Consider the following 72,089-nt stretch of genomic DNA (forward strand, 5'->3'; position numbering starts at 1 on the left):
TAGGCTGCGCTGCTTCCCTTCTCTCGGCCACTTGCTCCCACGTTTGCCCAGTCTCCACGCGCAGCCCGAAGAAGCAAGGTGGGCTGCAAAGTGTGACGTAGGAGTGAGTAGTGAGTGGCCTAGAGGAGGGAAGTGGCACGGCCTAGAGCTAGCGGCTGGAGCGGGGGTTGGGGGGCAGAGAGCAAGCGGCCATAGAGCTGGATGACGCGAGTGGGGAACAATTGTCCAGGGGAGCATCGAGGTGTACAGCGAGCGGCTGAGGGGAGGAAGCGTCGAGGCCTGGAGCGAGTTGCCGAGGGGGGAGAGCTCCAGCCTCAAAGTCTCCTATTCAGCCGCTTCCTCCAGCTGAGTGAGGGGCTGGATACCTGATGACGATTCAGCGCACATGTGCGAAGATGGACCAAGCGCGGATATGCGATGATGTTGGCGCTGCGCAATGACATCATCCTCCACATGTGCCACTTAATCCTGGCAAGATGTAGCTGTGCCTATGCACAGCTTGGCACAGTCCGATGATGTCAGCGGGCCGCTCCGTTGACAGGAATCACATTGTGTCAGCAGTGCCCACATCCCAGGAAAGAATAAAAAAGAGATTTACCACAATGGTAGCAGGGTGAGGGATTTCAGTTATGTGGAGAGATTGGAGAAGCTGGCGTTGTTCTCCTTGCAGCAGAGAAAATTCAGAAAAGATTTGACACATTTGTTCAAAGTCATGAAGTTCTTCAATAGTTTAAATAAGGAGAAACTGTTTCCAGTGGTAAAAGGGTCAGTAAGCAGAGGACACAGATAACAGGTGATTGGCAGAAGAACCAGAGATGACATGAAGAACCATTGTTTACACAGCAATGTGTTGTGATAAAGAAAGAAAAGACTTGCATTTATATAGCACCTTTCAAGACCACTGGACATATCAAAGCACTTTGTAGACAATGAAATACTTTTGAAGTGTAATCACTGTTGTAATGTCAGAAATGCAGCAGCTAATACCCACAAACAGCAATGTGATAATGACCAACTGATCTGATTGAGGGGCAAATATTGATCACAACACCAGGGAGAATTGCTCTTCACTTGTTTGAAATTGCAGCATGGGATCTTTTACATTCACCCAAACATGCAGACCAGGTTTTGGTTGAACATCACACCTGAAAGGCAGCACCTTCAACACCCTCAGTGCTGCACTGGAGTGTCAGCTGTGAAATCTGAACCCAGAAGCTTGTGATTTCGAGGTGAGTGTGACCAACTGAGCCACAGCTTTTACCTGAGTCTCAATCCTTCTACCAACAATTTCTATCGGGTCTGTCACGACCCCTCATGATTGTGAACACCTCTATCAAATCTCCTCTCTAAAGAGAACAACCCCAGCTTCTCCAATCTATCCACATAACTGAAATCCTAACCACATGTTGCAGAAATCGATTTTTCCTCAAGTTCCTTCTGGTTTTGTGAGTCACCTTAAATCTATAACCTTCGGTTATTGACCGTTCAGCAGTTAGAAACAGTTCCTCAGTATTTACTCTACCTCAAACCTTCAAGGAAGCTCTGCAAAGTAACTGAAAATCAAGTTGTCAGAAGTGGGATTTAAACACATGCCTCCAGTGAAAGCTGCAACCTGAACAGAGAAGCTGAAACCGCTCAGTCACCTCAACTGTTCAGACCTTTTTGACCTCGTCCTCACTTCCGTACTTTGAAAGGTTCACTCAGTTCAGGAACTTGTTCAATGTTGCTGGAATGCTCAGTGACTGGGATATTAACTCCCCCGGGTTTTCCTGAGCTTGTTCTCGGTGTATGGGGATGTTTGTCCTGGGCTGTGGAATCTTGCATCCCTGTAATGGACATTCACCCACTGATTGAATCTGTATTCACTGCTTTCCGCTGGTGCTGGGTAATTGCAGAGTGTGGGGCCGGAATGTTGCTGCTTGTCCCGGCCTCACTCACTCTGGGAAAGAGTGAATAATTGATGCATCTGTTTCTGTATCTGAAATGTGACTTCGATCTGCTGTTATTAACCGAGGCAGCGCTGCAGAAGGATACGTTAATAATCTCTCACTAATCAACTGCAAACAGTCAGAATGTGTAACTTTGAGCAGCGCTTTCTGCACCGTCAGGGCTGGAAAGTTGAGGGAGGGAGAGACACTGTCAGTATCTGAGTGTGTACAGCACTGCCCAGAGAAAGAGCCAATATACCGGGGCTGAGACACAGTGCATCTTTTCACATTTAATCACAATAATATCCACATTCAGGAACTGAAAATGATGAAAAACCGAATAGCAAGAGCAAAATTAAGAAATGTAAGTAATTATAGATTAGCTGATCAGCTTTCACTGTGTTACCTGGTAGTCTACTGTTTTATATTCAATGCTCTCTCCACTGTGGCCAGGGAATGATTTCTTCTCAAAGGCTGAACATTAACAAAACTGCTTGTAATTTAAAATCTTTTAAAAGTAATTCCATGGAGCGAATGGGGCAAAGTCAAATAACTGCATCAATTATAGGAGAGCTGGTTGGTGATGACGTGGATGTGTCTGCAGAGTGCAGGACCAGACTGTTTCTATAGATTCACAATGAATGTTCCATCCTTTATTTATAACAGTAAAACTGATAGTGGACAATGGCTATTCTGGTTGCAGCAACCTGAAGCTTTAACTCATTAACACCCTACTTTCGGGTAATTTAGAAAGCACAACATGCAGCTCTGTCAGTTAGTATGTTTGTTTGTTAACCCACAATTTGATGGTTCAAGCACATAAATGGATGAGGCTTTATTAACTTAAACTCTTCTACATCTGCTATATTACTCTTGCTGTTTATTTTTCAAAGATAAGGTTCATCAAGTCTTTCTTTGTGAAATCCATGCTGACTGTGTTTTATTATTTTTCATTTCCATCTGTATTTTCTACTATGGAGGATTACAGGATATTATCATTTTTTTAATTCATTCATGGGAGGTGGGTGTCACTGGCTAGGCCAGCATTTATTATCCATCCCTAATTGCCTTGAGAAGGTGGTGCTGAGCTGCCTTCTTGAACCACTGCAGTCCATGTGCTGCTGTTATGAAGAGAGTTCCAGGATTTTGACCAAGCAACAGTGAAGGAACGGTGATACAGTTACAATTCAGGATGGTGTGTGGCTTGGAGGGGAACTTTCAGGTTGTGGTGTTCCCATGCATCTGCTGCCCTTGTCCTTCTAGGTGATAAAGGTCGCGGGTTTGGAAGGGGCTGTCTCAGGAGCCTTGGCACATTGCTGCAGTGCATCTTGTGGATGGTACACACTGCTGCCACTGTGTGCCAGTGATGGAGGGCATGAATGTTGTAAATGGGGTGCCAATCAAGCGGGCTGCTTTGTCCTGTTGAGTTTCTTGAGTATTGTTGGAGCTGCACCCAGCCAGACAAGTGGAGAGTATTCCATCATACCCCTGACTAATGTACAGGCTTTGGGGAGTCAGGAGGTGAGTTACTTGCCGCAGGATTCCTAGTCTTTGACCTGCTCTTGTAGCCATAATATTTATATGGCTACTGCAGTTCAGTTTCTGCTCAATGGTAACCCCCAGGTTGTTGAGAGTGGGGGATTCAGCGATGGTAATGCCATTGAATGTCAAAGGGAGATGGTTAGATTCTCTCTTGTTTGGGATGGTCATTGTCTGGCAGTTGTGTGGTGAGAATCTTATACATCTTTATTGTAGGGTACTCTATTGTACTGTTGAGTGACTACACTTGAAAAGTCCTTCCTTCATTGGCTGTAAAAGGGTTTGCAATGTCCTGTGGTCGTGAAATGCAAGTCTTGCTTTTTCCATTGTTATCAGTGTCATTGTGATCAAAAGATAGGATTCATGAGCACAAAGTTTAAATCAATTTTGATTAAAATAATGTGAAATCATCTGTATTTTTGCACTATACTTAATAATCTCCATCTTCCTATCCTTACAGAGTACAATGTCTTTGACCCTGAAATTGATTCCACAATCGCAGTCCCTCAGACAATTTCAGCTCAGTTCTGATGAAAGGTCACAGATCTGAAACGTTAACTCTGTCTCTCTCTCCACAGATGCTGCCAGACCTGCTGAGTATTTCCAGCATTTTCTGTTTTTATTTCAGATTTCCAGTATCAGCGGTATTTTGCTTCTGTGTTACTTTGAAAGTTAAAACTGACCCACCTGTCTACAATTCACACTGGGGTCTCCCATGAAATGATTCTGTATAATGTTGATGTAATGAATACAGACTCCGAGCACTGAGCATCCTGTGGGGAATTGGGGATATGAAAACCAGCAGACTCTGCAGGAATTTCCACTGGGAGCACAAATTCACAAAATCTACCTTTTATATATCGATTCATTTTGATTGTCCTTCTGGAAAATTATTTTGAAGCAATTTAAACATCAACCCACAGCTCCATGACTGGGTCAATTATGAGGTCATCCTCTGACAGGTCATGTGACAGCTGGAGCCACAAGACATGAGAACCAGATTTGTGACTGGATTAAAACCCGGAATCCTGTCATAATGGCTTTTCAAATAAAGCTGTTGCTGTTTGAAAACACAGCAGTTAAACTTTCTGCCTGACCATGAGGGGAGCTAGGGAGAAATTTACAAAACTAAATCCTTTTACAAAATAGTTCAAAAACAATTCACTGAAAATTCATGTGAGGATTCATATGCAGTAGAGAAACAAGCAGAATACAGAAAGTACAGAGGAGAGCTGAAAAAGGAAATGAGATCAGCAAGAGAATGTATGAGAAAAGATTAGCAGGTCACATAACTGGGAACACTGAAGTCTTTTACCAACATATGGACAGTCAATGAACGGGTGGGTCAATTAGGAGATCCTGTGGAGGCAGAGGGTGTGGCTGAGGTACTAATTAAGTACATTTCATCTGTCATCACAAAACAAACGGGTGCTGCAAATGTCACAGTAAAGGAGGAGGAAGTGGAGAATTTGGAGGGGATGAAAATAGATATAAAGAGGAGACAATTACAAGGTTAGCCGTGCTCACACCTGTCTACAGGTCACCCGGTCTGGATGGGCTGCATCCTGGGTTGCTGAGGGAAGTCAGGGTGGAAATAGCAGAGACTCGAACCACAATCTTTCAATCCTCCTTGAATATGGGAATGATGCCAGAGGACTGGAGGATGGAAGTAAGCTTGGGTAGTTCGATCTCAGTTTAATTTGACCATTTTTATCATGTATCCATTGTCATAACTAACAACGTTAAGAAAGCCATTTTATAATGAACACATGACCAAAGGAACCATTTTGTGTTCAGTACTAACGTTTATATCCTGTATAATTAATGAGTATCTACCCATCCTGAAACAGATGATTGTAAAAGTAATGAACCTTGATTGAGTTATAATTAATGAATCAATAAACATTTTAGAGAGAATGGGTTTTCATTTAAAGTTAGTTCAATCTAATTACTGTGAGTTTCTGTGTCTGTGTGGGAAAGGACAGTTTCAGCTAAATGTATTCAAACAATGGACCTTTCTCAGACCCCTGATAAAACCCATGGTATGGTACATCGTGACCTTCAAGAGTCTAGATTTAATGAACAGGAAACTTGTTTCAGATCAGATTGGGAGACAGTGTGAAACCACTCCATTGTACTCATGTCTGAGATTCTGAGGACAGGTGACTGTTAGTGGAAGACATTATTAAGAACTAATTAAATGTACCTAGCAACAGCTAGGACCAATTATTATTTTACATGGTGGTGTGATGGCCAGCCAGGGGTTAAAAGTAGGGATCTTGTAAGGTTTCAGTGTGCAGGAACACTAGAAGATATCAGGGGTAAAGACTCAGATCATCAACCAAGTTCTCCATCTGACGAGGGATCTAGACTGGACAAAGAGGACCGTGACACTCTGAGACCAAGCTCGACCAGTCCCCAGAGCTGTAAAGTTATATTCCACAAGTTTGTTTAGTATAATTTTACTTTCAATTATTAAGTACTATTTTACTCTCAATAAAAGTTCTGGACTTATTAATCAAGTATCCTGTTGCTTTAATTGGTTAAAGTCATGCCCAAAGTGATTGTCTACAATAGACTTTTCAGAATTAAAAGATAAGTCTGCAAGGGTTGTCAATATTACAGCCCTGTTTAAAAAGAGAGATAAACCCAGGAACTACAGACCAATTAGTCTAATGTCGGTGGTGGGGAAACTTTTAGAGACAATTATCCAGGAGGAAATTAACTGTCACTTGGTAGAACATGGGCTAATAAATGACAGCCAGTACAGATTGGTTAACAGAAGATTGTGTCTGAAATAATTAATGAATTAATTTCTTTGATGAAGTTTCAGAGAGAGTTGACGAGGGTGGTGAGGTTGATGGTACGTGTCTGGACATCAAAATTGTGTTTGAAAAGATACCATAAACTAGACTTGGGCAGCACAATGGCGTAGTGGTTGGCACTGCAACCTCACAGCTCTCGCAACCCAGGTTCAGTTCTGGGTACTGCCTGTGCAGAGTTTGCAAGTTCTCCCTGTGACTGTGTGTGTTTCTGCTGGGTGCTCCGGTTTCCTCCCACAAGCAAAGACTGCAGGTTGATAGGTAAATTGGCTGTTGTAAAATGCTCCTAGTGTAGGTAAGAGAACGGTGGGGATGTGGTAGGGAATGTGGGATTATGGTGTAGGATTACTATAAATGGGTGGTGGTTGGTCAGCACAGACTCAGTGGGCCGTAGGGCCTGTTTCAGTTTTGCATCTCTCTATGACTTGTTAACAAAATTCAAGCAGATGGGATTCAAGGGGCAGTGGCAGTGTGGATACAAAATTGGCTGCAGGGTAAAAAGTAGGGTGAATACTTGTTTTTCAGAATGGAGGGAGTAATACAGTAATGTCCTTGTTGTTGCAATATGTTCAATGTCAGACCCCGAGCTGTCCGAGGGATGGGGCAATTTGTGATGTTCCTGTGGTTGCAATATTTGCAGTGTCTGACCTTGATCTGTCACAGGGACGTGGCATTTATGAGGTCCCTGTGGGGTGCTGTTTGTTTGGTGTATCACACTGACCTGTCCCATAGAGCGGGAAGGTTGTGATGTCCTTGTGGGTTGCAATCTGTTCAGTGTCTGACTCTGATCTGTACCAGAGATGGGGTAGTGTGTGATATCCTTGTGCATGTCATACAGGCCCACTGGTGTGTGGTTCCATCCTGATGCCAAGAAACAGAGCCCCATCTCTGGGCAAAAAGTCTCACTTCTCAAGGGGTGTCTCGAGAAGACACAGTGGCGCAGTGGTTAGCACCGCAGCCTCACACCTCTAGTGACTCGCGTTCGATTCTGGTTACTGCTTGTGCAGAGTTTACAAGTTCTCCCTGTGACTGCGTGGGTTTCTGCCGGGTGCTCTGGTTTCCTCCCACAGCCAAAGACTTGCAGGTTGATAGGTAAATTGGCCATTGTAAATTTCCCCTAGTGTAGGTAGGTGGTAGGGGAATTGAGGGGATGTGGTAGGAATATGGGATTAATGTAGGATTAGTATAAATGGGTGGTTGATGGTCGGCACAGACTCGGTGGGCTGGAAGGGCCTGTTTCAGTACTGTATCTCTAAATAAATAAATAAGAAGGCTGAGGCAGTAAACCTGGATAGTAAATCCGGAGTGGAGTCATGGAGGCAGTCACCTGTTACTTATCAGGCAGTTTTCCAGCAACTCCTACAGCAGAACTGGTAACAAACAGTACTGGTTTTTCCTTTCCTTTGGACAAGACGAGCAATGCTGAGAGGGGGTCCTGATGCTCAGGGTCTCCATACTGTTTGCCCAGGCCTGTGCCCTAGAGAGGACACTCCAGCTTCGTGGTTAAACATGAGCACAACCCGGGAATAAACAGTTACTGATTATAAGCTCTCATTCAATTGGTGTAGAGTATGAGCGCCAGGGGTTACTTCGGACAGTGGGAGAGCTCTTAGTGTCTCACTGGATACCTACCATTCACTCCAAGCTGGGCAGCCCCCAGTCAGTTAGGTGCTGAGAAGCCAGGACCTGCTTGCTTCAATGGGTGCTTGGAGCTTAGAGAGTCATCTCTCAACAGGCGGTTCGATAATCTATGCACCAAGAAAAACAAACTCAACAAAGAAGACACCAGTCCTTCGCATCACAAGCTGGAATGTAAGGACCATGTGTCCTGGCCTTACCGACAACCTTCTGCAGGTTGATGACACACACAAGACAGTTGTGATCGACAAGGAACTCACAAGGCTCAATGTGGACATTGCTGTGCTGCAAGAAACTAGACTCGTTCAAAGTGGATCCCTCAAAGAGAAACACTACACCTTCTTCTGGCAGGGGAAAGTCCAAGAGGCAACTCGTGAGCATGGAGTGGGTTTCACAGTAAAATACACGCCACTTGAGATGAGTGAACCAGCCACAGTAGGCTCAGAGAGACTTCTTACTCTTCACTTGTCAACAAGTGTGGGCCCAGTTAATCTCATGTGCATCTATGTCCCGACACTCACCTCCACCCCAGATGTCAAGGATCAATTCTATGTGACACTTGACACTGCCATCAGTAGAATTCCCAGCACTGAGGGACTGTACCTTCTAGGAGACTTCAACACAAGCTTGGGTACTGACTACACAGCTTTGCCAATGTGCATAGGGCACCAGGGGATTGGCAAGATGAACGAAAATGGACAGAGGTTGCTGGAGCTATGCTGTCACCATGGATTCTGTGTGATGAACAGCTACTTCCAGGTCAAGCTGTGCTACAAGGTGTCCTGGAGACATCCGAGATCATGCCATTGGCACCAGCTAGACCTTATCTTCACCAGACATAACACCCTCAGCAGTGTCCTCATCACTCGCAGCTATCACAGCGCTGACTGTGACACTGACCACTCCCTGGTGTGTAACAAGGTCAGGCTTCAGCCAAGGAAGCTTCATCCATCCATGATGAAAGCTCGTCTTCTGATCAACACTTGCCGAACCACTGATCCAGAAAGGACCCAGGAGTTCCTCAACATCCTCTATCAGGCTCTTTCAGACAACAATGCTCAAGGCCTCAGTGCAGTGTCAAAGTGAAATCATCTGCACACCACCATCTATATCTCTGCACTCACTGCGTATAGGAAAAGTGATGGGAGGAATGCTGACTGGTTTGAGGCTTATTGGACTGAAATGGAGTCAGTTACTGTAACTAAGAGGAGAGCCCTCATGAACTACAAACAAGTTCCCAGCAAACAACATCTAAATGCTCTCAGAGCTGCCAGAAACAAGTCTCTGCAGACTGCTCGGCACTGCACCAATCAATACTGGTTAAAATTCTGCTGATGAATCCGGGGTTGCTAGAGGGATGTATGAAGGAATTAAGAAAGCAATGGGCCCAGTAGTAACTAAATCAGCACCTTTTGAAGACAAAGAGAGGGGTGATCATCACTGAACCTAACAAGCAGATGGAAAGGTGAGTGGAGCATTATCTTGAACTCTACATAACGGAGAACATTGTCATTGAAGTAGCTCTCAGTGCCATTCCAGACTTCCCTGTCATGGAGGAACTGGACAGTGAGCCCTCCATAGTCGAGCTCAACAAGGGCTCAAAACATGCGTGATGCAAACATTGTCACCTTGTACAAAATTAAGGGGGAACGCAGTGACTGCAGCAATTATCGGAGCCAGCTACTCAGTTCCACTCACCTGCTCGATCCCTTTCCTCCTGCAAGTTCCTTTGCTTCAGGTATCCATCCAATTTCCTTTTCAAATCATTGATTGTCTCTAGTTCCACCACACTCGTGGGTCAGGACATTACCACTCACAGCATAAAAAAATTCCACCTCACCCAAGGATAGGAAATATTTATATCTTCTATATTTGGCTTATTCTCTATCTCTACGAGAATAGAATGGCAGTCAACATGAAAGAGAACCCAAAAATCTTCGAGCAGTATATAAATAATAAGCAGGTAGTAAGCGGTGAAGTGGGCCCCATTAGGGACAAAGATGGTAATATATACTTAGAGCTGCAGGGCAATGTTAATCTAGTTAATAAGTACCTTGTATCAATGATCACCAAGGAAGTGGAATTTGACAAAATATCAGGAGAAGTGGAGAGTGTAGAGGCAATGGAGAGGGTACAAATTGAGAGAGGGAGGTACTGAAAAGGCTGGTTATGCTTCAGGAAGATAAATTACCTGGTCCAGATGGCTTTCATCCCAGATTGCGAAAGGAAATGTGGATGCAGATAACAGAAAGGCTTGCTATAATCTTCCAATCTTCCCTGGATACGGGGGAGGTGTCAGAGGATTAAACAGTGGCAAATGTGACACCATTATTCAAGAAAGGGTGTAAGGACAGTCCGGCTAACTACAGGCCAGTTAGATTAACAGCAGTGGTGGGTAAGGTTTCAGAAAGAACAATCAGGGGAAAAATCAACAGTCACTTGTAGAGGTTTGAGTTAATTAAGGAGAGTGAGCATGGATTTATAAATGGGAGTTCATGCTTGACTAATCTAACTGCATTTTTTGATGAACTAACAGAGAAGGTTTATGAAGGGCATGCAGTGGATGTTGTTTATATGGATTTTAAGAAACGACACATAAAAGGGTGATTAACAACATTGAGGTTCATGGAATAGGAGGGTCAGTGTCCAATTGGAAAGAAAATTGGCTTAAGGAAAGAAAACAGCAAGTCGTAATAAATGATTCATTCTCAGACTGGAAGGTTGTCGACAGTGCTGTTCCCCAAGGGTCACTGCTGGAACCACTGCTTTTTACTTGCGACAGATAAATGACTTGGATCTTGGAATATAGAGTAGAATCTCAAAAAATGCCGATAACACCAAACTTGGAGAAGTGGCAAACAGTGAGGATGAAACGAACCACCTGCAACAAGACAGTGATAGGCTAGCAGAATGGGCAGACAGGTGCAGATGGATTTTAATAGTGACTGGTGTGAGGTGATGCATTTTAGCAGAAGGAATAGGGAGAGGCAATATATACTTAATGGCACAGTTCTAAAGAGTGTGCTGGAATAGAGGGACCTGTTCACTGAACAATGAACAACGTGAACAATTACTTCTTGTTGTGTGCTCTCAGATTTGTCACCTTCACTGTACTGGAGTGAGGTGACATCTACTGGCAGGAAGCAAGAACTGCAATCAAGCTGCAGAAATTCCATCGTCTGTCAGGGTGAAAGAAACATTGCAATGTGAGGAAATAGTCAATGGGTTTGATTGGGTTGATGGAGACATTATTCCACTTGTGGTGGAGTCCAAAGCAAAGGCCAGAAATATAAAATTGTCATTATTAAAAGATATGAGGAATTCATGATAAATGTATTTAGGTAGTGAGTGGGTGGAATCTAAATAAAATAGAAAGTGAGATTGGGTGGACAGAAGCAGTGTGAAAGTATGGCTCAAACAAAAGGTAAACGCCCTGAAAGGTGAACTCTGTTTCTCTCTCCACAGATGCTGCCAGAGTTTCTGAACATTTCCAACACTTTCTGTTTTTATTTCAGAATTTGCAAGATGTTGCTTTGCTCTGAAAAAAAATGGATGGTCGGCTTTGGCTGCCAGTGAAATTCCACAGGAGCTAAAAGGAAGCTCTGATATCAGTGGCATGTTGATCTAGGGTATGATCCTTGCTTATGGTGAGTGATTAATTAATGTGTGAGAGATCCTGGGTTCAAATCCTGGACAAGCCCTTCTTCTTTGGCATTTTTAGTTTAAGGTCATTGATTGGTTTCAGCCTTGCAGAAGGCGGAATTGATTTCCATATGGAGCCTGCTTGAGGACCAGAGAGCTGGATTCAAAGAGCTTGATTAACTAAATGTACAGATAGCCAAGTGGGAATATAAAGTTGTTGCAGTAATTGTGGCCTGACTCCAAAAACAACAGGACTGGGTTCTGGACTGGAATGGAATGGAATTCTTCAGTGTTTCTGCTGTTTGGCTTGCATTGACTCATCGATTTTCTTGTTTTTCACTTTGTCGATGCCTTTGAATAATTGTGGATCCTTCTTCAGATTGTCTTCTTTCACCAGGTAGTTCTGACCTCTGATGATGATGATCGTAATGAGCTTCAACTCACTGATAGTTTTGGAACTGAACAGATTTCCTTTGCTTGAGTCTACAACATGGAACTCAGTCTGACATGTGGACCCATGGGAGGATTTGAATGCCACTCCTGCGTTGAAGAATACAGTTGCATTCATCCAATAAGAGACCGAGTAGAAGTGACAGTTCAGTCAGTCAAACATTAAACTTTTAATTTCAGGGTGGTGAGTTTGAGTGCCATTTTGTTTTTCCCTTTTTTAAGGCTTCATTAGCAGAGAGTACAAGGAGTGTTTGAAATGAAATTCAGCAAATGTATGAGAAAGTCTCACTTTGATTCGGGACTCATCTCTCTGCAGCATCTCGCTGTGAAAGATTGAACTTCATCTCATTTCATTCCCAGCTCGGGGTCAGTGCGGCTCAGTGGGACTTCTGGCTGTCTCCTGCTTCACAATCCATCAGTGCTGAGAAAGCAATGGGGAATATTATTCACGGCTCTGTAACCTGAGGACACCGATTTAAGGTGAATGGCAAAAGAACCAAAGGCAACATGAGGAAAAACTTCTTTTGCACAGCGAGTGGTTAAGATCTGATGTGCACTGCTTGAGAGTGTGATGGAGGCTGATTCAACCATAGCTTTCAAAATGGCATAAGATAATTATCTGAAGTGGAAAAATTGCATGTTTTCATGGAATACATGAGTCTGTGGCATGAGCTGAGTTGCTCGTGCATAGAAGCAGTACAAGCACAATGAGCTGAATGGCTTCCTTTTGTTCTGTAACTATTCTATGATCTATGATTCTTTTCAGAGTGAAATCAACACTCACATACAAGAAACTGACAGGTACACTGTAAACTTCGCATTACCAGACAAGAAATTGACAGATACAGTGTGAAACCCACAGTCACGGAGCAGCAGTTGGCAGGTAACGTGTAAAAATCTTTCTTTCATATCCCAACTGCAAGGTACAAAGGAAATTAGGTACAAACCCAGGCTCACACTTCAAAGACTGAGAGATACAAAGCAAAACACATATTCACTTACAAGTGCAGAGACGAAGACACACTCAGAGGAGGTGCAGATTAAAGACACATGCATGTAACAGAAACTGATAGGGATAGAATCAAACCCTTTCTCACTTCTCAGAAACTGATAGATATAGACAAAAGCTGATGCTTACATACAAGTTGTTGAAAGATATGTGGTGAAACTCACAGAGCAATAGCAGAAACAAACAAGTACTGAATAATACCCACAGTCACAGACCAAAAACTGAAATATACTGAGTTAAACACCACTTTCTCACACCAGAAACTCATGGCTACAAAGTGAAGCTGACTCTATCCTCCCAGGCACTGACAGGTGCAAAAGAAAAAACTCACGACGATTCCAGGTCATGAAATGTACGTAATAAAACCTTTCAGCTGAAAGAATAGCATTAATGACAGGTGTGATACCCAGAATGCTCAGCGGCCTAGAATCCGCCCGATCTGTGACAGGACCGGGGCTCGCAGGCGCGGTAGAGAGCTTTGTCAGCAGCAAGAGCTGCGGGTTCGGTGTTGGAGCACGATATTCACAAAGTGCGAGAAGACTTTGCGGGCTCACACAGCTGGAGCAGGGCCTCAGGGCCACAATAAGATGGAACAATCCCATCTGTATCCCTGTGGATGGCGGTGGTGAAGCTTCTCCCGGTGAGGCTTCCCGAAACGGCGTCGAAAAATGGATAAGAATTGGGGACTGGTTCGGGAGCGTTTTTTTATTCGTTCGTGGGATGTGGGCGTCGCTGGCTCGATCTCAGCTCGAGTAATGTGTCCAGTTCTGGGCACCAGGCTTTAGAAAGGACATCAAAGCTTCTGAGACAGTTCAGAGGAGATTTACTAGAATGATACCAGAGATGAGGGGTGTCAGTTCTCTGGACAGGCTGGTGAAGCTGGGATTGTTCTCCTCAGAGTAGAGAATGTTAAGGGAAGATTTAATAGAGGTGTTCAGAATCATGAAGGATTTTCATAGGGTAGAGAGGGAGAAACTGTTTCCACTGTCCTGGGGGTCAGTAACCAGAGGACACAGATTTAAAATAATTGGCCAAAAATGTCAAGGGGAGGTGAGGAGAGATCTTTTTACCCAGTAACTGATTCGGATTTGGAATGAATTGTCTGACAGGGTGGTGGAAACAGATTCAATTATAACTTTCAGAAAGGAATTGGACAAATATTTCAAAGTGAAATTCTCCAGGATTATGGGGAAATAGGCAGGGGGTTGGACTAATTGGATCTTTTTGTCAGGGAGTCAGCAGAGACACAATGGGGCCGAATGGCCTCCTTCTGTGCTGTATGATTCGATGAACATAAGAACGAGGAGCCGGAGTCGGCAAGTCAGCCACTCGAGCCTGCTCTGCCATTCAATACAATCATGGCTGATCTCATCACGGCAGTTCTTGTTTCTTGCCAGTAGATGTCACTTCACTCCAATGCAGTGAAGTGTACAAATCTGAGAGAGACACAACAGGAAATAATTGTTCACATTATAGTGAATGTGTGGGATTTAGAAATACTAGGAGTGGAGACGAGTTATTACTTGTCTGCTCGATCCCCATAGCCCTGTAAAATTATTTCCTTCAAGTGCCCATTCAAATTCCTTTTGTAATCCTCGATTGTCTCCATTTCCACCGCCCCCGTGGGCAGCGAGTTACAGATCATCACCAATCAGTGTAAGAAAGTTCTTGCGCACATTCCCCCTGTACCTCCAGTCCAAAACCTTCAATCTGTGTCCCCTAGTCCTTGTACCAATAGTTAACGGGAACAATGTTTCCTTGCCAACTTATTTAAAACTGTCATAGCCGAAAACACATCTATCAGTTCTCCCCTCACTCTCCTTTGATGCAGGTAGAACAACCCTAGCTTTTCCAACCTAACCTTGTAACTAAAATCCTCCATCCCTGGATCCATTCTGGTGAATTTCCTCTGCATCCTCTCAAGGACGCTCACATTCTTTCTTAAGTGTGGTAAGCAAAACTGGAAGCAACACGCCAACTGGGGCCTAACCAGAGCTTTATAATGGTTCATCATAACTTCCCTGCTTTGTACTCAATGCCTCTTTTTTTCAAGCCCAAGATCCCATATGCTTTGCTAACCACTCTCGCAATATGACTTGCCACCTACAAAGATTGATGCACATGAACCCCAAGTCCCTCTATTCCAACACACACTTTAGAACTGTGCCATTAAGTAAATATTGCCAATCCCTATTCCTTATGCCAAAATACATCACCTCACACTTGTCACTATTAAATTCCATCTGCCACCTGTCTGCCCATTCTGCTAGCCTATCATTGTCCTGTTGCAGGCAGTTCATATCATCCTCACTGTTTGCCACTCCTCCAAGTTTGTTGTCATCGGGATATTTTGAGATTCTACTCAATATTCCAAGATCCAAGTCATTTATCTTGAGCAAAAAAAGCAGTGGTTCCAGCACTGACCCTTGGGAAACACCACTGTCGACTATCCTCCAGTCTGACAAAGAATCATTTCATAAGACTCGCTGTTTTCTGTCCTTAAACCAATTTTCTATCCAATTTGACACTGACCCTCCTATACCACGAACCTCAATTTTGTTAACCGCCCTTTTATGTGGTACCTTGTCAAACGCTTCCTTAAAATCCATATAAACAACATCCACTGCATTCCCTTCATCAAGCTGCTCTGTTAGTTCATCAAAAAATGCAGTTAGATTAGTCAAGCATGAACTCCCATTTATAAATCCATGCTCACTCTCCTTAATTAACTCAAACCTCTCCAAGTGACTGTTGATTTTTTACCCTGATTATTCTTTCTAAAACCTTACCCACCGCTGCTGTTAATCTACCTAGCCTGTAGTTAGCCGGACTGTCCTTACACCCTTTCTTGAATATGGGCGTCGCATTTGCCACTGTTTACTCCTGGCACCTCCCCCGTATCCAGGGAAGATTGGAAGATTATGGCAAACTCTTCCATTATCTGCATCGCATTTCCTTTCGCAACCTGGGATGCCAGCCATCCAGACCAGGTGATTTATCTACCCTAAGCACAGCCAGCCTTTTTAGTACCACCCTCTCTCAATTTGTACCCTCTCCATTGACTCTACTGTCTTCACTTCGACTGATATTTTGTCAAATTCCACTTCCTTAGTGATCACTGATGCAAAGTACTCATTAAGTAGATTAACATTGCCCTGCACCTCTAAGCTTATATTATCCTTTTTGTTCCTAATAGGCCCGACTCAACCTCTTACTACTCACTTATCATTTACATGCTGCTCGAAGATTTTTGGGTTTCCTTTCATGTTGACTGTCAGTCTATTCTCATAGAAATAGAGAATAAGCAAATATAGAAGATATACGTATTTCCCATCCTTGATGAGGTGGAATTTTTTATGCTGTGGGTAGTAATGTCTTGGCCCACGAGTGTGGTGGAAGCAGAGACAATCAATGATTTGAAAAGGAAATTAGATGGATACTTGAAGGAAAGAAACTTGCAGGAGGAAAGGGACCGAGCTGGTGAGTGGAACTGACGAGATTGCTCCGGGGAGAGCCAGCATGGACGTGATAGACCAAACGACCACCTTCTGTGCTGTAAATGACTCTGTGTTGTTTCTCAAATTCAATCCACTGGTGCTTGGTAAATAATTTCAAAGTAAATTGTGCAACCGGAAAATCAGAACCAAGGCATGGGACGCATAAGGAAGCAAAATTGCTGAAACCCGGGATTGAACCAGGGACTTTTAAATTTTCAGTCCAACGCTCTCCCAACTGAGCTATTTCAGCCCTACGTTAGCAGTGGTTTGGTGTCCTTGTTTTGGAAGAAAATACATACATTCAAGTTTTCCAAAAAATTAAAGAACACAACATGTGAGTAATATTCCCCATTGCTTTCTCAGTACTGATGGATTGTGAAGCGGGAGACAGCCAGAAGTGCCACTGAGCCGCACAGACTCCGAGCTGAGAATGAAATGAGATCAAATTCAATCTTTCATAGTGAGATGCTGCTGAGAGGTAAGAGTCCTGAATCAAAGCGAGACTTGCTCATTTCAAACACTCCCTGTACTCTCTGCTCATGAAGCCTTAAAAAAGGGAAAAACAGAATGGCACTCAAACTCACAACCCTGCCATTAAAAGTCTCATATTCGACTGACAGAACTGTCACTTCTACTCGGTCTCTTATTGGATGGATGCAACTCCAATGCAGGGGTGGCATTCAAATCCTCCCATGGGTCCACATGTCAGACTGAGTTCCATGTTGTCGACTCAAGCAAAGGAAATCTGCTCACTTCCATAACTATCAGCAAATTGAAGCTGATTACAATCAACATCATCAGAGGTCAGAACTACCTGGTGAAAGAAGACACTCTGAAGAAGGATCCACAATTAATCAAAGGCATCGACAAAGTGAAAAACAAGAAAATCGATAAGTCAATGCAAGCCAAACAATAGAAACACTGAAGAATTCCATTCCATTCCAGTCCAGAACCCAGTCCTGTTGTTTTTGGAGTCAGGTCACAATTACAGCAACAACTTTATGTTCTCACTTGGCTATCTGTACATTTCGTTAATTACAATTTTGTCGACAAGCTCTTTGAATCCAGTTGGCTGGTCCTCAAGCCAGCTCCGTTTGGAAGTCAATTCCACCTTCTGCAAGGCTGAAACCAATAGATAACCTTAATCTAAAAATGCCAGCAGACCAGGGCTCGTCCGGGACTTGAACTCGGGATTTCTCACATGCTAATTAACCATGCTCCCAAAGCAAGAATCATACCCCTAGACCAACGAGCCACTGACAGGTTAGGCTTTATTAGCTGCTGTGGAATTTCACTGGAACCCCCCAGCCAATCATCCATTTTTTTTCAGATCAAAGCAACATCCTGCAAATGCTGAAATAAAAACAGAAAGTGCTGGAAATGTTCAGCAGCTCTGGCAGCATCTGTGCTGTGAGAAACACAGTTAACGTTTCAGGGCACTCACCTTTTGTTTCAGCCATCCTTTCAGACTGCTTCTGTCCATCCAATCTCACTTTCTATTCTATCCACATTCTAACCATTCACTACGTTACTACATTTTTCATGAATTCCTCATTTCTTTTATTAATGACAATTTTGTATTTCTGGCCTTTGCTTCAGACACCACCACAAGTGGAATCATGTCTCCATCTACCCAATCAAACCACATCGCTGCATCCTCACATTGCAATGTTTCTTTAACCCTGACAGACTGTGGAGTTTCTGCTGCTTAATTGCAGTTCTTGCTTCCCGCCAGTAGATGTCACCTCACTCCAATACAGTGAAGTTTCCAAATCTGAGTGAGACACAACAGGAAATAATTGTTCACATTATAGTGAATGTGTGGGATTTAGAAATACTAGGAGTGGAGACGAGTTATTTTTGCACTCTGCTATTACATCTTTTATAATGGACTCCAGCATTTTCCCCACGACTGATGTCAGGCTAACCAGTATATAATTCGCTGTTTTCTTTCTGCCTCTTTTTTTAAATAGTGGAGTTACATTAACTACCATCCAATCCATTGGAACTGTTCCAGAGTCGATAGAATTTTGAAAAAAGACCAGAAATGCATCTGCTATTTCAAGGGCCACTTCCTTAAGTACTCTGGGATATAGATTATCAGGCCCTGGGGATTTATCGGCCTTCAATCCCATCAATTTCCCAAACATTCCCTGCTAATACTGATTTCATACAGTTCCTCCTTCTCACTAGACCCTATGTTTCCCAACATTTCTGGGAGATAATTTGTATCCTCCTTTGTGAAGACAGATCCAAAGTATGTATTTAATTGGTCTGCCATTTCTTTGTTCCCCATTATAAATTCCCCCGTTTCTGACTGGAAGGGGCCCACATTTGTCTTCACTAATCTTTTTCTCTACACATATCTATAGAAGCTTTTACAGTCAGTTTTTATGTTCTCTGCTAGCTTACTCTCATACTCTATTTCCCCCTTCTTAATCAATCCTTTTGTCCTCCTCTGCTAAATTCCAAACTGCTCACAATCTTCAGGTTTGCTGCTTGTTCTGGCCATTTTATATTTCTCCTCCTTGGATCTAATACTTTCCTTAATTTCTTTTGTATGCCACAGTTGAGCCACCCTTCCTGTTTTACTTTTGCACAGACAGGAATGAACAATTGTTGTAATTCATCCATGCGCTCTTTAAATGCTAGCCATTGCCTATCCACTGTCAACCCTTTAAGTAACGTTCCCCAATCTATCATAGCCAACTCCCGCCTCATACCTTCATAGTTTTCTTTGTTTAGATTCAGGACCCGAGTCTCGGAATCAACTCTCTCACTCTCCATCTTAATGAAGAATTTTATCATATTATGGGCGCACTTCCCCAAGGGACCCCACACAACAAGATTGTTAACTAATCCTTTCTCATTACACAATACCCAGTCCAGGATGGCCTGTTCTCTAGAGGTGTTATACACCTCTATCAATTCTCCACTCAATCTCCTTTGATATAGGCAGAATAATCCTAGCTTTTCCAACCTAACCTTGTTGCTAAAATCCCCCATCCCTGGATCCATTCTGGTAAATCGCCTCTGCGTCCTCTCAAGGACCCTCACATTCTTTCTAAAGTCTGCTGAGCAGAACTGGAAGCAACACTCCAATTGGGGCCTAACCAGAGTTTTATAATGGTTCAGCATAACTTCCCTGCTTTTGTACTCAATGCCTCTACTTATAAAGCCCAAGATCCCATATGCTTTGCGAACCACTTTCGCAATATGACTTGCCTCCTTCAAAGATTGATGCACATGAACCCCAAGTCCCTCTATTCCAGCACACTCTTTAGAACTGTGCCATTAAGTATATATTGCCTCTCCCTATTCCTTATGCCAAAATACATCACCTCACACTTGTCCCTATTAAATTCCATCTGCCACCTGTCTGCCCATTCTGCTAGCCTATCACTGTCCTGTTGCAGGCAGTTCATATCATCTTCACTGTTTGCCGCTCCTTCAGGTTTGGTGTCATCGGCATATTTTGAGATTCTACTCTGTATTCCAAGATCCAAGTCACTTACCTTGAGCAAAAAAAGCAGTGGTTCTCGCACTGACCCTTGGGGAACACCACTGTCGACTATCCTCCAGTCTGACAAAGAACCATTTAATAAGACTCGCTGTTTTCTGTCCTTAAACCAATTTTTAATCCAATTGGACACTGACCCTCCTATACCACGAACCTCAATTTTGTTAACCGCCCTTTTATGTGGTACCTTGTCAAACGCTTCCTTAAAATCCATATAAACAACATCCACTGCATTGCCTTCATCAAGCTGCTCTGTTAGTTCATCAAAAAATGCAGTTAGATTAGTCAAGCATGAACTCCCATTTATAAATCCATGCTCACTCTCCTTAATTAACTCAAACCTCTCCAAGTGACTGTTGATTTTTTACCCTGATTATTCTTTCTAAAACCTTACCCACCGCTGCTGTTAATCTAACTAGCCTGTAGTTACCCGGACTGTCCTTACACCCTTTCTTGAATAAGGGTTTCGCATTTGACACTGTTTAATCCTCTGGCACCTCCCCCGTATCCAGGGAAGATTGGAAGATTATAGCAAGCCCTTCCATTATCTGCATCCGCATTTCCTTTCGCAACCTGGGATGTGAGCCATCCGGACCAGGTGATCTATCTTCCCTAAGCACAGCCAGCCTTTTTAGTACCTCCCTCTCCTAATTTGTACTCTCTCCATTGCCTCTACTCTCTTCACTTCGACAGATATTTTGTCAAATTCCACTTCCTTAGTGATCACTGATACAAAGTACTCATTAAGTAGATTAACATTGCCCTGCACCTCTAAGCTTATATTATCCTTTTTGTCCCTAATAGCCGCGACTCAACCTCTGACTACCCACTTATCATTTACATGCTGCTCGAAGATTTTTGGGTTTCCTTTCATGTTGACTGCCAGTCTATTCTCATAGAAATAGAAAATAAGCAAATATAGAAGATGTAAGTATTTCCCATCCTTGATGAGGTGGAATTTTTTATGTTGTGGGTGGTAATGTCTTGGCCCACGAGTGTGGTGGAAGCAGAGACAATCAATGATTTGAAAAGGAAATTGGATGGATACTTGAAGGAAAGAAACTTGCAGGAGGAAAGGGATCGAGCTGGTGAGTGGAACTGACTAGATTGCTCCGGGGAGAGCCAGCATGGACGTGATAGGCCAAATGACCACCTTCCATGTTGTAAATGACTCTGTGTTGTTTCTCAAATTCAATCCACTGGTGCTTGGTAAATAATCTCAAAGTGAATTGTGCAACTGGAAAATCAGAACCAAGGCAAGGGACGCATAAGGAAGCGAAATTGTTGAAACCCGGGATTGAACCAGGAACCATTAGATCTTCATTCTAACGCTCTCCCAACTGAGCTATTCCAGCCCGACATTATCAGCCGCGTGGTGTCCTTGTTTTGGAAGAAAATACATACATTCAAGTTTTCCAAAAAATTAAAGAACACAACATGTGAGTAATATTCCCCATTGCTTTCTCAGTACTGATGGATTGTGAAGCGGGAGACAGCCAGAAGTGCCACTGAGCCGCACAGACTCCGAGCTGAGAATGAAATGAGATCAAATTCAATCTTTCATAGTGAGATGCTGCTGAGAGGGAAGAGTCCTGAATCAAAGCGAGACTTGCTCATTTCAAACACTCCCTGTACTCTCTGCTCATGAAGCCTTACAAAAGGGAAAAACAGAATGGCACTCAAACTCACAACCCTGCCATTAAAAGTCTCATATTCGACTGACAGAACTGTCACTTCTACTCGGTCTCTTATTGGATGGATGCAACTCCAACGCAGGGATGGCATTCAAATCCTCCCATGGGTCCACATGTCAGACTGAGTTCCATGTTGTAGACTCAAGCAAAGGAAATCTGCTCACTTCCAAAACTATCAGCGAATTGAAGCTGATTACAATCAACATCATCAGAGGTCAGAACTACCTGGTGAAAGAAGACACCCTGAAGAAGGATCCACAATTATTCAAAGGCATCGACAAAGTGAAAAACAAGAAAATCGATGAGTCAATGCAAGCCAAACAACAGAAACACTGAAGAATTCCATTCCATTCCAGTCCAGTTGTTTTTGGAGTCAGGTCACAATTACAGCAATAACGGGTCCTTCTCAGGATGGCAGGCTGTTACTATTGGGGTACTGCAAGGATCAGTGTTGGAGCCACAGCTGTTAACAACCTATATAAATGATTTGGATGTGGGAATTAAATGTAATATTTCCAAGTTTGCAGATGACACAAAGCTCGGTGAAGTGTGAGTTGTGAGGAGGATGCAGAGAGGCTTCCAGGGGACCTGGAGAGGCTAAGTGAATGGGCAAGAATATGGAATATAATGTGAATAAGTGTGAAGTTATTCACTTTGGTAGAATAAACAGAAAGACAGAGTATTTCTTAAATGGTGAGAGGTTGGGAAGTGTCGATGTCCAAAGGGACCTGGGTGTCCTTTTTCCTGAGATACCAAAAGCTCTTGTGCAGGTGCAGCAATCAATTAGGAAGGCAAATGGTATGTTGTACCCACACGAGGGGTCATGAGTACAGGAGTAAAGATGTCTTGCTGCAATTGTATAGAGCCTTGGTGAATCCGCACTGGAGTATTGTGTACAGTTTAGTCTCATCTTTTGAAGGATACACTTGCCATAGAGGGGGTGAAACAGAGGGTCAACAGACTAATCTTTTTTTTGCATTTATTTCATTTCATCTCAGTTTGTTCAGTTTGCTTACCTACTGTTTTTTTCAGGTTTGTACTTCCTGCTGTTCAATATTCAGTCCATTAACACCTAATCTGTACTAATGCTTTGTCTTTCAACACACCATTAACATATTGTTTGCCTTTGCTGCATGACCTTTTGGTCAGCTATGTGGCCTTGTCCAATCTACACCTTCTCCTTTGTTATCTCCTGCCCCACCCCCACCCCACTTGCTTATAACCTGTGACTTTTCTAATATATGTCAGTTCCGAAGATGGGTCACTGACCTGAAACGTTAACTCTGCTTCTCTTTTCACAGATGCTGCCAGACCTGCTGAGTGGTTCCAGCATTTCTTGTTTTTATGTCACCAGACTAATCCCTGGGATGGTGGGATTGTCTTCTGAGGAAACTGGGCCTGTATTCCTTAAAGTTTCGAAGAATGAGAGGTGATCTGATTGAAACTGACAAAATTCTTACAGGGCGTGACAGTGTGGATGTAGACAGGATGTTTGCCCTGGTTGGTGAGTCTAAAACCAAAGGACATCGTCTCAGAATAAGGAGTAGGCCATTTAAAACTGAGATGGGTGGCATTTCTTCACTCAGACGGTGGTGAATCATTGGAATACTGTGCCCCAGAGGGCTGTGGCAGCTCCATCATTGAGCATGTTCAAGACAGAAATTGATAGAAATCTTGATACTCATGACATCAAGGGATATGGGGATAGCATGGGAAAGGGGCTTTGAGGTAGGTGATCAGCCATGATCGAATTGAATGACAGAGCAGGTTCGACGGGCTGAATCGCTTACTCCTATGTTCCTCTGTTCCGAAGAGAGTTGGCGCCAGCGCGCAGCACTGCTTTACCCCACTGCTGATCTTGAAAGCGTCTGATGTTGCTCCATTGTAACTGATGGAACTGTGCATGTTCTCGTGGAAAGAAGAGATGATGCCCAAGAGGTCAGGAGGGCAGCCGATGTTCCATTGCAGTTTGAAGAGGCCGTCTCTGCTGACAATATCAAAGGCCTTAGTGATGTTAACAAAAGTGTGTGAGGCTCTGTGGCGCAATGGATAGCGTGTTGGACTTCTAAATAATAATTAAGATGATATTCAAAGGTGGTGGGTTCAAGTCCCACCAGCGTCAGATTTTGGACCAGAAACAGAGGAGCACAACGGAACAACAAATGAAGAAATCTGCCAAAAGCACAGACTCGGAGACAGAGCGAGAGAGAGGAGCAGAGCAGGGGAAAAAAAAATCGAGGAGTGACGTCACAATGGAGAGTGAGAGCAGGGAAACAGAGAGCCGCTGCAGTGAGGATCCAGGATTTGGTTCTTTCTTCGGTGCAGTGGAAGGAGCTGTTTGGTGAGGATCTGGTAAGCTGTGACATCACAGGCAAGCAGGTCGTTGATTGGTTTGGAAGAACCGACCTGCTTGATGCGCATCTGGTAAGTGATTAAGATCCATTTTAGTCCTAACATTTAAAATAGTAAACAAACTAGTGGTAAGTTTATTAAAATATGCAATAAAATGAATAATTGAATAAAATATTTAAGTAGTAAATTGAAACACGTTGAGGATGACAGGACAGGTGATGTGTCACAGCTGCAGCATGTGGGAGTTCCTGGATGCCAGTGTGATCCAGGGCAAACACGTCTGCAGTAAGTGTTTGCGGCTCAAAGAGGGAGAAAAAAGGAATGTAGTGGTAGTAGGGGACAGTATAATAAGGTGGATTGACTCTGTTCTCTGCAGCAAAAGCAAGAGTCCAGATGGCTGTGTTGCCTGCCGGTGCCAGGATTCAGGACATCTGCTCAGGGCTGGAGAGAAACATACAATGGGAGGGGGAGGATCCAGTCGTCGTGGTCCATGTCGGTACCAAAGACATAGGCAGGACAAGGATAGAGGTTCTGCAAAGTCAGTCTGAGGAACTAGGCACCAAATTAAGAAGCAGAACCTCAAAGTTAATCATCTCTGGATTATTACCTGAGCCATGTGCAAATTGGCATAGGACAAATAAGATTAGAGAAAGTAATGTGCGGCTGAAAGACTGGTGTGGTAGTAGTGGGTTCTGGTTTGTGGGGCATTGGCACCAGTACTGGGGAAAGAGGTGGCTGTACCGTTGGGACGGTCTACACCTGAACCGTGCTGGTGCTGGTGTTCTAGCGAGCCACATAACGAGGGACGTAGAGACGGTTTTAAACTGAATAGTGGGGGCAAGGGATCAAATTTGGGAAGATATGGTGAATCAAGGAGGAGAGACAGGGCGAGAGAGAAAGGTATAAATATGGGAAATGATAAGCAGACTGTGACAGGAAGGGGCAGAATGTACAAATCTAAGAGTAAATCGACAGATAAGGCCAGAGGTGACAAAAATAATAAAACGACAAAACTAAATGCTCTGTATCTGAATGCATGGAGCATTTGAAACAAAACAGATGAACTGGGAGCACAAATAGAATAAATAAGTACGATCTGATAGTCATTACAGAGACATGGCTGCAGGGCGACATAGATTGGGATGAGAATATTGGAGGTGACATGGCATTTTGGAAGGACAGGAAGCTAGGAAAAGGTGGTGGGGTAGCTCTGTTAATTAATAATGGTATTAGCGTAATCGAGAGGGATGACCTGAGTTCTGGAGATCAGGATGCAGAATCAGTTTGAGTACAAATGAGAAATCATAAAGGCAAGAAGTCACTTGTGGGAGTGGTGTACAGGCCACCTAACATTCACCACACTGTCGGATGGGATATAAAGGAAGAAATAATGGCAGCTTGTCAGAAAGGTACTGTGATAATTATGGGGGATTTTAATCTACATATAGAGTGGAAAATTCAGATGGGCAGAGGTAGCCTAGATGAGGAATACATAGAATGTTTTGGGGATAATTTCTTGGAACAATACATTCTGGAGCCAACCAGAGAGCAGGCTATACTAGACCTGGCATTGTGCAACGAGATAGGATTAATTAATGACCTCATAGTTAAGGTGCCCCGAGGTAGTCGCGATTATAATATGATTGAATTTTACATTCAGTTTGAGGGAGAGGAGAGTGGGTCCCAGACTAGTATTTTAAATTTAAATAAGGGCAATTATAAGGTCATGAAAGCAGACCTAGCTAAAGTGAACTGGCAAATTAGGTTAAGGGATAAGTCAATAGAGATGCAGTGGCAGACATTTAAGGGGATATTTCAGAATACACAGAATAGATACATTTCAACGAGAAAGAAAAGTTCCAAAGGTGGGACTCACCATCCATGGTTCACGAAAACAGTTAAAGATACTATCAAACTTAAAGAAAAAGCCTATAATTGTGCAAAGGTGGGAGGCAGGTCAGAAGATTGGACAGAATATTAAAAAAACAGCAAAGAATGACTAAAAGATTGATAAGGAAGGTAAAATTAGAGTATGAGACAAAGCTCGCAAGAAATTTCAAGACAACTAGTAAGAGTTTCGATAGATATTTTAAAAAGAAAAGAGTTAACAAAGCGACTGTTGGTCCAATAGAAAGTGTGTCTGGGGAATTAATAATGGATAATTAAGAGATGGCAGATGAATTGAACAGATACTTTGCATCGGTCTTCACTATTGAGTATACAAATAACATCCCAGTATTAGCCGTATATCAGGAAATTGAAGGGATGGAGGAACTCAAGAAAATTACAATCACCAGGGAAGTGGTACTAAACAAATTGTTGGAGCTGCGGGTTGACAAGTCGCCAGGTCCTGAATTGGCTAGTGAGATAGTTGATGCGCTGGTTTTAATATTCCAAAATTCCCTAGATTCGAGAAGGTTCCGTTCGATTGGAAAAGAGTGAATGTAACTCATTTATTCAAAAAGGGAGGGAGACAGAAAGCAGGAAACGACAGGTCAGTTAGCTTAACATTTGTCTGAGGGAAAATGTTTGGAGCTATTACAGAGGATGTTATAGCAGGGCATTTAGAAAAAATTAAGGTAATCAGGCAGAGTCAACATGTTTTTTTGAAAGGGAAATCATGTTTAACCAATTTATTGGAGTTCTTTGAGGGAGTTACATGTGCTGTGGATAAAGGGGAACCAGTGGATGTATTGTATTTTGATTTCCAGAAGGATAAGGTGCCATATCAAAGGTTATTGCAGAAAATAAAAGCTCATGGTGTCGGGGGTAACATATTGGCATGGATAGAAGATTGGCTAGCTGACAGGAAACAGAGAGTCAGCATAAATGGGTCATTTTCTGGTTGGCAAGAAGTAACGAGTGGTGTGCCACAGGGATCTGTGCTGGGGCCTCAACTTTTTACAATTTATATAAATGACTTAGATGAAGGGACCGAAGGTATTGTTGCTAAATTTGCTGATCACAAAGATAGGTAGGAAAGTAGGTTGTGAAGAGGACATAAGGGGGCTACAAAGGGATATAGATAGGTTAAGTGATTGGGCAAAGACCTGGCAAATGGAGTATAATGTGGGAAAGTCGGAAATTGTCCACTATGGCAGGAAGAATAAAAAAGCATATTATCTAAATGGTGAGAGATTGCAGAGCTCTGAGATGCAGAGGGATCTGGGTGTCCGAGGGCATGAATTGCAAAAGGTTAGTATGCAGGTCCAGCACGTAATTAGGAAAGCTAATCGAATGTTATCATTTATCACCATGGGAATTGAATACAATAGTAGGGAGGTTATGCTTCACCTATCCAGGACATTGGTGAGACCTCTTCTGCAGTACTGAGTACTGTACTGGTCTCCTTATTTGCGGAAGGATGTAAATGCATTGGAGGTAGTACAGAGAAAGTTTACGAGACTAATACATGGAATGGGTGGGCTGTCTTACGAGGAAAGATTGGACAAGCTAGGCTTGTCTCCGCCAGAGTTTAGAAGAGAAAGAGGCGACATGATTTGTTATTTAATTTATTAATTAACAAATTAGCTATCCTCCAGTCTTCCGGTACCTCACCCGTGGCTAACGATGATACAAAAATCTCTGCCAGCGCCCCAGCAATCTCCTCCCTTGCTTCCCATAGCATCCGAGGATACATCTGATCAGGCCCTGGGGATTTATCCACCTTAATGCGCTTCAAAACCTCCAACACCTCCTCCTTTGTAATGTTGATATGCTGCAGGATATCGCTGTTCCCTCCCTTGAACTCACTAGCTTCCATGACCTTCTCCACGGTAAATACAGACGAGAAATATTCATTTAAGACCTCGCCCATTTCGCGTGGCTTCACACATAGATTGCCACACTGATCCTTAAGGGGACCTACACTCTCCCTAGCTACCCTTTTACTCTTAATACACTTATAGAATCTTTTAGGATTCTCCTTTATCTTATCTGCCAGGGAAATCTCATGGCCCCTTTTCGCCCTCCTAATTTCCTTCTTAAGTATACTCCTATATCTCCTATACTTCTCGAGGGACACGCTCAATCCCAGCTGCCTATACCTGACGTATGCCTCCTTCTTTGTCCTGACCAGACCCTCAATATCCCTCGTCAACCAAGGTTCCCTAAACTTGCCAGCCTTGCCCTTCCATCTAACAGGAACATGCTGGCCCTGAACTCTTCCTATCTCACTTTTAAAAGCCTCCCACTTGCCAGTCGTCCCTTTACCTGTAAACAGCCTCTCCCATTCAACTTTTGAGAGTTCCTGTCTGATGCCATGGAAATTAGCCTTCCCCCAATTTAGGACTTCAACCTGAGGACCAGTCCTATTCTTTTTCATAACTATCTTGAAGCTAATAGAGTTATGGTCACTGGTCCCAAAGTGCTCCCCGACTGCCATATCAACCACCTGCCCATCCTCATTTCCTGACAGGAGATCGAGTGTAGCCCCTTCTCCAGTCAGGCCATCCACGTACTGCTTCAGAAAATTATCCTGGACTCACTTAACAAATTCTTCCCCATCTGATCCCTTAGCACTTAGGCAGTCCCAGTCAATATTAGGGAAGTTAAAATCACCTACTATTACAACCCTATAATTCCTATACCTATCTGTGATTTCCCAACATATATGCTCCTCCACTTCCCTCTGACTATTGGGGGGCCTATAGTATAATCCCATCAAAGGGATCACCCTTTTATTATTTCTAAGTTCTACCAGTATGGCCTCACTGGACATTCACCCCGGGATATCCTCTCTAAGTACTGCCGTGATGTCCTCCCTAATCAATAGTGCAACTCCCCCTCCTCTCTTACCTCCACCTCTGTCACGCCGGAAGGATCAGTACCGCGGAACATTGAGCTGCCAGTCCTGCCCATCCCTCAACCACGTTTCCGTAATAGCTACAATACCACAATCCCATGTACCGATCCATGCTCTGAGTTCATCTGCCTTACCTGTAAGGATACTTGCATTAAAGTAAATGCAGTTTAGCCCACCAGACCTTCCACGCTCCCTGTCCTGCCCCTGCCTGGCCTGCCTACTGGACTTGCTTGCTTTAACCTCTCCATTTGCCTCAACTATCTCATCGGAGAGACTACTACTTTGGGTCCCACCCCCGCTGCAAGACTAGTTTAAACCCTCCAGTGTATTACTATAAAATCTCCCTGCAAGGATATTGGTCCCCTTCCAGTTCAGATGCAACCCGTCCCTCTTGTACAGGTCACCTCTGCACCAGAAGAGATCCCAATGATCCAAGTACCTGAAGCCCTCCCGCCTTCGCCAGTCTTCAGCAATGCATTCATTTGCCTAATCCTCCTATTCCTACCCGCACTAGCACGTGTCACAGGGAGTAAACCTGAGATTACAACCCTAGAGGTCCTGCTCTTTAACCTTCTGCCTAACTCCCCATATTCACTTTGCAGAACCTCATCTCTCTTCCTGCCTATGTCGTTCGTACCAATATGGACCACGATCTCTGGCTGCACACCCTCCCCTTTCAGAATTTCCGGCAGCTGCTCCGAAACATCCTTGACCCTAGTATTAGGGAGGCAACATACCATCCTGGAGTCTCGTTTACGGCCACAGAAACGCCTATCTGCACCCCTTATGATAGAATCCCCTATCACAATAGCTCTTCCTCCCCTTTTCATCCCCTGCTGTGCAGCAGAACCCTCCGTGGTGCCACGGACCGCGCTGTTGCTCTTTTCCCCTGCGAGGTCTTCCCCCCAACAGGAACCAAAGCGGTGTATCTGTTTGAGAGGGGGATGGCCACAGGGGACTCCTGCACTACCTGCCTGCTCCTACTACTCCATCTGGAGGTCACCCATCCCTTTTCTGCCTGTGCATCCATTACCTGCGGTGCGACCACCTCACTAAACATGCTATCCATGACACCCTCAGCTTCGTGGATGCTCCACAGTGAAACCACCCGCAGTTCCAGCTCCATAATGCGAGTAGCCAGTAGCTGCAGCTGGATACACTTCCTGCACACATGGTCGTCATGGAGACTGGGAGGGTTCCTGAATCCCCACATAGCGCAGGAGGAGCATATCACGGGGCTGAGCTCTCCTGCCATGACTTACCCTTAGATTAATTAGTTACTCCCTTAATTAAAAAATACTAATGACACTCGGGGCCTTGTTCTACCCACTACAATCTAAAGTCCTTCATAAGCTACACTGAATAAAAAAAACACTTTAGTAGTACTCATCTTATCAGCAGAGGTTTTTTTTTCAAGTAAAAAACGTTGCCCTTTTCTTTAAGATATTTAAATACACTAACAGCAGTGACTCACCAACCAATCACCTTGCAGCTCTCCTCTGACATCACAGTTGGCTTCTTTTTTTTCAAAACTCCAGCACACTGGAAGAGCTCCACTCCACTCCTGGAAGGGAAGAGACTGGGCCTCGATCCTCGGATTGGATTTATAGGCTCCGCTCTCAACATTCTCCTCATATCGGTCCATATAGGTCTGCTCCGCTCGGCTCCTCTCCGCTCCCGGAAGGTAATTCACCAGCTTTTGCAGAAAAGTAGGTCTTAAGCTGTTGCAGTACCTGTTAGAAAGATAGTCTAAGCTATTCTGAAGTCATCTTCCAATGTCATCCACATGGAAGCAGGATTTTAAAGGATAAGATGTAGTTTTTAAAAGTCACTTCAATCTTGCTCAAGAGTCTTTTCAAAGAAGCCAAGTAAATCTTGATAAAAAGTCATATACATTTAGAGATCTTTTAAAAGCACTTCAATCTTGTTAATAAAAAGTCAGATGTAAATTTAAGAACTCTGATCAGGCTATGCTAAAAAGTTACATACAATTAAGAAATAAAATACAACATTTAAAATGTCTGAACTCCCTCTGAAAGTTGACAACTGCTGCTGCCGGTGTCTTCCTGGAATAGTGGAGCTGTTGTGTCAACAGAAAAGTCCTTCCCGAGCAGCCCTGAGCCTGTTGGTACCGGCTTTAATCCAACCCAGGTAAAAATCAGGGTACATTGTGGGCAATGAGCCCAAATTGCTGAACTACAGGTCCCTGTCACTTTAAAGAGTTGGCTGGTGCGATTATGATCAGAGGCTCCTTTTAAGCACATTTCTCACCACCACAACTTCCAGATGCTGGTGTTAGTGTGTGCATGTACCAGCAGTTGCAGTGCTGTTCAGACCCTCAATAGCAGTGAAAGTCTCAGAGTTCACCACTATTGGGCTGTAAAATCCAGGCCAATATCTCACAGCCCTGTTAGATTTGCTCTCCCTCTGTACAAAATCAAACTCCACACATTGTCTTTCACTCACTCCTGTTTCCAGCCCTGACGGTGCAGAAATCCCCTCTCAAAGGTACACAATCCAGTTGATTTCTGATCAAATACCTCCTTCCTCATTCAATAGAGGAAACAGAGACATGAACACGAGTCAGGTGCAAGAAAGTTTCACCAACAGAGCAAAGAAAGGCACCAACAAAAGTCACCCCTACTTTCCAAATCATTTCACTGGAATATTCTTTCACTTGTTTTGTCGGATGACTGCAATAAATCTGAAAATGAGCACCATGAGGTTTGTGTTCACTAGTCACTTGTTCTCCTGTGTTTGTCTGTCAGGTTTGTAATTCAGTTTGTATTGGATATTGAAGAGAATCTCTTTTCAAGATGATTACACATCGTACTGTGTTTAAAGCAACCTACTTGGAAAATGGCAGAAAATGAATGTTTCAATACCTGTGTGACCAGATTCTTCCAATGCTTTTCAACAGCTCGATTGATGATGCTTGTAATCTGTATCCTGTGGAGAATGGGAGAAGAGAATAAAAACATGGTGCATGAACAGGACAGACTGCGTAAAATGGGAGCACAGAAATACTGCCACCTCATTGAAAGTTAATGAGATTTATTTGAAGTCAGACACCTGTCCACAATGAACAAGTGAATACATTAATTGTCCACTTTCAATCTAAATGGGACTGAGGTTCCAACAGAGAAGTTTTCTGGAAAATACCTGCTGCAGTTTTAAAATTGATGAACTGGAACATCTTATACTAACTTTCAAATAACTGTAGTGATTGTATGGTTCTCATAGTGGAGAGAAGGAGTTGTTTATAAATATAAGCAGAAAGACACATTTGTGGATTGGTGAATGAGCTTTATCTTTCTGAAATGTATTTGTCCATTGGTTGCAGGTCACTGGAAATTCTTTTTTACATTTCAATTGTAGCAGCAGCAGTTAGCAGCAAAATGTCTGATTAATCAGAGTAGTGGGTCTGGGAAATACTTAAACAGCCGAGACCCTGTAAAACAGAACTCCAAGTAATAGTTTAAATAAGGCACTGAACTGACAGAGCGGTAAAGGCCTGCTCAGGTCAGGAAAAAAAAGCCGACCCGAACCTGACAGAACCACATTGGACCCGAGCCCGACCCGGCCCGAGTATCTCCATTTATTCCCACGCCCAAACTAACCCGAGCCTTACCCGACCACTGGAATGTTCACTTTATCTACCTCCCGATTCCGAATCTACAGGAAGCTGCAGCATGAGCGCAATGACGTCATAGAGATGCTCACTTTCTCACTGAGCATACTCAGAGTTTCCCTCCTTGATGACCCGGACTCCCAGCTTAGGTTGGCTTTTCAACTTTTGACACTTATTAAACTCAACTTCCCAGCAGAGTTAAATGTAATACTTACTGTGTGTGTCCGACACGGACTCAGCCCGACCTGGACCCAGCCCAACCCGAACCTGGCCCGACCTGACCCGAGCCCGAAAGCCAGACCCGGAAGAGCGACCCAACACGACCCGGACCCGACACAGGTCGTCGGGTCCCGTCGGGTTCAGGTCGGGTGGCAGGCCTTTGCAGAGCGGAGGTCAGATGAGGATTGAATTAATTTCAATCACTGAATCTAAACAAGAAGTAAATCTGCCAGGAATGGAAGGCTTTGCTTTACCTGTGAGCTTGTGGCACAACGGTAGTGCGTCTGACTCCAGATCAGAAGGTTGCGTGTTCAAAACACGTCAAGCTCAGTTATGTTTTACAGCAGCTCAAGTTCCTGGATTTTATATCAGAAGAGAGTTCGTTCTCTTGGAATATTCGTGCATGGTAGAATTTCAAGATCAACTTTAATAGATTAAAGTCCTGATTTCTGGTTCCGTTCCATTTCCATGCTCAGTTCTTATTTCACACTGTTTTATATCAGAACAATGTTTCAGGGATGTGATGTGTCCATTGTTTGTGCAATCGCTCTGTCACCCAGTGTGAGAAATAAAACACAAACCTCACAGCGTGCGGCTCAAACCCATACCTGGCTCTGTCTATCGGCCGCTTAGTTCAGTTGGTTAGGACGCAGTGTTGATAACAACAAGGCTGTGGATTTGATCCCCATGTGCGCTGTCACATGGTCAGTCATTAATTTGACACATTTTTGCAACACTTAAAATCCAACTTTTAGATGCAAACAAGTTTACATCAAATGTCAAAGGGAATTTATTTTGAATAACATCCATTGTATCTTTGTCACTGGTCTGGAGTAACACAGAATTCTTTCCAATTATCTTCCGTTGTCTGAAAAACGTTGAACTCGTGGCCTGTTCTCGTTCATGGTCACGAGCAGCAAAAACAGACAGAGCAAGTCTGACTGCCCAGAGATGTGGAAAAGGCTTCAGTTTGGGACATATGCAGCAAATCAAATGTTCACCCGGCCCTGAAAGATTCAAAAACTGGGGAAAAGGACACAAAGAGATAGAGAATAAGCTAAAGCTGAGAATGTAAATATTTCCCATCATTGATATCTCTCTATTCCAATCCAACCTTCAGAGTTGGGTAAATAATTTCAGTGTAAATTGTGCAGCTCAAGAGTCAAAACCAAAGGGCGATGCAGAATAAAGGAGAACTGCCAAAACCCCAGATTGAACCAGGGATCTTCAGTCCAACACACTCCCAACTGAGCTATTTCAGTCTCACAGGCTTGGGATGAGAAGTGGCAAGTAACATTCGCACCACACAAGTGCCAGGCAATGACCATCTCCAACAAGAGAGAATCTAACTATCTCCCCTTGACATTCAATAGCATTACAATTACTGAATCCCCCACCATCAACATCATGGAGGTTACCATGGGTAGCCATACAAATAACGTGACTAGAAGAGCAGGTCAGAGGCTTGGAATCCTGAGGTGAGTAATTACAGTGCAGCTGTTGGCTCCACCCCAGGGGCTGAATTGGTTCTGTAAACCATGAAGCAGATTCCTCTCAAATCCCAGGTTTATCAATAAATCCTCTCACAAAAGCCCCAAAGTGTGATATATTCCTCCCACTCATCCATGACTCCTGACTCCCCAAAGCCTGGCCACCATCTGCAATTCACAAGTCAAGAGTGTGATGGAATACTCTCCACTTGCCCGGATGGGTGCAATTCCAACTCAAGAATCTCAACACCGTCCAGGACAAAGCAGCCCACTTGATTGGCACCCCATCTACAAACATTCACTCCCTCCACCATCGGAACACAGTGGCAGCAGTGTGTACCGTCTGCAAGATGCACTGCAGCAATGCACCAAGACTCCTTCGACAGCACCTTCCAAACCCAGCGACCTTTACCACCGAGAAGGGCAAGGGCAGCAAATGCAGGGGATACCACCACCTGCAAGTTCCCCTCCAAGCCACACACCATCCTGACTTGGAACTATATCGCCGTTCCTTCACTGTCGCTGGGTCAAAATCCTGGAACTCCCTTTCTCACAGCACTGTGGGTGTACCTACCCCACATGGACTGCAGCGGTTCAAGAAGGCAGTTCACCACCACCTTCTCATGGGCAATTAGGGATGGGCAATAAATGCTGGCCTAGCCAGCGATGCCCACATCGCATGAATGAATGAATAAAAATGTGAAGTATCAAAATATCAAGTATTTATGAGTCCAATTGTCAGCAATTTTATTCACTGGATCCAATTGAACTCATAGCACACGGGAACCACGGGGCTTCAGAGCCTCGCCTGGTTAAAGGAGCTGACTGGGAGGTGGGAGCTGAGTGTTGTCTTCACTGGGAAGCTATCGGGTGAGGCAGCAAAACTTGGCAGAAAGGGCATCGGGAAACACTGTCAGGAGTGGGGGCCAATGTGCCAGCTCTGCAGAGGGAACAACACCAGGGTGCCATTGGGGCAGTGCCACTTCATTGAGGGTGACAAGTGAGGTAAATGTGGCTGGGTGTTGTTAACTGTGAAGGCCTTGCACTCAGGGAGGGGCAACCTGTCATGGGCCTCATTCGAGGCTCTCATTGGATTCGAGTCTCCCATTGAGGAGGAGGAGGAGGAGTAGAGAGGAAGGGAGGGAGGCACAGGCACCAGCAGGGGCACCACAGCAGCTTGGGGGCCCACAGGAAGGCCAGCCTCGAACAGGAGGCTGGAGAAGGAGGCAGAGGAACACGTCAGCCGAGGTTCAACTACCTGCAGAAGTCCGAGTGACAGTGTCTCCGCAGACTGCACCTCTCCACGGGGGTCGTCACTGATCTCTCTGCCATGATGCAGCTGTGCCCCATGCGACTTGGTGGGCACCTGATGCCAGTGTCACTGAAGGTCACCGTGCCACTGAACTTCTTCACCACCAGATCATTGCGGGGATCCACTGGAGATATGTGTGGAATCTCACAGTCTGTAGTGAATCTGTGCATCAAGGAGGTCACCAATGTCCTGTTCAGGAGGGCCGGTGACTATGTGCACATTGATCCAAACAGTCAAGCTGAGAGAGCGATAGGATTCGGGGACATCGCTGGATTCCACCAGGTGTAGGGTGTCATTGACTGCACCCATGTGACCATCATGGCTCCTGCAGACCAGCCAGCAGCCTTCAACAGGAAGGGCTTCCACTTGCTCAGTGTGCAATTGGTCTGCGACCACTGCAAATGGATCCCATAGGTGTGTGCACAAATCCCGGGAAGCAGCCACAACGCCGGCATACCAAGGCACTCCCAGGTGCCAGAACCTTTCCGCGGCCCCATCCGCTTTCAGAGATGGATCCTTGGAGACAAGGGCTACCCACTGAGGACATGACTACTGACGTCTGTAAGGAACCCACGCACGGATGCAGAGGAGAGGTACAACACCTGCTGCGGGTCAACCCGAGCGACCATCAAGGAGGCCATTGGTCTCCTGAAGATGAGATTCAGGTGCCCAGATCGATCCAGTGGAGCCCTTCAGTATGTCCCGGCGAGGGTCTCGCATATCGTGGTGGTTTGCTGTGCACAGCACAATCTGGCATTACAGAGGGGTGAGGTGTTGACTAGTGAGGATATCGTGGAGTGTGATGTCTCCTCTGATGATGAGGATGTGGAGGAGGATGCTGCCCAAGCAGTGCCAGATGAAGAACCTCAGGCACAGCAGGGTAGGGGCCATGAGATACACACAAGGGGGACATGAGACACCCTTATACATTCAAGTTTCCTTTGAGCCTTACCACCTTCTGGAACCAAGGCAATAAAGTCTTAGCTTTAAACAGCCCTGTTGTCACCTCCTTCCTTCTGTTCTGCAGCGTCCAGGTACACATCGCACAGTGACAAGGCCAAAGCTTTGTGAACTCAGGGCTTGGTCCCTCACTTCCAGCCCCTTGGGAGGAAGGGTTTAAATGAAGTCCCAAAGGGCATCAACAATAGGAAGGAGACATAGTGAGAGAACATCATTTCTTTCTTCCGTGTGACAACAAATGCAACCCTATCCATCTGGAATGTACATTCACCGTGAACCCTAAGTGAATCTAGGTGCTCTTCTTAAATCTTTTCCGGGTGCTCCTACGTGGTGCTCCCCCTGCTCTGTCAGCTGAGGTGGAGACAGGCTGCTGACCTTGCTGCCCCATGGCTTGGGATGACATTGGTGGCCGTCCTCTTGCTGCCTGAGGCCTGGAGGGCCCCGGCACACTGAGGGCCTCCTGCACAGGTACAGGGACCCCCCTCTGTCATCGAGGGTGATGGAGGCAGGCACTGGCATCACTTGTGTCACTGGCAGAGGGGCTTTGGAGCGACTGTCCACACAAGGAGCACCCTGAGAGGAGACCCCAGATGTAGCAGCCAGCTGCTCCTCCCCCTTATAAGACACACTTGTAACTCGCTGCTGACCTGAGAGGGACGTGGACCTCGTCCCCCCTCTCACCTTGTCACCGCTGGATGGAGCTCATGGACAAAGCGATGGAGTGCAGGTCTGCACACATCTCCGGCAGCCACTGATTGATTGGCTGGATCAGGCTCTCCATGAGAGTCACCAATCTCACAATGGAGGAAGCCAGACACACCCCCATCAGAGACAATGCAGCACCCAAGGCCTGGATGGACTCCTCCACCATCCTTGTTCGGGTACACATAGCCTCTGGTAACTCTGCCAGATGTTACCTGACCTCTCGCTGCAGCTGCGGTATTTCCCGTGTTGCTGGTGACACCAGAGGCATGTCATCAGCCTGGGGCTCAGCATGGGCCTGGCCTCCCACAGACCACCAACTGTCAGTGGCCTCGGCTGTCACAGCCTCCGTCAGCTGCCCGGGCCTGTCTGTGATGTGCTCATCAGTTTGCGTGAGCGTTTCTGTTCTGGTGGAGGGTGCAGGGGAATGATGTGATGGTGCACCATCTGAGGCTCCCTCCTCGTTCTCAGACGTGTCCGGCTGTCTCCCAGTCTCTCCAGCTCTTTGCTTTTGTCGTTCATCCGGGCCTTCATGAGAAAACAGGGACATTGTAGGGTTACGGTCTGCCCATCGTGACATTCCAACCACCCCTACTGTGCAGCTCCATTGATGCAGTGGTGAACAGATGTGCAGTGTGGCTCCTTTGCAGCGGATGCTCCCTTGTGCCCCAGGAGATGTGCACTCACTCTCTTGGGTAAATGCCCCTGTCTCTCCATCAGATATGGAGCAGCTGCTTTGCAGCCCGGCCTGTTCCATGGCCTCCTCCTCCATCGGGATGAGGACACGGAGATAAGGCACTCCACCGCCAGTCTTGACACGCTCTTTCCAATTGTGGGATGTCTTCTCCTGCAGACACAAAGATGAACAAAGTTAGTCTCCCAGCGGGGACAAGCCCAACATCTCTGATGGTGATAGTCCAGCAGTCCATGATGTGGACACACATATGCCTCCTGCATGCGGCCCCTCTCGAGGGACTGTGTGAGGTTATATAATGACTGACGTGTGCCTCTCCTGCTGCCCTTCCCCAATACACATGACTGGGTGGTCACTCCCTTTCCACTAAACATTCCCTCTCACTCTGCCACATGCAATGTCCAAAGGGTTCAAAGTGCTTTGATTGGTCGCCTGAGCAACCTGGATCAGGTCATTGACCCACTTCCTGCACTGGATCCATTTCCTGGGGGTGAACCCATGGCTGCTGACCTCATCTACTATCTCCAGCCAGCTTTGCTTGGTCAGGTGGACAGGTCTCCACCTCCCATCCCTGGGGAAGAGGATCTTGCACCTTTCTCTTGTCACCTGGAGGAGAACCTGCAGGGTGGCATCGCTAAACCGTGGCACCATGGTCACTGCAGGCTCGCATTCAGCTCCTTACCCATCAGGCAACAGAGGCAGCAGAATGGGTCCTGGGGCATCAGAGGCAGCAGAACTGGTCCTGGGACAGCAGAGGGCTCTCAGGAAGACACTCCTTTAAACCAGGCAGCAGTGAATGCAGGGCTGGCAGCCCTTTAAATATGGTGCCAGCACCTGCCGTTGTGTCAGATGTCGGTGCCATCGGCACCTCGTTCCCTGCCTCTGGTCCTTGTTTACATGGGCCCCACGCCTCCCCTTCATTAATTTGTCGGCTGCTCCGTGATCGGAGTCGGTCGGCCACATTTCACTCGTGTGGTGACGACACCCGCTTCCTGTGCCTCTGCCGAGAGCCGCACCGTTAGTTTAAAATTCAGCCCATGGGGTCAAGAGTGGAAAATCTCCCCTCTGATTCTCTCTACTTAAAATGAAGGAGACACCAAATTAAAACTGATGAAACCAGGGATTGTATCCTGGTTCTTCAATCTAGTGTTCTCCCAACTGAGCTATTCCATCCTCACTGTGAACTCATCTTCATTGGAGACAAATATAACTCCAGGTGGAATTTCCCACCCGTTCATTCCTCACTTCAGGGGAATGGGACCCGACCAGATCGCGGAACTCAGATTATGTTAATGTTCTGCTCTTGATATCTTCATATTATTTTGCGTTTGAGCCACTTTTAATCAGGTTCACGGACAAATTCTTCTATCATCCCTTCTCCCACATTTTCTCTCTCTCATTCATTCTTTATTCCTCACAATCCAGAAAGGGTTAGGAATCAGAGATCACCCCCAAACCCTCTGCACACAGACCTCTGTCTGTCACCCTGTTTGATCCAAGAGACCAGTCAATAAATTACACTCTTTATAAACACAGAAAGCTGCCTCACAGTGTTGGACACAGAGTTAAATACACTGAAGTCTTTTGAAAAAAGTTCATCTTACGGGCTGTGTTACTGAGCCCACAGAGCAGGACAGGCCCAGGCTCCAGCCCCAGCCCCACCTGGGCTGTGTTAGCTGATGTCACCTGGTGTGATACTGAGCCACATGGAGCAGGAAAGGGCCTGGTTGTATTCATGGCCTGTGTTGAGTTCACTGAACCCACCCAATGTTGTAGGAGCCACATAGAACAGAATGGGCCCAGGCTCCTTCCTCAGCCTGAGGGATGATAGTTCATCTCACACGGTGTTGTACAGAGCCCCACACAGAACAGGAAAATCCCAGGCTCCATCCCCGGCCTGTGGTATTTTACTTCATCACACCTGGTATGGTACGGAGCCCCCAGAGCAGGAAAGATCCAGCTTCCATCTCCAGTCTGTGCTGAATTAGCTGATCTGACCTGGTTGGCACTGAACCACAATCAGGGGAGGATGGGCCGAGGCTCCCTGGCCTGTGGTGTGTTAGTTATTCTCATTTGGTGAGGTACTGAGCACTGGAGAGCAGGAAGGGCCTGTGCTCAGTGAGCTGATCTCACCTTGTGCCTTCCTGAGACCCACACACAGAGCAGGACAGGCCTAGGCCTCATCCCCGGCCTGTGCTCAATTAGCGGATCTCAGCCAAAAGATTTTGATAAGGTTCCACACAAGAGGCTTCTCTATAAGATTAAAGTCCCTGGTGTCAGTGGTAATATATTGATCTGGATTGGGAACTGACTGGCACGACGTAGGCAGAAAGTAGTTACAGATGGATCTGGATCTGTTTGGAGACCAGTTACCAATGGTATCTCACAGGGATCGGTGTTGGGTCTGTTGCTCTTTATTATTTTTATTAATGATCTGGATGTCGGTGTAGGGGGCACCATCTGTAAATTTACAGATGATTTGAAGATTTGTGCGACTGTTCAGACTGTAGACGATGCTCGACTGTTTCAGGCTGATCTTAATGTGTTGGGAGATTGGGTTCATGACTGGTAAATTATGTTTAATTTGGGTAAGTGCAGTGTTATTCATGTGGACAGGGCGAATGCTCAACATTCATACACCCTTCAGGGAAAAACATTAAAGCAGGTGGAGAAGGAAAATAATTTTGAGCAGAGATCTGGATGTTCTGGTGCACAGATCTCGAAAGGTACAGCAGCAATGCTGTGAAGTGATAGCTGGAGCAAATAGGGGGTTGGGCTGCATTCAGAGGATAATTGCATATAAGATGGGGCATATTCTTTCATGGGATGTGAGCGACACTGGCAAGGCCAGAATTTGTTACCCATCCCTAATTGTCCTTGACAAGATGGCGGTGAGCTGCCTTCTTGAATTGCTGCACTCCATGTTGTGTAGGTGCACCCACAGTGCTGTTAGGAAGGGAGATCCAGGATTTTGACCCAACATCAGTGAATGAACAGCGATATTGTTGCAGATCAGATGGTGTGTGACTTGAAGGGGAACTTGCAGATGGTGGTGTTTCCATGCATCTGCAGCCCTTGTCCTTCAAGGTGGTTGAGTTCTTCGGTTTGGAAGGTGTTTTTGAAGGAGCCTTGGTGAGTTGCAGCAGTGCATCTGGTAGATGGTACACACTACTGCCACTGTGCGTCAGTGGTGAAGGGAGTGAATGTTTAAGGTGGTGAATGGGGTGACAATCAAGGCAGCTGCTTTGTCCTGAACAGTGTCAAGTTTCTAGAGTATTGTTGGTGCTGCACTCATCCTGGCTTGTGCCTTGTAGATGGTGGACAAGTTTTGGAGAGTCAAAAATCACAAAATTATTACAGTGCAGAAGGAGGCTATTCGGCCCATTGTCTCTGCATAGAATCATTGAACATAGAAAGTTTAGAGCACAGGAAGGCCAAAAATCGGGCAACCCAGCGGAATCCCATTGTCCAGCATTTGGACCGTAGCCCTGCAGGTTCAGGCACTTGAGGTGCACATCCAGACTCCTCTTAAATGAGTTGAGGGTTTCTGCCTCAACTACCCTTATAGGCAGTGAGTATCAGACCCCTCGCACCCTCTGGGTGAAAAAAGTTTCCTCATCTCCCCTCTAATCGTTCAACGAATCACTTTAAATCTATGCCCCTTAGTCATTGACCTCCCTGCTAAGGTGAATAGACCCTTCCCATCCACTCTATCCAGACCCCTCACAATTTTATGCATTTCAATCAAATCTCCCCTCAGCCTCCTCAATTCAACCCCAGCCGATCCAATCTTTCCTCATCGTTGCATTTTTCCAGAGTTGGCAACATCCTCGTAAATCTCCTCTGTAACCTCTCTGGTGCAATTGCATCCTTTCTGGAATGAGGTGACCAGAACTGCACACAGAACTCAAGTTGTGGCCTAACTAATGATTGATACAGTTCCAGCATAACCTCCCTGCTCTGATATTCTATACCTCGGCTAATAAAGGAAAGGATTCCATAAGCCTTCTCAACCAACTTATCAACCTGTCCTGCTACTTTCAGGGATCTGTGGACATTCACTTCAAGGTCCCTCACTTCCTCTAGACCTCTCAGTATTCACCCATTAATTGTGTATTCCTTTGCCGTGTTTGACCTCACCAAAGGCATCACCTCACACTTCTCCAAGTTGAATTCCATTTGCCACTTTTCTGCACACCTGACCAGTCCATTTTTCCAGCTCTCCTAATGAGCATTTCACCTCGTACCGAGAGCTGAATTATTCATTACAGAATTCTCACTGTCTGTTTTACCTTTGGTGCCACAGTATTTATATGAATGGTCCAGTTAAGCTTGTGTCTATGGTTACCCCCAGGATGTTGATGGTGGGGGGGATTCAGCGATGGTAATGCTGTTGAACGTCAAAGGGAGATGGTTACATTCTCTCTTGTTGGAGATGGTCATTGACTGGTACTTATGTGGTGTGAATGTTACTTGCCACTTATCAGGCCAAGCCTGAATGTTGTCCAGGTCTTGCTGCTTCTGGACACGGACTCCTTCAGTATCTGAGATGTCCCGAATTTGTCCTTTTATGAAACCTTGGTCAGGCCTCACTTGGAATATTGTATCCAGTCTTGGTCTCCTCACATGATGGGTGCTATTGAGGCTTTTGACAGGGTAAAGAGGAGAGACATTAAACTAATTCCCAGTGTAAGACATCTTCGTTATCAAGTTAGACTAAAAGAGTTGGAACCCTACACCTTAGAGAAACCCAGACTGAGGGGTGATCCAATTGAGGTTCATAAGTAATGAAGGGTCCAATTTAGCATGGGAGAGGAGTCATAATTGTATATTGTAAAAGGCCAGATGTCACCCGGATCACATTAAATTTCATTTTCAGCAATGGGTTAATGAACCAGGAGGGCTGAGTGGTTAAGGTGTTGGACTTAAAATCCAATGAATATATGCCTGTGTGTGTTCAAACCCCACTCCTGGTATCTGTGCCGGCAAAATGTTACTTGTTCTTTCCCTGACTTTTGCCTTGCACCATCATCTCTTCTGTCATTTAATCACTCCTGCCTTCCAACCGATCACAGCTTCCTATTATTTGCCCCAGCACCATTCCTTGTCTCTGCACTTGCTTACAAGCTGGGAAACCTTGAACTTAATCTCCTCTGTCCCCTTATAATGACCTTCTCATCTTTCCTGAACTGTGGTTCCTCACAGGGTCCGCTGCCTCTCCGACTCCCCTCCAGGGGAAACTGAAGGCCCTGAGCCTGGGTCTTGCTTTCTACGCTTGCTGGTAGTTGAGTCCTTGCATGTCTAGACTCCTCCAGGAAGGGCTTGCCATAACCATCCTCCTCCTCTAACCTAATAATAAGACCCTTTTTACCCTCCTCCTCTAACCAAAAAGGACTGAGCAGGTAAGCTATTTACTGTTTTTGTTAATATCTATAGTTGTACTTAACTAAGGGGTAATTGAATAAAAGAAATGGCAGCCAGTGTAGTGTATTGCTCCTCCTGCAGTATGTTCGAGGTGAGGGGAACCTCCGGTGACCCTGCCGACTTCACCTGCTGGAAGTGCATCCGTCTCCAGCTCCTATCAGACCGTGTTAGGGAATTGGAGCTGGAGCTGGATGAACTGAGGATCATTCGGGAAGCTGAGGGGTTGATAGATAGAAGCTACACGGAGGTCGTTACTCCACAAATCAAAGGCAGCTGGGTAACAGTTAGAGGTGGGAAGAGGTCAGTGCAGGGATCTCCTGTGGTCGTTCCCCTCAACAACAAGTATACAGTTTTAGATACTGTTGGGGGGGACGGCCTATCGGGGGCAGGCTGCAGTGACCGGGCCTCTGGCACGGGGTCCTGCACTGTGGCTCAGAAGGGAAGGAGGGAGAATGGGAGAGCACTAGTCATCGGGGACTCGATGGTGAGGAGTACGGACAGGCGGTTCTGTGGGCGCAGGCGAGACGCACGGATGGTTTGTTGCCTCCCTGGTGCCAGGGTCCGTGATGTTTGTGATCGCGTCTTCAGGATCCTTAAAGGGGAGGGGGAGCAGCCAGAGGTCGTGGTGCACATTGGCACCAACGACGTAGGAAGGAAGGGTGGCACAGATGTTAGAAGTGAGTTTAGGGAGTTAGGCTGGAAGCTGAAAGCTCGGACGGACAGAGTTGTTATCTCTGGTTTGTTGCCGGCGCCACGTGATAGTGAGGCTAGGAATAGGGAGAGAGCACAGCTGAACACGTGGCTGCAGGAATGGTGTAGGAGGGAGGGCTTCCAGTTCTTGGATAATTGGACTGCATTCTGGGGAAGATGGGACCTGTTCAAACAGGACGGGCTGCATCTGAACCAGAGGGGCACCAATATCCTGGGAGGGAGGTTTGCTAGTACTGTTCGGGAGGGTTTAAACTAGTTTGGGAGGGGGATGGGAACCGGACTTGTAATCCAGGGACCAGTGGGTCCACTCAGAAAGACAAAGAGTGTAGTGAGGTATTGGGGAAGGTAGCACTGTCGCAGAGGACAGATGGGCACGGAGAAGGGTTAAAGTGCGTATACTTCAACGCAAGAAGCATCAGGAATAAGGTGAGTGAATTGAAGGCGTGGATGGGCACTTGAGACTACGATGTTGTGGCCATCACTGAAACGTGGATAGGTGAGGGGGAGGAATGGTTTTTGGAGGTACCTGGTTATAGATGTTTTCATAAGATTAGGAATGGTGGTAAAAGAGGTGGGGGGGGTGGCATTGTTAGTTAGAAATAGTGTAACAACTGCTGAAAGAATTTTCGAGGAGGATCTGCCGACTGAGGCACTGTGGGTTGAGGTCAGGAACAGGAAAGGAGCAGTCACCTTGATGGGAGTTTTCTATAGGCCCCCCAATAGCAGCAGGGAGGTGGAAGAGCAGATTGGGAAACAGATTTTGGAAAGGAGCAGAAGTCACAGGGTAGTAATTATGGGGGATTTCAACTTCCCAAATATTGATTGGCAACTCTTTAGATCGAATAGTTTGGATGGGGTAGTGTTTGTGCAGTATGTCCAGGAAGCTTTTCTGACTCAGTATGTAGACTGCCCGACCAGAGGGGAGGCAATATTGGATTTGGTACTAGGTAATGAACCAGGGCAAGTGATAGAGCTGTTGGTGGGCGAGCACTTTGGAGATAGTGATCACAATTCTGTAGCATTCACTGTGGTAATGGAGAGGGATAGGTATGTGCAACAGGGCAAGGTTTACAATTGGGGGAAGGGTAGATATGATGCTGTCAGGCAGGAACTGAGGAGCATAAGTTGGGAGCATATGCTGGCAGGGAAGGGCACGGTCGAAATGTGGAACTTTTTCAAGGAGCAGATAGTAGGGGCCATTGATAAGCATGTCCCTGTCAGACAGGGAAGGGATGGTCATGTGAGGGAACCGTGGTTGACAAGAGAGGTTGAGAGTCTTGTTAGGAAGAAGAAGGATGCGTATATAAAGTTGAGGAAAAAGGGCACAGGCATAGCTCTGGAGGGATACAAGATGGCCAGGAAGGATCTGAAGAAAGGGATTAGGAGAGCTAAGAGAGGGCATGAAAAATGCTTGGCGGGTAGGATAAAAGAAAACCCCAAGGCCTTTTACGCGTATGTCAGAAATATGAGGATGACTAGGGGGACCGTAGGTCCGGTCAAGGACAATAGCGGGAGACTGTGTGTTGAGCCGGAAGAGATAAGTGAGGTTTTGAATGAGTACTTCTCTTCGGTATTTACGAATGAGAAGGGGTGTATTACTGAAGAGGACGGTGTGAAACAGACTGGTAAGCTCGAGGAAGTGCTCGTTAGGAGGGAAGATGTGTTGGGGTTTTTGAATAACTTGAAGATAGACAAGTCTCCCGGGCCTGACGGGGTATATCCAAGGATGTTATGGGAAGCAAGGGATGAAATTGCAGAGCCGCTGGCAATGATCTTTTCATCTTCTCTGCTGACGGGGGTGGTACCAGGTGATTGGAGGGTGGCAAATGTTGTGCCCCTGTTCAAGAAAGGGAATAGGAACAACCCTGGGAATTACAGGCCAGTTAGTCTTACTTCGGTGGTAGGCAAGTTGATGGAAAAGGTGCTGAGGGATAGGATTTCTGAGCATCTGGAAAGACACTGCTTGATTCGGGACAGTCAGCACGGTTTTGTGAGGGGTAGGTCTTGCCTCACAAGCCTGATTGAATTCTTTGAGCAGGTGACCAAGCAAGTGGATGAGGGTAAACCAGTGGATGTGGTGTACATGGATTTTAGTAAGGCATTTGATAAGGTCCCCCATGGTAGACTTATGGAGAAAGTCAGGAGGCATGGGATAGTGGGGAATGTGGCCAGTTGGATTAAGAATTGGCTAACTGATAGAAGGCAGAGAGTGGTCTTAGATGGTAAATACTCAGCCTGGAGCCCAGTTACCAGTGGCGTGCCGCAGGGATCAGTTCTGGGTCCTCTCCTGTTTGTGATTTTTATTAACGACTTGGATGAGGAAGTCGAAGGGTGGGTCAGTAAATTTGCAGATGATACAAAGGTTGGTGGAGTTGTGGATACCGAGGAGGGCTATTGTCGTCTGCAAAGGGACTTGGATAGGTTGCAGTGCTGGGCTGAAAAGTGGCAGATGGAGTTTAACCCTGAAAAGTGTGAGGTCGTCCATTTTGGAAGGACAAACATGAATGCAAAATACTGGGTTAACGGTAGGGTTCTTGGGCATGTGGAGGAGCAGAGAGACCTTGGGGTCTATGTGCATAGATCATTGAAAGTTGCAACTCAAGTGGATAGGGCTGTGAAGAAGGCATATGGGGTGTTAGCGTTCATTAGCAGAGGGATTGAATTTAAGAGCCGTGAGGTGATGATGCAGCTGTACAGGACCTTGGTAAGGCCTCATTTGGAGTACTGTGTGCAGTTCTGGTCGCCTCATTTTAGGAAGGATGTGGAAGCCTTGGAGAGGGTGCAGAGGAGATTTACCAGGATGTTGCCTGGAATGGAGAATAAGTCTTACAAGGAAAGGCTGAACATTCTAGGCCTCTTCTCATTAGAAAGGAGAAGGATGAGGGGTGACATGATAGAGGTTTATAAGATGATCAGGGGAATAGATAGGGTAGACAGTCAGAAACTTTTTCCCCGGGTGGAGCAAAGCGTTACAAGGGGTCATAAATTTAAGGTGAAGGGTGGGAGATATAAGGGGGATGTCAGGGGAAGGTTCTTTACCCAGAGAGTGGTCGAGGCATGGAATGCCTTGCCCGGGGAAGTTGTTGAGTCAGAAACTTTAGGGACTTTCAAAAGGCTTTTGGATAGGTATATGGATAAAGGAGAATGATGGGGTATAGATTAAATTGTCCTTGACAGAGGACAAAGGATCGGCACAACATTGTGGGCCGAAGGGCCTGTTCTGTGCTGTATGTTCTATGTTCTATGTTCTATGTTCTATAATCTTCCAATCTTCCCTGGATAAGGGGATTGGAGAGTGGCAAATGACACCCTTATTCAAGAAAGGGTGTAAGGACAGTCCAAGCAACTCCATGCCAGTTAATTTAACATCAATGCTGGGTAAGGTTTCAGAAATGATAATCAGGGAAAATATCAATGGACATTTAGAGAGGTTTGAGTTAATTAAGGATATCCAGCATGGATTTGTAAAAGGCAGATCATGCTTCACTAATCTAATTGAATTTTTTGATGAAGGAGCAGAGAAGTTTGATGAAGGAAATGCAGTGGATGTTGTTTCTATGGATTTTACGAAAGCATTTGATAAGGTATCACATAAAAGGCTGGTTAACAAAATTGAGGCTCATGGAATAGGAGGGTCAGTGTCCAATTGGTTAAAAAATTGGATTAAGGGCAGAAACAAGCAAGTTGTAGTAAATGGTTTCTTTTCAGACTAGGGGATGGTCGACAGTGGTGTTCCCCGAGGGTCAGTGCTGGGATCACTGCTTTTCTTGCTATGTATAAAATATGTGGATCTTGGAATACGGAACAGAATCTCAAAATTTGCTGACAATACCAAACTTGGAGGTGAGGCAAACAGTGAGGATGATATGAACCGCCTGCAATAGGACATAGATAGGCTAGCAGAATGAGCAGAGAGGTGACGGATGGAATTTAATACTGTTAAGTGTGAGGTGATGCATTTTGACAGAAGGAATAGGGAGAGGCAATGTATCCTTAATGGCACAGTTCTAAAGAGTGTTCAGGGACAGAGGGACCTGGGGATGCATGTGCATCGATCTTTGCAGGTAGCAGGGCATATTGAGAGAGTAGTAGTAAAATATATGGCATCTTGGGATTTATACAAACATACAAGCATACGAACATATGAATTAGGAGCAGGAGTAGGCCACTCGGCCCTTCCAGCCTGCTCTGCCATTCAATAATTTCATAGCTGAACTGATGACCCACATTTCCAGCTACCCCTGACCACCCCCTTGCTTATCAAGAATCTATCTACATCTGCCTTAAAAATATTCAAAGACTCTGCTTCCACTGCGTTTTGAGGAAGAGAACTGCAAAGACTCACAACCATCTAAGAGAAAAAAATTCTCCTCATCTCTGTCTTAAATGGGCGACCCCATATTTTTAAACAGTGACCCCTAATTTTAGATTCTCCCACAAGAGGAAACATCCTTTCTACATCCACCCTGTCAAGACCCTCAGGATCTTATGTGTTTCAATCAAGTTGCCTCTTACTCTTCTAAAATCTGGTGGATACAAGCCAAGCCTGTCCAATTTTTCCTTGTAAGACAGCCCACCATTCCAGGTATTTGTCCAGTAAACCTTCTCTGAACTGCCTCCAATGCATTCACATCCTTCCTTAAATAAGGAGACCAGTTCTGTAGACAGTACTCCAGATGTGGTCTTACCAATGCCCTGTATAGCTGAAGAATAACCTCCCTACTTTTGTATTCAATTCCCCTCGCGACAAACACGAGCATTCTATTCACTTTCCTAATTACGTGCTGTACCTGCATACTAACCTTGTGCGATTCATACACGAGGACAGCCAGATCCCTCTGCATCTCAGGGCTCTGCAATCTCTCACCATTTAGATAATATGCTTCTTTTTTATTCTTCCCGCCAAAGTGGACAATTTCACACTTTCCCACATTTTACTCCATTTGCCAGGTTGTTGCCCACTCACTTAACCGATCTACATCTCTTTGTAGCCCCCTTATAAGAACATAAGAAATAGAAGCAGGAGTAGGCCATTCAGTCCCCAAAGCCTGCCCCACCATTTAATAAGATCAGGGATGATTTGCCCCAGACCTCAACTCCTCTTTCGTGCCAGCTCCTCATAGCCCTCAACTCCCCAATATTTCAAAAATCTATCTACCTCCTCTTTAAATGCTTTCAGTGATTTAGCCTCCACAACTCTCTGGGTAGAGAATTCCAGACATTCACTACCCTCTGAGAGAAGAAATTCCTTTGCATCTCAGTTTTAAATGACTGTCCCCTTATTCTGTAACTATGTCACCTAGTTTGAGATTCCCCCACTAGTGGAAACATCTACCCTGTCAAGCCCCCTCAGAATCTTATACATTTCAATAAGATCACCCTTATTCTTCTAAACTTTAATGTATAAAGGCCTAACTTGTTAGCCATTCTTGATAAGTCAACCCCTTTCTCCCAGGAATCAGCCGAGTGAATCTCTTTTGACTGTATCCAATGCCAATATATCCTTTCTTAAATACGGGGACCAAAACTGTACACAGCACTCCAGGTGTGGCCTCACCAACACCCTGTACAGCTTTAACAAGACTTCCCTATTTTTAAACTCCAGCCCCCTAGCAATAAAGGCCAAAATTCCATTTGCCCTCTTAATTATTTGCTGCACCTGCATGCTAACTTTTTGTGTTTCAATCACAAGAACACCCAGATCCCTCTTTTTTGGAGTCTCTGTCTATTTATATAATAGTCTGCATTTTGATTCTTCCTACCAAAGTGTATGACCTCACACTTTCCTACATTAAACTCCATCTGCCAAGTTTTTGCCCACTCACTCAACCTATCTATATCCCCTTGGAGATTCCTTATGTCTTCATGACAACATGCCCTACCTATTTTTGTATCATCAGCAAATTTGGATATATTACACTCTGCCCCCTCCTCCATGTCATTAATATAGATAGTAAATAATTGAACCCCAAGCACTGATCCTTGTGGCACTCCACCAGTCACATCCTGCCAATGAGAAAATGGCCCATTTATGCCTACTCTTTGTTTCAAGGAATTGGTAACTCGTGTGTGCATCATCACTTCAGGAATTGATGTCAGACAGTATGTGACACAGAGTGGGAGATGGGATGATCCCCGGTAAGATGTGCCTGTAATACTCTCCTGTAAATTGTATATAGTATTGTCAGTCTTCAATAAAAAAGTCAAATTATTTGTTGGCGTTGATCAGTGTGTGATTGGTAAGTCTGTGTGAAGAACAGGGGTTGGCAACATGTCTGTACATGGACACCAGTGTCCACGTTAAAACAGTTCGGTCCGTGACTGATAATTTCAGGGATGAGAAATTTCCCATTGGCTTCTTCTTCCAGACCAGTCTGACTTTCAATCAAATCGCAGCCGTCAGTTTCACAGCTGACAGGTCCTGAGAGCAGAGACAACGTTTCAGAACCTCGGACAAGTTCGGAGCTTTCCGGCAGTTCTGATTTCATTTCAAAGCCCTCCAGAAAAACCCGAGCTTGTCCGAGTTTCGGAAGTGCTGTCTCTGCTCAAAGCACCTGTCAGCTGTGAAACTGACGGCTGCGATTTTTTAAAAAAGTCTAACCATAAAGCTGAGAGTTCTCGCTCTCTGCAACTGTCAGAGAGAGGGAGAGAGAGAGAGGAGAGTAAGAGGGAGAGAGGAGACCGGGGGTGGGTGTCGGCAGAGAGAGAAAGGACAACCTGAAAGGTTTACCCCGTATCCTTAGATTATGACCCCTGGTTCTGGACTCACACCCAAATCCGATGAACGAATAAAAAAAGTCACAACTGTGATTGGCTCTTGTATCGGACTCTGGTTAACAGACAATATTCGGAGCGCCTGCCCCAGACTGTTTAACACTGACTGAGCTGAGAAAATACAACTCACCCCCGAGAATCCGCAGCACAGACCGAGCGGAGGGGAAAACCTGTCCTGGGAACTCTACATTCAGGGAACAGTTTGTCCTGTGAATATGCAGATGTGAATATTGTGGAAGAGAGATTGTATTAAAGGGGAGGGCGGGTTAGTCTGAAGCCACTGTGTTTGTGGGTCCGCTCTCATCGCCGGATTTCAGAGTCATTCTTGTGTAAAATCAAATGATTTTCCAGTCAAAGAACCGCCCTGCTCCCTGCTCAGCCCCAAAGTGGGAATTCGGGATCATTTTTTTTAATTTCAAGATTTCAGTTGAAAAGTAGAGAACATGTCAGCGAGGGGTGAGAGAGGGCGGTCAATGCAGCAATAAAACCAGGTTAAATGGAAAATGGAGTCCTCAATCCGAGTGAAAGCTTTTCAACAGCAAACATACTGGAGTGAGAGACAGGAAAGATCTAGTCTGGAAGTCTGGAGTCTCTGAATTTCAATGGAATTGGAGAGTTTGTGAGGAGAGAGAAACACAGAGAGACAGCAGGAGCCGAGAGCTGACAGCAGCTTGTCTCCGCCCCGTCCTCTCTCTGCCTTGAAGTTGCTCTGTGCCACCATCACCGGCTTCATTTCTGACCCAGTTCACACTGACAGTGAGAATTTGTGCAGAGTCCCGGACATGTCCGATAGTGCAGCAGCCCAAACGGCTCCTCCAGCCGCCGCCGCCGCCCAAGTCAAGACCCCCAAGAAGAAGAAGGCGGCTCCCCGGAACAAGCCAGCCGGTCTCCCGTTGGGCGAACAGATCCTCAAGATTGTGCCGGCTTTCAGCGATCGCAACGGGATGTCCCTGGCCGCCATAAAGAAGGCTCTGGGTAGCAGCGGTGTCGATGTGGAGAAGCTCAGGACCCAGATCAAGCAAAGTATCAAGAGGAATGTGAACAAAGGCTCCCTGGTGCAGAGCAAGGGACAGGGAGCCTCCGGCTCCTTCAAAATCAGCAAGAAGGAAAACCCAGGGAAAAGTGGGAAAGAAGGTGAAGAAACTAGCAGACAAGAAATCTTTAGTGAAGAAACCAGCAGACAAGAAATCTTTAGTGAAGAAACCAGCAACCAAGAAATCTTTAGCGAAGACACCATCAGCCAAGAAATCTTTAGTGAAGAAACCAGCAGATAAGAAATCTTTAGTGAAGAAACCAGCAGACAAGAAATCTTTCATGAAGAAACTAGCAGACAAGAAATCTTTCTTGAAGAAACCAGCAGCCAAGAAATCTTTAGTGAAGAAACCAGCAGACAAGAAATCTTTAGTGAAGAAACCAGCAGCGAAGAAATCTTTAGTGAAGACACCAGTAGACAAGAAATCTTTAGTGAAGAAATCAGCAGCCAAGAAATCTTTAGTGAAGAAACCAGCAGACAATAACTCCTTCGTTAGAAACCAGCAGACAAGAAATCATTGGTGAAGAAACCAGCAGCCAAGAAAGTGACAACAAAGAAAGTAACAGCCAAGAAAACGAGCAGCAAGGCGGCGGCAACGCCAAATAAGGCGGTGAAGAAAGCAGTGCTTCAGAAAAAGTCTCCTGCGAAGAAGGTCAAAAAAGGCAAGAGTGCGGCGGGCGGAAAGGCGCTGAAGAAAGTGCAGACATGGAAGAGCAAGGTCAAGCCGAAAGCAGCGAAGGCTCAGAAAGCATGGTCTGGAAAGAAGTGAAAGAGCGCGGGAAACTTGTAAACATCTGAACACAAAGGCTCTTCTCAGAGCCACCCACATCTCTCAGGAAAGAGCTGATCCCCTGATCAAATGATCCCTGTCCCGGCCCCGCCTGCAGATTCCACATGGAAATGATTTGCAGCAAATCCAGGATCCCTGGTGACTCCCCTCCACCCAGCCCTTTCTCCACTCTCTGTAATAAAGCAGAAGGATGTCCGGCCCTCACTCTAACTGGGGATGTGTTCGGTGTAGTCTCAGTTCACAAATTCAGGGGGAGAGTCCTGTAAGGTAGCTCGGTCACTCTGACTGAAACCGCCAGTTCTCCGGGGCTGCAGCCACTGACACTGCGGGGAGAGAATCCCCGACTCTACCCCGCCGCCGGGGGAACAAACAGCGTTGTGTCCGGAGAATAGGGAGGGCCGGGGAGAAGGCACATATTAAAGCGCTGCAGTGGACTCAGCTCCTGTGTGTGCACAACTCTCACTGATTCCGTCCTCTGGGAACAGTGCGGTCTAAACAGATCAGGTTAGGAAAGAAACACACAGCCCGAGAATGGCTTCTTTCTTCCTGCATTTACTCTGTTCTGGGAGCAGATTCTCATTGAGAAGCGGCGCTCAGATCACCGGAGAGAAAAAAAAAACACAATTCAAACTGTCCAAATGAAAAACAGAGAATTAACCCGGACACTTTCATTATTAAATTAATTCATCAGCTCCGAACCAGTTCCCGTTAATGTACCGGGATAATCTCGGGATTTATCAAATCGAAGGCAGCGGGATTTATTAAATTGTTGATTCTGACACCCTGTAGTTCACTTCTTCACTTAACTAGAGGGGGAGATGCGTGAGCAGAGAAACAGAGCGAAATCCAGAGAGGGAACTGAAAACACACCTGGACAGATGTGAAACAGGTCAATCCACTGTTACAATAACTCCATCACTGACTCCCTCCTGACAGTAACCAGCCCTTTCACAGAGACTGTGGGTGGCTCTGAAAAGAGCCTTTGGTTTATTAGATGACATTTTGGCCGCTTTACATTTTCTGGGAGCTCTGAGCGCTGGTTTTCTTGGGCAGCAGCACGGCCTGGATATTCGGCAGCACCCCGCCCTGAGCGATTGTCACCCCTCCCAGCAGCTTGTTGAGCTCCTCGTCGTTGCGGACGGCCAGCTGCAGGTGTCTGGGGATGATGTGGGTCTTCTTGTTGTCCCGGGCCGCGTTACCGGCCAGCTCGAGAATTTCAGCGGTCAGATACTCGAGCACAGCAGCCAGATAGACCGGGGCTCCAGCCATTGGAGGCGTGGGTTCAAATCCCGCTTCTGACACCTTGTGTTTTGACTGCTCCGGAGGCGTTTGGGAGCAGAGGTGAAGAGCAAAGAGGGAACAGGAAAGAACATGGACAAGCAAAATAACAATGGACCCAAAGATGTTGCATCAAAACATTCGAGTAAGAGGCAACTGAGCAAACAGCAGGGCACAGAAAACATCAAAAATGTAACCTTAGTATCGGGGTGGAAGATGTTGCCAATATCCTTAATGAATACATTACTGTCTTCTCAAATGAGGGGGTGATGCAGATATTGTTATGAAGGAGGAGGAGTGTGAAGTATTGGACGTGATAAGTTAAGGAGAGAGGAAGTCTTAATGGGATGAGCATCCTTGAATGTGGATAAATCACCAGGACCAGATGAAATGTACCCCAGGCTGTTGAATGACGCCAGGGAAGAAATAGTGGAAGGTCTGACCATCGTTTTCCAGAGCATTGGAGGTCTTGTAACGTTGCAATAAAAGCAAAATACCACGCAGATCAAGCATGGCTGAGCCTTTAGAGTAGAGAAACAGGGCTGAATTCCCTGAACCAGTGCCACAGCTTTCAGAATAGAAGGAGCCTATACAAACCTGATGGGTTCCACTTAAACCAAAGAGCTGGAGGTGTTGACAGTCAGAACAGATAAAATGTGGAGGAGTGTTTGAAGCAGATTCTGTGTGGTTACTGTAGTTGTACTATGGAGTTATTTCAAGGAGGTGATTCTGAATGTAATGGATCAACGTGGACCCACCCAAGGCAAAGGTCACTGAAAGTGGCAACGCAGGTGGATAAGGTAGTCAAGAAGGCATACGGCATGCTTGCCTTCATCAGTCGGGGTCTAGAGCATAAAAATTGGCAAGTCATGTTGCAGCTGCACAGAACCTTAGTTAGGCCACACTTAGAATATTGCGTGCAATTCTGGTCGCCACACTACCAGAAGGACGTGGAGGCTTTGGAGAGGGTACAGAGGAGGTTTACCAGGATGTTGCCTGGTCTGGAGGGCATTAGCTATGAGGAGAGGTTGGAAAAACTCAGATTGTTTTCACTGGAACGACGGAGGTGGAGGGGCGACATGATAGAGGTTTACAAAGTTATGAGCGGCATGGACAGAGTGGATAGTCAGAAGCTTTTTCCCAGGGTGGAAGAGTCAGTTACTAGGGGACATGGGTTTAAGGTGCGAGGGGCAAAGTTTAGAGGGGATGTGCGAGGCAAGTTTTTTACACAGAGGGTGGTGAGTGCCTGGAACTTTCTGCCAGGGGAGGTGGTGGAAGCAGATACGATAGCGACGTTTCAGAGCCATCTTGACAAATACATGAATAGGAAGGGAATAGAGGGATATAGGCCACGGAAGTGCAGAAGGTGTTAGTTTAGGCAGGCATCAAGATCGGCGCAGGCTTGGAGGGCCGAATGGCCTGTTCCTGTGCTGTACTGTTCTTTGTTCTTTGTTCTAAGCTTCCCTGTGGTCCAGCCTGGTTGAATGGAACTGAAGCAAACAAATCATCCAGAAGTGGAAAAGAAATATAAGGCCATGAAAGCACAGAATTCAGATGGATGCAATACCAGATGTTATGGCAAGAGTGTAAAACAGCAACAGACTGGTGAATAAAACTTTCCCATTGAATAAGACAAGAGAAGAGAAGGGTAATAATAGTGTCAGAGGTGAGTTGTGACACTATTCACATTCCACCTTGATCTGAATAGGACTGTTGAAGGGAGTGATTGAGAAGAATAGAGGAGAAATGAAAAGAAAGGAGAAATAAACAAAAGGTCTTTTGATTTTAGAATGCTTGTTTTTGGAAATGACAGACTGTAAAGTGTGTGTGTCAGAAGATATAGAGCGAAGTTGGGTGTGACAAGATCACAGGAAAGTTGTGCCCTGAGACAAGGTGTGTGTTGTCAGGAAAGCTGCTTTCTTTTGCACAATATGTATTTTATTCATATAATTTGTGCAATTACATTGCAAAGCAGTTCAAATTTAATATTACATAAGGTACAATACAGATCAATTTCCTTCAATAATGTACATGAGGTATCTCACTATCCCTGCCTGCACAGGTTATATTTACAGTATTTACATTACACATCAAACATTCTCTGGTGCAAACAGCCCGAGCGGTTTTACACAGGTTCCAGCCTCTCGCTGAACGAGGGCCTTAGTCTGTCGCCTTTCTATTGAGACTCCATGGTGGCTTCCCCAAGCTTTAATGCCGTCCCACAGCACATAGTCTTGAATGTTGGAATGTGCCAGTCTGCGACACTCGGTCATAGACAGCTCTTTGCACTGGAATACCTGTCCCACGGCCGGGCTCGTTCTCAATAGAGATAATTTCAAATGAACATTTCCTAAATCCGTGCTTTCTCTCTCGCAATAAAGAGAACAGGATGTCTGGCAGATTCAGTGTGAGACGATAACACTGCCGGGTAAAGGCCGCTTTCCAACTCCAATCTTAACACAGGAGATTCCCCAAACAGCTGCAATAGGGTGTTTGTAAACTGTTGGAAGCGGATGTGTGTGGAAATGGTGATGTTACTGAGGAGGTTCCTTGTTATAGAATGGATTGTGTTTTGGTGGGAATATTACTGAGTGTTAATTGTAGCAGGATCATATTTAAAAGCTCCGGCTTTCTGGAAAGCCTTGACTGTGAAGGTCGAGTCTGAAAGGTTTGCGTGGAGAGCTGGGTTTCGGTTCTACTGTTAATAAAGGGTTTGAAATTGGCAGCCCGGAGGAAACTGGAGGTTGGAGATGAAAGATAAGGTGCCGTTCTCTCTCTGTCTGTCACTCTGGGTGTCTCCTTCATTCTCGCTCTCTGTTTCATCTTCACTCTTGTCTCCTCCCCTCCCTGCTCTCACTCTGCCTTTCTCAGCCAGGTCCGGGCGGCCTGTAAAAAAAAGGAAGCTGACGGAATCAGTCTCTTTTATTGTGCACTGATTTGAGGCAAGAATTATCATGGTGGCTGTGGTGGGGAAGAGACGGTCGCCCACCTCCTCCTGGAATGTGTCTTTGCAAAGCAGGTGTGGAAAGGGATGCAGTGGTTTTTGTCGAGGTTCATCCCAAGCAGCTCGATAACACAGGAGTCTGTGCTCTCCGGGCTGTTCCCAGTGACGCACACCGAGACAAACATCAACTGCTGCTGGAGGACTATCAATTCGGTGAAAGACGCCCTTTAGTCTGCCCGAAACTTGCTGGTCTTCCAGCGCAAAGAGTTGTCCACCACCGAATGTCGCAGACTGGCACATTCCAAGGACCAGGACAACGTGGGCAGGGACGCACTAAAGATTGGGGCAGCCGCAGCAAAGGCTCAATGGGGAAAGACTATGATGTAAGGTCCACCCACCAAGCTGAGCGGAGGGGCTGGATCCATGGGAAACCCTTCGAACCAGATAGGGGAAATTTTGTGTGCTGTAAATGTAGAAATGTATATGGCATGACAATGAAATGGAAGAGTTGTGAGGCAACTCGTGATTGTATAGAAGGAAACTGATCACCTTTGCACTGTTTGTATTTTTTGACTTGATGCTGTTTTAAACTGTTTGGGAATGTAATTTTTACAGATTTTTATGAATAAAGTATATTTTGGAAATTTAAAAAAAAAAGTCTGGCAGTATACCAGAGTATGGTCCTGGCCGGCAGCATATTAGAATCCATGAGGAAAGGCATCATCACCCTCATCTACAAGCGGAAGGGGGAAAGGGCAGAAATCAGAAATTGACGGCTCATCTCACTGCTTAACATCGACTACAAGATTCTGTCAAAAGTCATCGCCAGTCGAGTCAAGTCTGCTCCGGAGTTGGTGATTGACCCTGATCAGACCTGTACTATACCAGGCAGGAAGATCTCTGATAGCCTCGCGCTACTCAGGGATACGATCACCTATGTACGGGACAGGAGGGTGGACACCTGCCTCATCAGCCTGGACCAGGAGAAGGCTTTTGACAGGATATCGCACACCGACATGATGGACGTACTTTACAAAATGGGGTTTGGGGAGGGAATCTGCAATTGGATTAAACTGGTCTACACAAACATCAGTAGCGCAGTCTCAATCAATGGGTGGGAATCAGAAAGTTTCTCAATCCAATCTGGAGTCAGGCAGGGCTGTCCTCTCTCCCCTGTCTTGTTTGTTTGCTGTATTGGACCCTTTTCTGAGTCTATTAGGAAGAATGCGATAATCAGAAGGGTAACAATCCCAGGCAGTGGAGGCACTCAGGTTAAAACCTCCCTGGACATGGATGACATCGCCGTTTTCTGCTTGAACCCGCTGCCTGTGCGCAGACTGATGAGCATCTGTGACCAGCTCGAACTGGCATCGGGAGCCAATGTTAAACACGGCAATAGCGAGGCCATGTTCTGTGGGAACTCAGCTGACCGATCCTTTGTCCCCTTCACCATTAGGTCAGCCGACCTGAAGGTGCTGGGGTATGGTTCGGAAGGGCCGGGGCGTGCACCAAAACCTGGAAGGAACGAGTAGCCAGGGTACAACATAAGCTGAACATGTGGGAGCAGCGATCTCTCTCCATTGTGTCAGGTTACTGTACGTGGTGCAGGTCTGGCCCAGACTGCACTCCTGCACTGTGGTGATCACCTGAGCCATTTTCCGCTTCATCTGGGGATCCAAAATGGACCAGGTCCCGAGGGACACGATGTTCAAACCTCTGGAGAAAGGCGGGAAAAATGTACCCAACATCGCCCTCATCCTGATGGCTACCTTTGTGTGTGGCTGTATCAAGCTGTGTGTAGACCTCCAGTACGCAAACTCCAAGTGTCACTCCGTGCTGAGGTTCTATCTGTCCCTGGTGTTGCGAAGGATGGGCCTGGTCATATTGCCGTGGAACGCTCCATCCGGTTGGACTGTGCTGTAACACCTATCCTTCATGGAAAAGTTTTTGTGGAAAAACACCTTTGACCACCAATCCATCAGGCACTGGTCTGCACGGAATGTTCTCAAGGCCCTACGGGAAAAGAAGATGGTGGATCCTGTCGGATGGTTACCCGAGCAGACTTCCAAAGTCATTTGGCGGAATGCCCCATCATCAGAACTTTCAAACAAGCACCAAGATGTAGCTTGGCTGATGGTGAGAAGAGTCCTCCTCGTCAGATCCTTCCTGCATGCCCGAAGTCTCACCCCCTCTGCACAATGCCCTCGAGGTGGCTGTGGTGGGGAAGAGACGGTTGCCCACCTCTTTCTGGAATGTGTCTTTGCAAAGCAGGTGTGGAAAGAGATGCAATAGTTTTTTGTCGAGGTTCATCCCAAGCAGCTCTGTAGCACAGGAGTCTGTGCTCTACGGGCTGTTCCCAGGGACGCACACCGAGATAAACATCAACTGCTGCTGGAAGACTATCAATTCGTTGATAGATGCTCTTTGCTCTGCCCGAAACTTGCTGGTCTTCCAGCGCAAAGAGTTGTCCACCACCGAATGTTGCAGACTGGCACATTCCAAGGTCCAGGACTACGTGCTGAGGGACGCACTAAAGCTTGGGGCAGCTGCAGCAAAGGCTCAATGGGGAAAGACCACAGTGTAAGCTCCCCCCACCATAGTGAACTGAGGGGCTGGATCCATGGGAAACCCTTCGAACTGTAGCCAGAAATTATTTGTTTGCTGTCAAATGTACATGGCATGAGAAATGAAATGGAAGGGTTGTGAGGCAACTCACTCCTGTATTGAAGGAAACTGATCTCCTTTACACTCTTTGTATTGTTTGACTTGGTGCTTTTTGGAACTGTTTTGTAATGTATTTTTTTTACAGATTTTTATGAATAAAGTATATTTTGGAAGTTAATAGAAGAAAGTCTGGCAGAGGTAAAGGAGGGAAAGGACTAGGCAAAGGCGGAGCAAAGCGGCACCGCAAAGTGCTTCCTGACAATATCCAGAGCATCACCAAACCAGCAATCCGCCGCCTGGCTCGCCGTGGCGGGGTCAAGCGGATCTCGGGTTTGATCTATGAGGAGACTCGCAGGGTGTTGAAAGGTTTCCTGGAGAATGTGATCAGGGATGCGGTCACCGACACTGAGCACGCCAAGCGCAAGACGGTCACTGCCATGAATGTGGTGTACGCTCTGAAACGGCAGGGCCGCACAACTCGACCCTTTCCAGCAAACACACACTCTTCGAAGAGCCACCCACCGTCTCACAGAGAGAGCAGTGAGCTGGAAACGGGAGCTGGGATAGGCTGTTCAGAACTGTCTGGAATAAATCTGTGCTGTATTCGGGTAGAAAACTAGAATCCCCGAAATTGACATTTCAGTTGCAGCAAGGATGTGCAATGGATTTGATTTTCTAAACGGGCTGTGTAAACAGTGCCCGAGGCTCTACACTTAGTTATTTCCCCAGTCGACACATACCCTCAGTGAAAAGCCACATCACTCCTCCAGAATCACTCATTGTTTTCATAGAATTTCAAAATGATTTCGCTGCAATGAGGGAATCCGGGTATTTTGCAGCAGCCGTTGAATCGGTCACTGGAACCAGACCCAATTGTGATGTTATTTCTTCCCAGACGGTGTTTCCTGCACTGAAACTGACAGGGTTTGTGAAACTGATCAGTTTCAGCTCAATCATTCAGGGACCTGGAATTCCCACAGCTTGAGCCCGCGCTCACTTCTGATTGGTCACCCTCTTCCCATTCGCATTATTTAACCAATCGCAGAGCTTCGAATTGGGGAAAATGCAGCAAATCATTGGCTTAAATTGTCGAAATTGGCAGAACGTTTGAATTCGAAAAAGGCGCCAATTTCAGTGTCGGCAAAAAGCGAATTACTGGAAAATCTATTTAAAGTTGTTCGTAAAATATTTTCCACCAACCCTTAAAAACCTTTCTTTATTCCGCTATTATCGCCTCAAATTCCTGGCGCTATTTTACGCACAGCTTTAACCTGTCATTTTCCCCCCCACTTCTTATCTGTAACCGGCGGTGGAAGACTCCATTCAGCAATCCTTAAGGGACCAATAACTCAAACTCGGTGTGGAAAGGAATAAATTAGACTATTGGTAATTCCCCTTCACACAGGGATCAGGGGGACAGTGAGAAGCCACTGAAATAGTTGCTCATAAACATTTTAAATAGTTCCTATTCTGTTCTGTTACTGACATGCTTGAATCAGACAGTAATCAGCCCTTTCGGAGACTGTGGGTGGCTCTGAAAAGAGTCTTTGGTTTATTAGATGACATTTTGTCTGCTTTACATTTTCTGGGAGCTTTGAGCGCTGGTTTTCTTGGGTAGCACCCCGCCCTGAGCGATGGTCACCCCTCCCAGCAGCTTGTTGAGCTCCTCCTCGTTGCGGACGGCCAGCTGCAGGTGTCTGGGGATGATGCGGGTCTTCTTGTTGTCCCGGGCCGCGTTACCGGCCAGCTCGAGGATTTCAGCGGTCAGATACTCGAGCACAGCAGCCAGATCGACCGGGGCTCCAGCACCCACACGCTCAGCATAGTTGCCCTTTCTCAGGAGCCTGTGAACACGGCCCACCGGCAACTGCAGTCCAGCCCGGGAGGAGCGAGACTTGGCTTTGGCCCGAGCTTTCCCGCCGGTCTTTCCTCCAGACATTTCCACAATCTCACAAATACTTTCACAAATGGATCATTTCCGCAGCATTTACTTTACTTTAAGACTGAGAACTCTCCTCAATGGTCGGTACTTAATTCTATTTGCCTATATTCTTCACCAATCAGGTCACTGACCAACACAAGAGGGCGGGATTGACCCACCACGACATCAGAAGCACAGAATTTGTCAATTTCAAAAAGCCCGCCAATTTCATTGTCGGAAAGGAGCGGATTGAAATAAATGTCATCCTTAGTCAAAGATTTAAAGTCCCATCTCTTGATTTTGTTTTATTCAACTTGTAAAATGTTATTTAAATTGTGACTCATTCGACAATCGCTTTCATACTGTCCCGGGTGGGGACTGCATTGGCCTGAAGTGAAATACTCAGTTTAGTTTTCAATCAGAGCCCAGTGTCCTTCTCTGAAAAGAGGGAGCCGGATCAAGTCCTCAAACGGCCCTTAACTTGCTCTGTAATAATCCCATCCCAGGCTGTTACACTGTGGAGAGTTGCTGTTAATAAAATGATTAATCAGTGAAGGGATTAAGGTCTAATCCTTACCGCTGAAATCAGCTGTTAATGCGGTCATACAGGGGCTGTGAAAAACCAGAATAAGAGCAGCTTTAAGCAAAAAAAGTGAAGGCGGGTGATCAGATTATGGGTTCGTGTTCGGTTAATAACAGGAGATACAAACACAGCAGTGGGATCGTTATTATATTATACATCGTCTTAAAGTGATTTCATAAAGATGTCGGATGCAGCTTTTTCAGAGATTGTTGGTGGCTCTTAAAAGAGCCGTTGTGTTTGGGATGTTTTTCAGTCCATTGTGCAGTTTTACTTGGAGCTGGTGTACTTGGTCACCGCCTTTGTCCCTTCCGACACGGCGTGCTTGGCCAGCTCCCTGGGCAGCAGCAGGCGCACGGCGGTCTGGATCACCCAGAGCTGATGGTTGTTGTAATGGGCCAGGCGGGAAGCCTCACCCGCGATGCGCTCGAAAACATCGTTCACTAACGAGTTCATAATGCTCATGGCCTTGGAGGAGATGCCGGTGTCGGGATGAACCTGCTTCATCACTTTGTAGATGTAGATGGAGTAACTCTCCTTCCTCCGCTTCTTGCCGCCCTTTGTTGACGGTTTAGTTAAGGTTTTCTTGGCGCCTTTCTTAGGAGCTGCTTTCTTCTCTTTTTTATTTCCAAAATATACTTTATTCATAAAAATCTGTTAAAAATACATTGCCAAACAGTTTCAAACAGCACCAAAAAAATAGAAACATTGCAAGGGAGATCAGTTTCCTTCAATACAATCATGAGTTGCTTCACAACCCTTCCATTTCACATTTGTCATGCCAATTACATTTTTACATTTACAGCAAATGAAAATTTTCCAGATACAGTTCGAGGTGTTTCCCAGGGGTCCAGCCCCTCAGTTCAGCTTGTTATTTTTTTTATTTCCAAAATATACTTTATTCATAAAAATCTGTAAAAATTACATTGCCAAACAGTTTCCAAACAGCACCAAAAAATACAAACATTGCAAGGGAGATCAGTTTCCTTCAAAACTGTCATGAGTTTCTTCCCAACCCTTCCGTTTCACAATTGTCATGTCAATTACAGTTTTACATTTACAGCAATTGAGAATATTAACGATACAGTTCGAGGGGTTTCCCATGGTTCCAGCCCCTCAGTCCAGCTTGGTGGGGGAACCTTACACTGTGGTCTTTCCCCATTGAGCCTTTGCTGCGGCTGCCCCAAGCTTTAGTGCGTCCCTCAGCACGTAGTCCTGGACCTTGGAATGTGCCAGTCTGCAACATTCGGTGGTGGACAAAGCTTTGCGCTGGAAGACCAGCAAGTTTCGGGCAGACCAAAGGGCGTCTTTCACCGAATTGATAGTCCTCCAGCAGCAGTTGATGTTTGTCTCGGTGTGCGTCCCTGGGAACAGCCCGTCGAGCACAGACTCCTGTGTTACAGAGCTGCTTGGGATGAACCTTGACAAAAACCACTGCATCTCTTTCCACACCTGCTTTGCAAAGGCACATTCCAGGAGGAGGTGGCCGACCGTCTCTTCCCCACCACAGCCAACGCGGGGGCACTGTGCGGAGGGGGCGAGACTTCGGGTGTGCATGAAGGATCTGACGGGGAGGGCCCTTCTCACCACCAGCCAAGCTACGTCTTGGTGCTTGTTTGAAAGTTCTGGTGATGAGGCATTCCGCCAAATGACTTTGAAGGTCTGCTCGGGGAACCATCCGACAGGATCCACCGTTTCCTTTTCCCGTAGGGCCTTGAGGATATTCCGTGCAGACCACTGCCTGATGGACCGGTGGTCAAAGGTGTTTTTCCGCAGAAACTGCTCCACGAAGGATAGGTGGTACGGCGCCGCCCAACTGCACGGAGCGTTCCGCGGCAATGTGACCAGGCCCATCCTTCGCAACACCGGGGACAGATAGAACCTCAGCACGTAGTGACACTTGGAGTTTGCGTACTGGGGATCTACACATAGCTTGATGCAGCCGCACACGAAGGTGGTCATCAGGATGAGGGCCACGTTGGGTACATTTTTCCCGCCCATGTCCAGAGATTTGAACATCGTGTCCCTCCGGACCCGGTCCATTTTAGATCCCCAGACGAAGCGGAAAATGGCTCGGGTGACTGCCACGGCGCAGGAGTGGGGTATGGGCAAGACCTGCGCCACGTAGAGCAACAACGTGAGCGCCCCGCACCTGACGACCAGGTTCTTACCCACAATGGAGAGAGATCGCTGCCCCCACATGCCCAAATTTTGTCGTACCTTGGCTACTCGCTCCTCCCATGTTTTGGTGCACGCCCCGGCCCTTCCGAACCATATCCCCAGCCCCTTCAGGTAATCTGACCTGACGGTGAAGGGGACAAGGGATCGGTCAGCCCAGTTCCCAAAGAACATGGCCTCGCTCTTGCCGTGGTTAACTTTGGCTCCCGAGGCCAGTTCGAACTGGTCGCAGATGCTCATCAGTCTGCGCACGGACAGCGGATCCGAGCAGAAGACGGCGACGTCATCCATGTACAGGGAGGTTTTGACCTGAGTGCCTCCGCTGCCTGGGATTGTCACCCCTCTTATGCTCGCATCCTTCCTAATAGACTCAGCAAAGGGTTCAATACAGCAAATAAACAAGACAGGGGAGAGAGGACAACCCTGTCTGACTCCAGATTTGATCGGGAAACTTTCAGATTCCCACTCGTTGATTGAGACTGCACTACTGATGTTTGTGTAGAGCAGTTGGATCCAATTGCAGATTCCTTCCCCAAACCCCATTTTGGAAAGCACGTCCATCATGTCGGTGTGCGATATCCTGTCAAAAGCCTTCTCCTGGTCCAGGCTGATGAGGCAGGTGTCCACCCTCCTGTCCCGTACGTAGGCGATCGTATCCCTGAGTAGCGCGAGGCTATCAGAGATCTTCCTGCCGGGTACAGTACAGGTCTGATCGGGTAGAATCACCAACTGCAGAGCAGACTTGACTCGACTGGCTATGACTTTGGACAGAATCTTGTAATCAACATTAAGCAGTGAGATGGGCCGCCAATTTCTGATTTCTGCCCTCTCCTCCTTCTGCTTGTAAATGAGGGTGATGATGCCTTTTCTCATGGTCTCTGACATGCTGCCGGCCAGGAGCATACTCTCGTATACTTCCAGCAGGTCCGGGCCGACCCAGTCCCACAGGGCCGAGTACAACTCGACCGGTAAGCCGTCGCTCCCGGGGGTTTTACTCGTCTCGAAAGACTCGACGGCCTTTGTCAGCTCGTCCAGAGTTAACGGCTTGTCCAGTCTCTCCCTCCTGCTGTCATCTAGGACCTCTGTGATAGATGACAGGAAGGACTGGGAGGCTCTGCTGTCTGTGGGCTTCGCGTCATACAGCCCAGCATAAAAGGATTTGCTGATCCTTAGTATGTCGGACTGCGAAGATGTTACCGAGCCATCTTCTTCCTTCAGGCTGCTGATAACAGAGCTCTCTCTGTGTACCTTTTGGAAGACGTAACGCGAGCACGTCTCATCCTGCTCGATGGAGCGGACTCTGGACCGGAAGATGATCTTGGAGGCCTCTTTGGCAAAGAGCGAGGCCTGCTGGCTCTTCAACTCTTGGAGGTCCTCCTTGACCTCGACCCCCATTGACTGCAACCGGAGTAGACTTTGCATAATTTTCTGGAGTCGGGACAGTTCCCTCTGACTCTCTCTCGCCTTCTGAACACCTTTGTGGATGAAGAACCTCTTGATGTTCTCCTTAATCGCTTCCCACCACTGAACTGGAGACTCAAAGACGGGTTTCACGTTCCTCCAACCATTGTAATCCCTTTTGAGTTCCTCAACGTTCTCTGGGGTCAGCAGTGTCGCATTGAGCTTCCACGTCCCTCTGCCAACCCGCTGGTCGTCCTGTAAGTGACAGTCGTCCAGTAAGAGGCAGTGGTCGGAGAAGAACACCGGCTTGACGTCGGTGGATCCGACCGTGACAGCACGGGACACAAACAGGAAGTCAATCCTGGAACGGGCAGACCCGTCCGATCTTGACCATGTGTATCTGCGCTGCGCTCCGTCTGCAGGTTTGCTGAAGACGTCGTGCAGTTTGGCATCCTTAACTGTTTCTCCTAGGAATCTGGACGTAGCGTCCAGTTTCCTGTCGTCACTGCCGGATCGTCCAGCCGCATCGATGATGCAGTTGAAGTCACCGCCTAGGATGACCGGCCTGGACGTCGCCAGCAGCAGTGGGAGCTGCTGGAAGACGGTCAGCCGCTCGCTGCGTTGGACGGGGCGTACACGTTGATCAACCGGAACGGAGCATTGTTGTACATCACGTCTGCTACGAGGAGGCGGCCGCCCACCACCTCCTTAACTTCGGAGATGGTGAAGTTACCTCCCCACAGCAGAATACCCAGGCCGGAGGAGCGGCAGTCATTACCCCCCGACCAGATCGATGGCCCGTGGGACCACCATCGCGACCACTGCCTGTAGGTGCTGAGGTGTGGTATTCCACACTCCTGCAGAAACAGTAGGTCAGCTTTGACCTTGGCAAGGTAATCCAAGGTTGAAACACATCGCGTAGCAGATTTAATGCTACGCACATTAATGGAAGCAATTCTTACACCCATTTTTTACTAAAAATTAGTTGTTGCTTCCCATACCATTTGTCCTCGCTGGTCCCAGTCCTTCGGGATGTTCCTGCATACCCATCGTGTGCGCAAGCAGTTTCACTTTGGTTGGGCTCAGAAACCCCTCCTGATTTTTCATGCAGGGTTTGTGCTGCTCGGGTGACATCGGGGGGGTCTTGTCGGCAGAGAGCATTGGGTTGTCCTCAGCTGCTTCCATCTGTTCCTCCTCGAAAACATCACAGCTCCCGGTCTCCCGGAGGTCAGGTGCGCCAGACGTGTCTTTACTCCCGCTGTCCCGGAGCTGAGATGCGTTGGCCACGTCGTTACGTGTGAGGCATTGGGGTTGGGGCACGCCGGGCCCATCACAGCTTCCAGTGCCCGGGGGCTGGGATGCCTTATCATCCATCTCGGAATTCTGCCGCCTCTTTTGAAGGGGCTGTCGTTCCAGCATTTCCCCGTCCAGTGAAGAGGAGTTGTTGCAGTCTGATTCAGAAGAGAGCCTCCTCTTGCCACTGGTTTGGGTGGTGGCTTTGGGATGTTTTTTCTTTGTGGTTTTCCCCTGGACCACTTGCCACTGACCTGTTTGTCCATCTGCTGCCTCCTCCTCCATTGATTCTGTCTGTGGAGGAGGGGTTTCCGGGCGCTGGGTAGGTGCTGGGTCGTTGGTTTCAGCTGCCTCCTCTTCCTTCTCAGGTTGAAGTTCCTCACTTCGAAGAAGGTTGCTGGTCTCCTTTCGAACAGCGGACGCCTTCGTCGAACCTTCTCCCGGCCTTTCCTTGGACGTTGCCGCCTGAGCATAGCTGAGGCAACGTTTGGGGCAGGTCTTGTAGAGATGGCCTGCCGCACCGCACAAGTTGCAACACTTAGTCTGCTTACAGTCCTTGGTCTGATGGCCTTCCTCCTTGCAGTTCTTGCAAACAACCGTGCTGCAGTTGGCTGCCACGTGACCAGATTTGCCACAGGTGCGGCAAACTCTGGGCTGCCCAGCGTAGACCAAGAAGCCTCGACTTCCCCCGATAGCGAACCTGGAGGGAGAGTGGATGATGGCTCCACTGGGAGCCTGGTGGGGGGACCTTACCATTTTCAGTTTCAGATACAGAAATAAACCAAACCCCTTCCGAGTGCGGATTAAATAGACAATCCCACAGCTCTATGCTAATGAGGGATGGGAGAAAGTAAAGATTGTGATTGGGTGATTGGCAGTGATGTCACAATAGTTTTATATCTGCAACCAATCACAAACTCTCTCACTGCATTCAGGAATTACATTTCCCAAAGACTCTCTCCAACCCCAGTTTCTATTGAAAAATCCACCGGGAAATGACGCCTGGTTGCGAGGGTCTCTTATTCTCAGCAGCTTCTCACATTCCGGCCTTTAAGTTGAGCGCTTTGTTGGGCGGAAATATTTATTCAGGCAGTTTCAACAGCTCAGAGCCGACACTGGGTTAGAAACCAGAAATAGGAATACGGGTCACAAACAAGGAGTTTATGCTGAACCTTTATAAATCTCACTGGTTATCGGCCTCAGCTGGAGCATTGTGTCTAATTCTAGGTTCCACATTTTAGCAGGGATATCAAGGCCTGAGAGAGAGTGCAGAGGAGATTGACTAGAATGGCACTAGAGATGCGTGAAAGGATAGCAAAGCTACCTCGACTACACTTCTTCACACCCTACCTCCTGTAAGGACTCCATTCCATTCTCCCAGTTTCTCCGTCTCCGACGCATCTGCTCTGATGATGCTACCTTCCATGACGGTGCTTCTGATATGACCTCCTTTTTCCTCAACCGAGGATTTCCCCCCACTGTGGATGACAGGGCCCTCAACCGTGTCCGACCCATTCCCCGCACCTCTACCCTCACCCCTTCCCCTCCCTCCCAGAACCGTGACAGGGTTCACCTTGTCCTCACTTTTCATCCCACCAGCCTCCATATCCAAAGGATCACCCTCCGCCATTTTCGCCACCTCCAGCGTGATGCCACTACCAGTCGCATCTTCCCCTCCCTTCCCCTGTCAGCATTCCGAAGGGATCGTTCCCTCCACGACACCCTGGTCCACTCCTCCATTACCTCCACCACCTCGTCCCCGTCCCAGGGCACCTTCCCCTGCAATCGCAGGAGGTGTAATACCTGCTCATTTACCTCCCCTCTCATCACTATCCCAGGCCCCAAACATTCCTTTCAGGTGAAGCAGCGATTTACTTGTACTTCTTTCAATGTAGTATACTGTATTCGCTGTTCACAGTGTGGTCTCCTCTACATTGGGGAGACCAAGCGCAGACTGGGTGACCGCTTTGCGGAACATCTCCGCTCAGTCCGCAAGCAGGACTCTGAGCTTCCGGTTGCTTGCCATTTCAACACTCCCCCCTGCCCTCATGCTCACATCTCTGTCCTGGGATTGCTGCAGTGTTCCAGTGAACATCAACGCAAGCTCGAGGAACAGCATCTCATCTACCGATTAGGCACACTACAGCCTGCCGGACTGAACATTGAGTTCAATAATTTCAGAGCATGACAGCCCCACATTTTACTTTCATTTTTAGTTATTTTTTCTGACTTTTTTATACATTCTTTTTTACATTTTTTACTATCTTTTTTTGCATTTATTTCATTTCATCTTAGTTTGTTCAGTTTGCTTACCCACTGTTTTTTTCAGGTTTTTTTTCAGGTTTGCACTTGCTGCTGTTCAATATTCAGTATATTCACACCTAATCTGTACGAATGCTTTGTCTTTCAACACACCATTAACATATTGTTTGCCTTTGCTCCGTGACCTTTTGGTCAGCTATGTGGCCTGGTCCAATCTGCACCTTCTCCTTTGTTATCTCTTACCCCACCCCCACCTCACTTGCTTACAATCTGTGACTTTTCTAATATTTGTCAGTTCCGAAGAAGGGTCACTGACCCGAACCGTTAACTCTGCTTCTCTTTCCACAGATGCTGCCAGACCTGCTGAGTGATTCCAGCTTTTCTTGTTTTTGTAGCAAATCTAGGGCCGTTCTTCTTGGTGCAGAGATGTTAATGTAATATTTAATAGTTGTGTTCTACATTCTAATGGGTTGAAGAGGAACTGTTCCCACTGGCAGAAGGGTCTGTAACCAATGGACGCAGAATTGTTAAAAGAATCAGGGGAAGATGAGGTGATATTTTAACACGCGTTCTGATGATCAGAAATGTACTGCTTGAAAAGGGAGGTGAAAACAGATTCAATAATAACTTTCCTGAGGGAATTGGATCATTATTTGATGGGGAAATTACAGGGCAATGTGAAAATGACAGGGAGGTGGGACTGATTGGATAGATCGTTCAAAGAGCAGCACAATTGTTCAAATGAACTCTTTCTGTGTTGCAAAATTGTGATTATTGCTGTTCAGAAACATCCTGACACATCATGTCGCCTTTCAGTTCACCAGTTTTAAACACCTGGAACTGAGCTGAGTATTTTATTGGCTGTGATTATAGCATCAGAGACCAAAAGACAGCGGCCCAGTCCCAAAATCCACAGAAAGACTCAATGTATTGCTCCATGTGAGCGATGCTGTTCGAGCAATGAGCATAGCTGCCTTCCAAACAGCTGGAATAAAAACAGAAAATGCTGGAAATACTCAGCAGGTCAGGCAGCATCTGTGGAGAGAGAACAGAGTTAATGTTTCAGGTCAATGACCTTCCAAGCAGCTGTGCCCGGGTTTGATTCCCAGCCATTACAGTTTGGCGTTCCTTAAATTCCTCAGATGAGAAACTGAAAGATAGGAACTGAGTTGGGTGCTGTCTCGAAGGAATTTTGTTTCCCAAAGCAAGAAGTGTATAATTTGAATAAACATATTTCCAACGCTGATTTCCTTCAAATTAAAGTTCAATTGAACTCTGATTTTACTCCTTTTTATTGATAATTATTATTTGACCTGAATCATACAGTGGACTCAGAATAGAATTACTCAGATTCATTTTCCCACAGCTATTCCCGTTCCTTATAAGAAACAATTCCTGGATTCTGGAAGCTGTGAATTGGAGGGTAACAAACATATCCACACTATTCGAGAAAGGAAGGAGAGAGAAAGCAAAGAACGAGAGGCCAGTTTGCCTGACATCAGCAATGGGGAATATGCTACAATCCATTGTTACAGACATGGTAAAGGGTGATGTGGAATATCAGAATATGGTTGGGCAGAGTCAACATGGATTTATTAAAAGGAAATTGCCAATGATAAATTATTAGAATATGTTGATGTTGTAACTGCCAGGGTAGATAAGGGGAACCAGTGGATGTAGTCTGTTTGGATTTTCAAAAAGCATTCAATAAGTTATCAAACAAGTGGTTATTACACCAATGTAGGTCCCATGCAATTTGGCGATAATATATTAGTATAGATTGAGTAGTAGTTAACAGACAAAAAACAGAGAGTAGGAATAACCGAGTCATTTTCGACAGGAAAGCTGTAAGTAGTTGGATACTGCAAGGATTGGTGCTCGGGACTCAGTTATTTCCATTCTGTATCAATGACTTAGATGAGGTGACTGAATGTCATGTTATCCATGCTTGCCGATGATAAAAAGTGAGGTGGCAAAGTAAACTGTGAGGAGGATGCAAAGGGGGAGAAAAGGGATTTAGACAGACTAAGTATGTGGGCAAGAATGTGAGAGATGGAATATAATGGGGAGAAGTGTACAGTTACACACTTTGGCAGGGCGGCTCAGTGGTGAGCACCGCAGCCTCACAGCTCCAAGGACCCGGGTTCGATTCCGGGTACTGCCTGTGTGGAGTTTGCAAGTTCTCCCTGTGTCTGTGTGGGTTTTCTCCGGGTGCTCCGGTTTCCTCCCACAAGCCAAAAGACTTGCAGGTTGATTGGTAAATTGGCCATTATAAATTGTCACTGGTATAGGTAGGTGGGAGGGAAATAGAGGGACAGGTGGGGATGTTTGGTAGGAATATGGGATTCGTGTCGGATTAGTATAAATGGGTGGTTGATGTTCGGCACAGACTCGGTGGGCCGAAGGGCCTGTTTCAGTGCTGTATCTCTCATCTAAAACAGCAACACAGAACATTTTTGAAATTAGTGAGAGAATGGGAAATGTTTACATTCAGAGGGACCCGAGTGTCCTTGTCCAGGAATCACAGAAAGTTAACGTGCAGGTACTCAACCAATTAGGAAAGCAAATGATATGTTTGTCTTTATTGCAAAGAGATTAGAGTATGAGTATTTATTGCAATTACACAGCGTGAGATCACACTTGGAGTGCTGTGCAGTTTTGGTCCCCTTATCTAAGGAAGGATATACTTTCCTTCGAGGGAGTACAGAGACGTGCCACTAGGCTGCTTCCTAGGATGAGGGGATTGTCCTATGAGAAGAGATTGAATAGACTAGGCCTCTATTCCCCAGAACTCAGTAGAGTGAGAGGTAATCTCAGTGGCAGATAAAATGCTCAGTGGCTTGACATGGTAAATGCTGGGAGGATGTTTCCTCTAGCTGGGCAATCTAGAATGAAGGGTTACAGTCTCAGTATAAAGGGCTTGGTCATATTTG

At 46.1% G+C, this 72,089-nt stretch overlaps 3 non-coding genes across 3 annotated transcripts; 2 read left to right on the forward strand and 1 right to left on the reverse strand.

Moving 5' to 3' along the window:
- Positions 1 to 16,702: 16,702 nt before the first annotated feature.
- On the reverse strand, positions 16,703 to 16,775 carry trnaf-gaa (transfer RNA phenylalanine (anticodon GAA)). The gene has a single exon. It is a non-coding gene; the product is annotated as a tRNA-Phe (tRNA).
- Positions 16,776 to 23,770: 6,995 nt separating this feature from the next.
- Positions 23,771 to 23,861, forward strand: trnar-ucu (transfer RNA arginine (anticodon UCU)). The gene is given in 2 exon segments: positions 23,771 to 23,807; positions 23,826 to 23,861. It is a non-coding gene; the product is annotated as a tRNA-Arg (tRNA).
- A 9,142-nt stretch (positions 23,862 to 33,003) lies between these two features.
- On the forward strand, positions 33,004 to 33,075 carry trnaw-cca (transfer RNA tryptophan (anticodon CCA)). The gene has a single exon. It is a non-coding gene; the product is annotated as a tRNA-Trp (tRNA).
- The last annotated feature ends 39,014 nt before the right edge of the window (positions 33,076 to 72,089 follow it).

This window comes from Heterodontus francisci, unplaced genomic scaffold (assembly GCF_036365525.1).
Source record: "Heterodontus francisci isolate sHetFra1 unplaced genomic scaffold, sHetFra1.hap1 HAP1_SCAFFOLD_43, whole genome shotgun sequence".
NCBI lineage: Eukaryota > Metazoa > Chordata > Chondrichthyes > Heterodontiformes > Heterodontidae > Heterodontus > Heterodontus francisci.